The following is a 63,777-nucleotide window of genomic DNA, read 5'->3' on the forward strand; positions in this document are numbered from 1 at the left end:
GTCAACCATTTTGAGCAACCATCAGACAAGATGGTACTAGGCTCACATTTGGGGCCTCACAGAGAACCTATGTGAAAGGCGTGTGCCATGACACGGACGATGTCTTTGGTACAGTGTGGAGACCTTTGTGTGTGTGTGAAGCAGGATTTGAATGTGAAAACTCTTTGAAACTTAGTAAAGTGTGACACAAGTGTGAAGGGTGTTCTGGGTGAGTGTGAACATTGTGTAGACACTAGATGCTGTGTGTGGGCACTGTGTGGTATAGGATATTAGCGTGGAGGGCGTCCTGAGTGGCTGTGGACACTGTATGTGGACACTGTGTGTGGTGTAGGACATCAGCGTGGAGGGCGTCCTGGGTGACTGTGGACACTGTGTGTGGTGTAGGACATCAGCGTGGAGGGCGTCCTGGGTGGGTGTGGACACTGTGTGTGGTGTAGGACATCAGCGTGGAGGGCGTCCTGGGTGGGTGTGGACACTGTGTGTGGTGTAGGACATCAGCGTGGAGGGCGTCCTGGGTGGGTGTGGACACTGTGTGTGGTGTAGGACATCAGCGTGGAGGGCGTCCTGGGTGGGTGTGGACACTGTGTGTGGACACTGTGTGTGGTGTAGGACATCAGCGTGGAGGGCGTCCTGGGTGACCGCGAACACTGTGTGTGGTGTAGGACATCAGTGTGGAGTGTGTCCTGGGTGACTGTGGACAATGTGTGCGGACTCTGTGTGTCGTATAGGATATCAGCATGGAGGTCGTCCTGAGCGTGGGGTATGGAGAACTGTGAGTGTGGAAGTTGTCTGTGGAGCGTGATGTGAGTGTAGAGAGCTCAGAGTGCACGCAAAATTCGGGGCTGTGCTGGTGTGCCCGTGCGGGGTGAGGCGTGTCAGCGCGGGACAGGGCCGAGTGAGCGCGCGCACCCGGCTGCCTTTTCGCGCTCCCGGCACCGCCCTGTCAGTCAGCGGGAGCGCGCGGGGCGGCCCCTCTGCGGCAGGCGGCGGGCGGGCGAGCAGAGAGCCGGAGAGGCGGGCGGCGGTGCGGCGTGGGGGACACGCAAAGGATGTCCTTCAAGGTGAGCGGCGCGGCCGGGGCAGGAGGGCTCGGGCGGCTCCCCTGTGCGGGACGCAGCGGTCCTCCGCTCCAGTTCTGCGCACTTTCAGCAGGGGTCGGGTAAACCCGGCGGGGCGGCTGGGACTGTTGCCATGGTAACAGGCCACGGTTGCGAAGAAGACAGAGGAGGTCAGGGCTTCCTGCAGCATCCCCAACCAGGCCCTCCGGGTCCTCCCGCACCGCCTCCTCCTCACAGCACTTTATCTGCAAGGCGGAAGTGCTTTTGATCGCCAGGATTCTGCATCCAAAGGACTTTTTGTCTTTTTAAAAGAGTTCATTCATTAAAGTCGTTCCATTTAATCCCCACAGTTGAGGGTGAAAGGGGGAGCAATTGATTTGCCCTGGCTTGAAGGTTTAAAAAAAAAAAAAAGTCAAATGGATTGGATATTTAAACTGTGCCTCTATGAGCCAATCTTTGGGAGGGATGGTCTTCTTCTTCTTCTTCTTCTTCTTCTTCTTCTTCTTCTTCTTCTTCTTCTTCTTCCTCTTCCTCTTCCTCCTCCTCCTCCTCCTCTTCCTCCTCTTCTTCCTCTTCTTCCTCCTCTTCTTCCTCCTCCTCCTCTTCTTCCTCCTCCTCCTTTTCTTCCTCCTCCTCTTCCTCCTCCTCCTCTTCTTCCTCCTCCTCTTCTTCCTCCTCTTCTTCCTCCTCCTCCTCTTCCTTTTCTCTTCCTTCTTCCTCCTCCTTCTTCCTTCCTTCTTTCTTCTTCTTTCTTCTTCTTTTAGAGTCGATAAAGACAGAGAAGTTTTCTCAACTGTAAAGCTAATGGTCTTAAGACTGAAATGTGAGTACAACAAATTCCAAAGGCCCTACTGCCCAATCTCTTTTGATAACTCATTTGGGCAGAGGAATGGCAGGACAAGATTTGCATGTCAGAAAGCCACTAGCTACCGCTGGAGATAAGCCAGGTAGAGGACCATCAGAATGACACTATGGTTAGCTAGTGGTTTTGGAGGTAAGGGTGGATCTGGAAGGAGTTGGGTATATGTTATATGATCAAAATGCATTTTATGAAATTCTTAAGAATTAATCAAAATATAACTTAAACTTTTTAAAATTAAAAAATGGATTTGGGCTGGAGTGTAGGCAGGGAGAATGGAAGAAATTAGACAAATGACAAGATTTGTTTCAAGTGGCAGGATTTATTAACAGGTGTTATTCATGAGTAGGGGAAAAAAGAGAAAGGTGAAATGTTTGGTTTGGAATAGTTTGAGCGTGAATGGAAATTCATGTGAAAGTGCTGAGGAGACAGATGCCCAAGACAGACACCTGACTGGAACTTAGTGCTGAGGAGACAGACAGACACCCAGACTGGAACTTAGTGCTGAGGAGACAGACGCCCAGGACAGACACCCGACTGGAACTTAGTGCTGAGGAGATAGACAGACACCCAGATTAGAACTTAGTGCTGAGGAGATAGACAGACACCCAGACTGGAACTTAGTGCTGAGGAGACAGACAGACACCCGACTGGAACTTAGTGCTGAGGAGACAGACAGACACCCGACTGGAACTTAGTGCTGAGGAGACAGACAGATACCCAGATTGGAACTTAGTGCTGAGGAGATAGACAGACACCCAGACTGGAACTTAGTGCTGAGGAGACAGACACCCAGACTGGAACTTAGTGCTTTGGAGACAGACAGACACCCAGACTGGAACTTGATGCTAAGGAGACAGACAGACACCCAGACTGGAACTTAGTGCTAAGGAGACAGACACCCGACTGGAACTTAACAGGTGGTGAGGAGATTTTGTAGTGAGCAGAAAGAATTGCGTGCTAACTGAACTCAGGAAGATCAAGATTTAAAATGAAGAACTGGGGATGTGGAAGTACTGGTACAAATGACTTGCTCAGGCTGTGACTTCAGTGTTCAGGATGGGGGTCAAAGACGGGCAGAGTCCATCCATGGCTCACTGGCTAGGCAGTCTGGTTTCATTGAGTCCGTGGCTCACTGGCTAGCCCATCTGGTTTCATTGAGTCCGTGGCTCACTGGCTAGGAAGTCTGGTTTCATTGAGTCCGTGGCTCACTGGCTAGCCCATCTGGTTTCATTGAGTCCGTGGCTCACTGGCTAGCCCATCTGGTTTCATTGAGTCCGTGGCTCACTGGCTAGCCCATCTGGTTTCATTGAGTCCGTGGCTCACTGGCTAGCCCATCTGGTTTCATTGAGTCCGTGGCTCACTGGCTAGCCCATCTGGTTTCATTGAGTCCGTGGCTCACTGGCTAGCCTATCTGGTTTTGTCTCAGATAGTGAAATGGAAAGCAATAGAAGAAGACATCTGACATTGACCTTTGGCCTCTGACCACACCCAAAAAGCACACCTGTGTGAAAGCACACCTTGTGTGTCCTGGGGTTCAAACTCAGATCATCCAGCTTACCAGCAGATATGCACCACACATACATACAAGTTCAAAAAAAAAAGATTTAGAATGAACAGAATTAGAGAAGCCCAGTGAGAGAACTGAGAGAGAACAGCCAGAGATGGATAATAAAATAATAAAATAAAAACAAAACAGAAACATGGGCTACCACTCAAGACAAGGATAGCTCATCTTTCAGTAAAAATGAAGAGGGCCTTAGTGTTATTTACCACAGGGAATTTGAGCTCAGATGGAAAAGACCACCTGGTTTCATAACAAAGCAGCCGCTGGTGGCTTGCCAAGGGCAGTTTCGAAAAGGGTTACATTCAGGAGCAAGATTACTGTAGCAAGAGAAGAGATTCTGCAAGCAGTGTTTTTGTTGTTGTTATGTTTTGTCTTAGGCCGTGGCTGCAGCTGGGATCCAGAGCTGACAAAGGTTTATTGCTTTATGATGGTAGAAACTTGAGCAGCCTTAAACAATGATAAGATGCACAACGCGCAGGTCCAAACCACATGAGATATGGCTAATTAGTCACCCCCACTAGGCTGACTAATTAGCAAGACAGTGGCAAATGTGCCGGCAAAGATGTGCAGAACTGGGAACCCCATGCATCGCCGGGAGGATTTATACTTTATCTTTCCATTGCTTGTTTGTATGTACATATATGTGTGTGTTTGTTTAGGGGGCAGGTGCATGGATGTGAGTGCACATGAGTGCTGGCGTACATGGAAGCCTGAGGTCAATGTCAAAATCATATTCACTTGCACGTCTGTCCTATCCCACGAGGCAAGCCTCGCTGTCCGACAGAGCTAGTCTCGCTGTCCGACAGAGCTAGTCTCCCAGCCCGCTTGCGCAGGGATCATGTCCCTGAGGCTGTAGTCATGGATGGGCTTCCTCACACTTGCAGAAGAAGCACTTTAACCTCCAAGCCATCTTCCCAGCACAGGTGTAATTTCAAAAGTCTTGTCTGTCTTCAAAAACCTTAAAGCATAGAATTACATGATCCAGTGAATGCACTCCTAGATATGTGCCTGCCAGAAATAAAAATATGTCCAAAAATCATATGTATGTCCATTCATAGCAATGGTGTTTAAAATAAGCAAGAAATGGGATCACTCCAAATGTCCATCAGCTGATGCTACGGTTTGTATTGTAAATTCCAGACTGGGAGAATTAAATGGCAGACACTTTTTTCTGAAATTGCGGTGCTGGTGTGGTGCACTTGTGTCTAGTGAGGCTCTTTTCCTGGTTTGCAGCTTGTCACTTGCTATCTGGTTCCTTGAAGGATGGAAAGAAAAAACTTCATGTCTCTTCTCTTTTTATGTCTTAACATTTATTGGTTTTTGTGTTAGGGACACATGCATGCCCATGGTGTTTGTGAAGAGGTCAGAGGACAGCATGCAGCTGGGTTTCTCTCCTTCTACCTTGTGGGTCTTGGGGATCAAGCTCAAGTCATTAGACTTAGTGGCACCTCCACCTGCTGAGCCATCTAGTGTAACAAGATGTTTCTGTCCTGCCTAGTCTCACAGCCGCCAGTCCCAAAGAAACACACAAAGGCTTATATTAATTATAAACTGGCCTATTAGCTCAGGCTTATTATTAACTAGCTCTTAACACATAATTCTTGTCTATGTTCAGCCACGTGGCTTAGCACCTTTTCTCAGTAAGGCATTTTCATTCTCTTGCTTCCCCTGCATCTGTCTGGTGACTGCATCTCTGTCTTTCCTCTTTCCAGAATTCTTCTAGTCTGGTCACCTCACCTATACTTTTTCCTGCCTGGCTACTGGCTAATCAGTGTTTTATTAAACTAATATGAGTGACAAGTGTTTACAATGTACAAGAGGGTTATCCCACAACAATCTTGCTGGCCTTCTTCCTGTTGTTAAAATAAATTCTCCCTTAAGTTGTCTCTGTCAGGTATTTTGTTGCAGTGATACAAAATGTAACTATATAATACAATTATTCAAACAAATGTAACAGACCCTTAATACATGCTGCAATGTAGGAACCTTGGACACAGGGTAAGTGAAAGGAGCCAGGTAGACTGTGCTTCCTCTTAAATGTAATGTCTAGAATAGGAGACTCCTTAGAGACAGAAAGTAGATTAGTAGTTGAAAGGGCTAGGAGAGGGAAGGAATATTAATATGTAAATGGGTATGAACGTTTCTTTGTGGGGAGTGATGGAACGTTCTGGAATGGATAGTAGTGATGGTTATATAAACAAAACATCTAAAATAGCATTTTTGAGAGGATTATATAGTATGTGAATTGTGTTTCAACACAATACAAATGTGTTGAAACACAATTCACAAAAGAGGCAGTTGGGAGTGTCTTGAATGCTTGGGAGTAGAAGGGACGATTACAACCACATGATCTTTGCAGGAGGTAGAGATGAAGTAACCGAGCAGGGGGCTTCCACTAGCTAGAGAAATGAGCTAGAAAGTGGAAGTGACCTCCCTCTTGGGGATTAAAGGAAAAGAGAGGAAGTTGATCCTCAACCGAGACTTGGGTAAGTGGAAAGGAAGCTTCTGGGCTGAAGTAATGACTCAGTTGGTAAAGTGCTTATCTTACAAACATGAGGACCTGAGTTCTATCCCCCAACCCGGTGTGTGGCACATGCTTATAGTCCCAGATAGTCCCAGCACTGAGGAGGCAGGGACAGTCAGAGCCCTGTGGTTTGAGTGCTTGGAATCCCCAGACCAATCTCTGTCTCAAAGAAAAAAGATGGCCAGCACCTGAGGAATGTCCTCTGATCTCCATATACATTTTCATACACATAACCACAGACAGACAGACAGACACACACACACACACACACACACATACGCTGCCGGTTACCTGCCAGTTTTCAGTGAATAAGAAAGTATGGTTAGGTGGCAGCTGCCAGGTGAGGTGGGATAGAGGGTTATAAACTGGGATGGACCAGGTTCATGAACTGGCTCCATTCCCTATGGAGGGATACCTTGCTCAGCCTTGATGCAGGGGGGAGGAGTTTGGTCCTGCCTCAACTTGATCTGCCAGACTTTGTTGACTCCCCAAAGGGGGGAGGTGGGGATGAGAGAAGGGGAGAGAGGGGGAACTGGGGCTAGTATGTAAAATAAAAAATTGTTTTTAATAAATAAAGTGGGATGGAGATCCTTCTCTAGCATCTAGCCTGATGGAGACCAATACAGAAGACCAGGTTGTATTTATGTATTTAGGAATATATATACACATATATGTCATATATATCAAATATATGTGTGTATATTTGACACATATGTGTATATGTCATGAATTAATGGAAAAAGAGGCCATAAATTTGAAAAAGAAAAAGGAGGGGTATGGGGGAGGGTTTGGAGCAAGGAAATTATTTAACTATGTTATAATCTCAGAAAAGAAAAAAATTTTGTTTGTTTTTGAGATGAGGTTTCTCTGAGTTGCCCTGACCGGACTGGAGCTCACTCTGTAGAACAGGCTAACCTTGAAATTACAGAGTTCCACGTGCCTCTGCCTCCTGGGTGCTGGGATTAAAGGTGCACACTACCACCACTTGGCAGAAATCATTTTTTAAAGACCATTTTAAAGTGACTAGCTTGAGTCTTGAAGGAGCAGAGATGTGTGCATCTGGCTGGAAGGATGGGGGTCTAGAATCCAGATGGGTGTATCTTGTGCTGCAGTATGAAAAGACCCCGCCTCTACCAGGAAGGGGAACTGGAACTGGGGAGGTTGGAGCAGATAGAGAAAAGAGAATTGTGTGCTAGGTAAAAAAGAAAAGTGGATTTAGCAAGCAGCAGAGTAGAGTGGAGATCAGGGGAAGGACCAGCGTTTCAGGCCAGTCGTGACTTCTGTTGACAATGCTCCTCATCTACCTCCCATCCGACCAAGGGTACTGAAACACACTCAGGAGCCTGCAATAATTGTAGAGACTTTATTGTAAATTTCTAGGAGATTTTCATGACATGGGTATTCTAAACTACTTATTTAACCATGAGTAACTTACCTTTCAACGATGCCCTTTTTCTACGGTTGTTACCTGTACTCAGCGACTGTGGGGGAAACAACCAGGCCTGCACATTATTTTCGCATGGGATCAATAGTATAGCAAATTCAGCAGTTAATAAAATTACAAAATGCTGTGTTCTTTAATAATTTCATTGAACATTTATTAACTTTAACTTGGAGCCAGGGGTTCAGCTTTTTATTTTCAGCCCAAGTGTTTGGGTCTTCAAACCCCATGAGCAAAAAGTCAGCATTGTTGCTGCATCCATGCCAGAGTCTGCACGGCATTATCCATCAGCTCGCGCCTTTCGTGTTGAGTGCATGTGGGCAGTGTGAATCTGAACCGCATGGACCCCTCCAAAGCTCCCTGTTGCGACTTCATTCTGCTGTTAGCTGTGACTTCACTTCACACCCGGGCTAGCACAGGGCAATCAGGCTTCCTACCAGAGCTCCAGCCCAGCCCTGCCAGCACCAGCTTCCCTCAGTTGGCACCTACCAACTTTCCCCCAGATCTGCGCTTCCTAATTGGCAGTTCCTAATCTGTTCTGGCCAAGGAAATACACTTATATACAATGTGTGCTGTCTAGTTTTACAGCAACCATATAAGGCTGGAGTCATCTGGGATGAGGGACCTCAGCTGAGAAAATGCCTCCACCAGACTCGCCTGTGGGGCATTTTCTTAACTGATTATTGATGTGGGAAGTCCAGCCCGCTGTGAGTGTAGTACCCCTGGACAATATAAGGAAGCAGATGGAGCAAGCCAGTAAGCCGCCCTCCTCCTCCTGTTCAGTTCCTGCTCCAACTCCTCTTAGCAATGACTGTTAGCAAAAGATTAAATAATAGTAAGTTTCCTCCCCAAGTTAATTTTGGTCGTGATGTTTTATCACAGCATTAGAAAGCAAACTGTAACACAGAGTAAGACTGAGAGTTTTGTTGGAGTTGTTGATGGTGGTGGCAGGTGTGTGTGTGTGTGTGTGTGTGTGTGTGTATGCGCGCGCACACATGCGTAAAGCCCGTGGATTTCAGTGCATTGGCTTTTGACACTTTAACTGCTATTCCAACGCTATTCCAACCACTCAAGTCTTGGTCTTCAGTGACTGAAGTTGCTAAGAAAGAGCCTTTCTCAGTTGTGGATGTGGGAAGTTCATGATCAGAGAAAACCACTACCAGCTAAATAGAAGTTTTTTGGGACTTTTGCCAAGAAGACGAAGTCTCTCGCTACTGAGCTTTATGGTCATAGCTGAAGCCCGCTGTGCCAAGCTAGACAAGTGCAGGGGCCCATGAGCTTCGTCCAAGTCCTCAGACATAAATTACCTCATAGTAAGCTCCAGTTCAGTACTCACTGGAAATCACTTGGAGAAGCCACAGGAAAATAAATGAACAAAACTGAGTTTGTTTTAGCCTGGCATATAATTCACTCATTTAAAGTATCACCTTTTATAGTGTATGTGTAGTGTGGTGGGAAGTCCAGGAGGAAGGGGGAGGTGAGAAGAAGGGGAGAGACAGAGAGCATCGCCTCCTTAAAGGCTGAAGGACTCGCCCAGCCCCCGCCACATCGTTTGTGGTTCTGTACATAATGTGTGCAGGGGAGATTTGGAAGTTACCATGGGTTGTGATTCCTGTAGACTCCCCACTGAAAGGAAAGTTGGGGGAACTTTCTGTCTTGGCAGGAGAGGAGATTGGAAGGGAGGGTGGGAAGGTCATTGGAGGTCCTTGCAGCCTTATTCCTCACTGTCTACTAAGGAGTTTGTGGGCAGCTGAACAGTGTGGTGGTTCACAAAAGGAGAAGCCTGGAGCAGCTGCCTGCCTGGTGCTGGTGCCTGACTTGCCATTTTCTCTCTCATCTTGTCTGAGATGGCGTGTAGCAGCACCAAACTGAGTGTGAGATGGCATGTAGCATCACCTAGCTGAGTCTGAGATAGCATGTAACATTACTAGCCTGAGTCTGAGATAGCATGTAACAGTACTAGCTGAGTGTGAGATAGCATGTAACAGCACCTAGCTGAGTGTGAGATAGCATGTAACAGCACCTAGCTGAGTGTGAGATAGCATGTAACAGCACCTAGCTGAGTGTGAGATAGCATGTAACAGTACTAGCTGAGTGTGAGATAGCATGTAACAGTACTAGCTGAGTGTGAGATAGCATGTAACAGTACTAGCTGAGTCTGAGATGGCATGTAACAGTACTAGCTGAGTCTGAGAAGGCATGTAACAGTACTAGCTGAGTCTGAGATAGCATGTAACAGCACCTAGCTGAGTCTGAGATAGCATGTAACAGCACCTAGCTGAGTCTGAGATAGCATGTAACAGCACCTAGCTGAGTCTGAGATAGCATGTAACAGCACCTAGCTGAGGACTGAATGACGTCTAAGCAGACATGCCATGTGACATGGAGTGTGAACTCCATAAGGTTAGCTAAAGACGCCTGGCCTCCACTCAGTGTGTGGCCACACTGCCAGAGGGGCATATGCCCATTTCTTTGCTAGACATTTCTACCTGGGTGCCCCCATATGCAGTGGAACTTAGCATGTTAGAGTTGAGCTCATTGTGGTGGCGCACACCTCTAATCTCAGCACTCGGGAGGCAGAGGCAGGTGGATCTCTGTGAGTTCGCGGCCAGCCTGGTCTAGAGAATGAGTTCCAAGACAGCTGGTTTCTCCTGTCCCCGTTCCCACAGCGGTCTGTGGCTCCAGCATCTACATTGCTTGCCTTCTATACACCAGTGTCATGTCCCATGACAGTCACTGGGACTTTTCTCGTGTGCAAAACTGATGTTTTTCACCTTCAAACACTTCCTTGGCTCCCAGGATAAAGTCTGAGTTCATGGATCTGCTCTGACCTGGATCGCTGTTCTCCTGACCCCCATAATCTCATTTCTTTTTGCTCCCTCATGGCCTCCACATTGCACTTTTGAGGACGATGCTGGGGTAGGCCTCAGGCAACAGTGACCATTGTCTGCTTCCTGTTCTCACCATTAGCAGCCACACTCCTCTGCTGATCTTCAGAACTCAGGCCTGTTGTCATGGGTTATCCTGTGAGACTATAAAGCCTTTGTAGGCAGAGATCAAAGCTAACCTGTATTCCTAACCCCTGGCCACTCCCTATCCCTAGCACATGCTAGGGACCATGTATACATACTGCTTGGGCAAACGCATCAAACTCTGCTTATGCATTTTGTAGATAGGATTTAGCGGGCACATAAAGTGCATGCTTGTGTGTTATCTCGTCTACTCCTCCAACACAGAGCAGAGGTGTTGTTACCCCCCCCATCTTACTGGGGTCAGGAGGACATAAGGAACTCCCTTAAGATATAGAGCTAGGAAGAGGTGCAGACTTGAACTTCCTCCACCTCTCAGAAAGCCAAGCCCTGGAGGAGAATGAAATAGTTACCGCTTTTTACTAAACTCGTTGCCTAGCACCTTGGAAACTCATCTCTCCAGCTCAACCAGAGAGGAACTTCCAAAACCATCCTAAGAAGAGAAGAGGCCCTGGCTCCAAAGCTTGTTCTGACAGTAGACACTTGCTGTTTGCAGATGTTTTTCCAGGTGTTTGAAGTTCAACTGAAACAACAAAGTCAGTGTTTGTGGTGGTGCACGCCTTTAATCCCAGCACTCAGGAGGCAGAAGCAACAGAGCTCTGTGAGTTTGAGGCCAGCCTGGTCTACAGAGCTACTTCGAGGACAGCCAGGGCTATACAGAGAAACCCTATCTCAAAAAATCAAAAACAAAAAGGAAGGAAAGGAAAGGAAAGGAAAGGAAAGGAAAGGAAAGGAAAGGAAAGGAAAGGAAAGGAAAGGAAAGGAAAGGAAAGGAAAGGAAAGGAAAGGAAGAACAAGAAAAGTCACTGAATAAAATGTTATCCTACCCCTGTCTTGTTAGGGGTTCGGTTGCTGTGAAAAGACACCATGACCACAGCAACTTTCATAAAGGAAAACATTTAGTTGGGTAGTTTATAGTTTCAAAGGCTCAGTCCATTATCATCATGGCAGGACATGGTGGCATGCAGGCAGACATGGTGCTGGAGAAGAAGCTGAGAGTTAATCCATCTTGATCCACAGGCATCCAGGAAGTAAACTGTCTCACTGGGTGTAGCTTGAGCATAGGAGACCTCAAAGCCTGCCTCTACTGTGACACACTTCCTCCAACAAGGCCACATCTCCTGACAGTGCCACTCCATTTGGGGGTATTTTCTTTCACACTATCCCACCCCATCCCACCCCACTCTATTCTCATTTTAGGAAAAGCATGCAGAGCTACTCCATGCTAACACTGAAGCAGCCCCTCAGCTCATCCTCCTAGACTTCATCCTGGCCTCATGCGATCTCTATTAGAAGGCAATATCTCATGATCTATTATTCACATCAATCCCCCTTGCCATGGCTTCACTGGGGCACTAATAACTAACAAGTTAGACAAGCCCTGAGCAGATGTGGGAGGCTCTAGTGTGAGCACCTTGACACAGGTTAGCTTGAAAACTCAAGAGAGTCAAGTTTATACCTTCAGAGGAAATAAATGGTTACCCTAGATGTGTCACGCCAGGAAACTATCCAAAGCACGTTTTGTGGTCTGTTTCTCACTCTGCACTGTGCCGCCCTCAGGTTTGCACAGCAACACTACTGAGCTCTGCTGAAGGGCTTCGGAAACGAACCACTTGCACCAGCGAGCGTTGTCATCATCCCCAGCACTGCATGCCCACTGTCCCTGGCTTTCCTGAGTAGCTGAGGTTAATGGCACTGTGACAACTCAGGGAAGCACTGTATTTAATACAATTTGGTCCTCATGCCTTTATTTATGACCCACCCCCCCTCAAGAAGTTACTACAGGAATTTACAAACCTTTCATGTTCTGTTTTTCTTTCTGTTATTTATTTATTTATTTCTTAAAGATTTCTGCCTCTTCCCCGCCACCACCTCCCATTTCCCCCCCTCCCCCAATCAAGTCCTCCTCCCTCGTCAGCCCAAAGAGCAATCAGGGTTCCCTGCCCTGTTGGAAGTCCAAGGACCACCCACCTCCATCCAGGTCTAGTAAGGTGTGATGGAGGTGGGTCTTGTATTAATCTGTTGCTTTCATTGGTTAATTAATAAAGAAACTACCTAGGCCCATTTGATAGGCCAACCCTTAGGGAGGTGGAGTAAACAGAATAGAATGCCGGGAGAAAGAAGCCGAGTCAGGGAGTCACCATGATTCTCCCACTCCAGACAGACGCAGGTTAAGATCTTTCCTGGTAAGCCAGCTCGTGCTATACAGAATATTAGAAATGGGTTAGATCAATATGTAAGAGCTAGCCAATAAGAGGCTGGAACTAATGGGCTAGGCAGTGTTCAAAAGAATACAGTTTCCGTGTAATTATTTTGGGGCATAAGCTAGCCATGCGGGCGGCTGGGTGCCAGGGACGCAGCCCCGCCACTCATATTACTACAAAGGTGAGCATCCAAACTGCCTAGGCTCCCACAAAGCCAGTACGTGCAATGCAAAAACCCATTGCCATTGTTCTTGAGTTCTCAGTAGTCCTCATTGTCTGCTATGTTCAGCGAGTCCGGTTTTATCCCATGCTTTTTCAGACCCAGGCCAGCTGGCCTTGGTGAGTTCCCCATAGAACATCCCCATTGTCTCAGTGTGTGGGTGCACCCCTCGCGGTCCTGAGTTCCTTGCTCGTGCTCTCTCTCCTTCTGCTCCTCATTTGGACCTTGGGGTTTCCGTCCGGTGCTCCAATGTGGGTCTTTGTATCTGTCTCCTTTCATCGCCTGATGAAGGTTAATATTCAGGAGGATGCTTATATGTTTTTCTTTGGGTTCACCTTCTTATTTAGCTTCTCTAGGATCACGAATTATAGTCTCAATGTCCTTTATTTATGGCTAGAAACCAAATATGAGTGAGTACATCCCATGTTCCTCTTTTTGGGTCTGGCTTACCTCACTCAAAATAGTGTTTTCTATTTCCGTCCATTTGCATGCAAACTTCAAGAAGTCATTGTTTTTTACTGCTGAGTAGTACTCTAATATGTATATATTCCATACTTTCTTCATCCATTCTTCCATTGAAGGGCATCTAGGTTGTTTCCAGGTTCTGGCTATTACAAACAATGCTGCTATGAACATAGTTGAACATATACTTTTGTTGTATGATAGGGCATTTCTTGGGTATATTCCCAAGAGTGGTATTGCTGGGTCCAGGGGTAGGTTGATCCCGAGAAACCGTAGGTTTCCTGAGAAACCGCCACACTGCTTTCCGCATGTTCTGTTTTTCTATACAAGCATGCTTATGACAGTTCCTAAACCACACACAGTAAAGATTAATGGCAAAATTAATAGGGTAGGACAGTTATAACGGAATACTGTAATAAAATCCCCATGTCACCACTTCGGTCTTTGGGGCACTGGCCAGGAAAAGTAAGAGTTACCAGGACACAAGCACAGTGGGTATCATCACCAAGGTGGCTAAGTGAACAGATGATGCATAGTGTGGATCCATTGTGCACAGGAGAGAGTCCATCCCAGGCAGGAAAGAGAGTGCAAGGTCTCATCACATTACTCAAAACAGTACTCAGTTTAACACAGTTTAACACTCACATATTGCTCATTTCTGGAACTTTCCACTGAGTATTTCATGGCACAGTTGACTGTGGGAGCTACAGCTACACCCACAGCCAAGAGGGGCTGCCACATGATTGCCATCCTCCACTCAATAGTAGATGTCTTGAGAAATGGTCTTAGATGGGTCCATAAGGTGAACAAATGTGCGTATACAAACTAAGATATCTGGTATCGCCGGTCAGAATAATCCTAGGAGACCATCATGGTATATGCAGCTTGTCATGGACTGAAATGTTATTGGGCATGCTACTGTATTTAAAAGACATTTGAAAATAGGCCTCTCAGTCAGAGAGATGTCTTTTCCCATTCCCCAAATAGTTTTGCTAGATAATGTGAATATCGTAAGATGTCCCAAGAGTAGCAGCATCCTGTAATAGTACTAATATTAGGAATTTAAGTTTCCCTATAACTTTCATAAAGGAAAACATCTGGAGAAATGAACATTTATGGTGTGTTGATGTTGCATGCCTTTCCTGCATGTGTTTACCCCACAATGAACAGAGGACAGACCAAAGAAACAGTTCTTCCAAGTCTGACTTGGTGAGTCAGTGAGCTGTTGGGGTTACTGACAAGACCATGAGTGACTGAAAAGCCTCCCCAGCATGGGTGATGACCCCAGAAAGCTGCCTCCTGCTTGGCGCTCCTGGCACAAGTGGTGTGGGCTTGGCTGTCTAGAGAGCTTTCTCTGGTCAGCAACTGTTATCGCTTATCCCCTCGGGGAGGAAGCCATGTGAATCTTGTAGGTTTTAGGAGCTTCCTGAACCCTTCAAACTTTGTTTTTACTTCTTGTGACTTCTGAGTCTCCTTTCAAGAAGGAGTTTTTCAGTTCAGAAAAAAAAATAGAACCTGATTTTTAGGCAATAAGTCTACCCTTAGCATCTCTCTTCCCCCCTACCTCCCTCCCTCTCTTCCTCCCCCCCCCCAAACTTCATGGCAAATATCTATATCTAAAGATATGACAATGAGGGGGCTGGAGAGATGGCTCAGCGGTTAAGAGCATTGCCTGCTCTTCCAAAGGTCCTGAGTTCAATTCCCGGCAACCACATGGTGGCTCACAACCATCTGTAAGGAGGTCTGGTGCCCTCTTCTGGCCTGCAGACATGCACACAGACAGAATATTGAATACATAATAAATAAATAAATAAATATTTAAAAAAAAAAGATATGACAATGATTCCCATGGACCAAGGCATTTTTGTGTGGCAGTCTGGACCTCAGAACTCTCCCATCCCCAGCAATTCTTCTTCTCAAGGATTCTTCTCTACAAATCCACTTCCAGTTTGTCTTAGCACAGGAAGTTAAACCAGACTCGTTTCTACCTTACCTTTTTGAGGCTTTATTTCCAGTCCCTCTTCTTCCGTAGGTATGGCCCAACTTTAATTTAGCCATTTCAAAATGCCCCAGCAATGGAGTGAAGGGGAACCCAAAACAGCATTCTCTGCCCAAAGTCCCTAGTTCTCACCCAAAACTTCTGGCAAGTTCCAGGTGAAGAAAAACTTTTGGATGGAGGGGAAGTGAGTTGCCTACCCCAATAGCTGGAACTGGCTTAACAATGTTGAAGAAACTCCTTTCAAAGGTTGGGAGAGAGAGAGAAATTCTGCTTCACTTGCAAGGAAGGGGTTACACGGCATGCTTCAGAGAGGAAATGGCATCTGGGCAGAACCTTGTCCTTCTAAGATGGGGAAAATCCATTTCAAGTTAAAAGGAAACTGTGAACAAAGACCCAACAGAGGCAGGAAGTCAAGGCTTTGACGGGAGGTGAGGTACTGGCTGTGGTCCATTGGAGCGCTGCTCTGGGGACAACCTTGGGCCAGAGGTTGTAAATGAAACACTGGAATTCTACACACTGGAGGGCGTTCTTGCTGTGGTCATGCCTCATCGGGAAAATCTCCCTTTGCAAAGGTGTGATCTGTGTGCACAGAAGCAGCTATGATCGCGGACATCTATCTTAAGACCCCATTTGTTTCCACTCTTGCAGAAGGAAACCCCGCTTGCCAATGCTGCATTCTGGGCAGCGAGGAGGGGAAACCTGGCCCTGCTGAAGCTGCTGTTAAACAGTGGTCGTGTGGATGTGGACTGCAGAGACAGTGTATGGAAAAACATGGTATCTGCATGCCAGAGCACGCCTGTGCACGCACCAGGCATGCATGTGCTTCCTTCACATGCTCATACTTGTTCTTGTCTTTGCTTGCTTTATTCTTTTCCAAAAATCCTAAGGTGCAGTGGTGGGCCCAGAAACATGCTGAGCAAGTCAGAAAGCAGTGGTTGCCCACGCAGAAAAGAAGGTCTCCGGCATAGTTGGGAAGGAGACTGGCAAGTTCCAAGACTAAAGGGCTGTTTAGTAAACAACTGTTAGAAAGGAAGGGAGGGAGGGAGGGAGAGGGCAGGAGGAGGAAGAGAGGGTATTCTAGAGCACGTGTGGGCTGCCGTGATTGCTGTGATTTTCATACATGGATGCAAAGCCCGAGAAACTGAAGCCTCCATGGCCTCCGGTCATTTCCCCCAGCCAGAAGCCATCAATTTTCTGTTTAGCAAGACTTCTCCACATCCTCGGGCACAAGGAGGACCTCAAATAAGGAGATGGTTTTGTGGTTTGAAACAAAATGTTTCCAAAGGAGCCTTATGTCTTCCTTGAGACGGGCTCTGCTATTTTCAACTTTGATGCACAAATTTGCAGAGTGAAAACCCCCGGCAGCCCCAGGAAGAAATGGCAAGATTGGCCCTAGTGTTTTCGCTGGGTCACCAGGAACATCCCGATCCATTCTGTACCTTTTTCTGGATGGTTCTGGGCCCGGAATCTGAGTCATAAGAAATGCCCCAGAATGAAAGCATCTTCTGGAAGCAGAAGGTGGAGGAGAATCGGAGGGGCCAGAGGGCACCCGTTCAGCCTGGCACTGGTGCTCACACGGCTGAAGGAACCATCATGTTATCTTTGTACCTCCAAGCCTGGCCAGTCACAGCGCCCTGCTGTCACTCAGTCCCAGAACTACACAGCCAGACCCCTTCTTTATGCATAGTCTCTTGTTAAATCTCCCCTCTGATTGCCTCAATTTGAATATGCCACCTGTTCTTTGTCAGAACCCAGGCTTAAAGGGGACCCTGGGGACCTGGGACCTGCCTTCCTGGTCTTCCTTGGGTCTCAATGGACAAGTTCCTGCCCCACACTGACCATCACGAAGGAGTAGGAACCAGATGCCACCTGTGATTTTTGCCTCTGACCATGTTGGTGCCTACTCCCCCTCTTTTTTCCTTAAGTCATCCCTCTTCAGACACTGTGACATCCTCCGAGTTCCGGCTTTTGAAGGTCACCCTGCTGGACCTCACAGACCCACCTTTTCTGGTGCCCTGAGTTACCTGTGCTACCACCCTTCCGACAGGGCTCATGCTGTGTCTATCTGTCCAGCAGCTGTTTTGACAAGATTTTTGCTCCCACGAATAGACTAATAAATAAGTATGCTTATCCATTACTCCTCTAGAGGGATGGCTCAGCAGGTGAGCATGCTGGCCACTAGCCTGGTGGACTGGGTTGGAGTCAGGAGCTCATAGACAGGCGGAGGAGAGAACGGACTCCACTGAGTTGTCATCTGACCTCCACAGGTGTGCTGTAGTGTGCACACCTCCCCCAACGCATGCACATCATACAGATAAAGTAATAATAAAAGAAATGACATTTTAAAATAAATTTAGTAGTTACTTACCAGGACCTTTCCGGAAATCTTAGGAAGTGTCTGCTTCACACATCTAAATGACGGTGGTCTCAGGCATCTCGCTGCTCCTGAGGGCCGTCAGAGGTATGGAGGGACAAGGAGATGTGTAGGGACAGTGCAAGACTTCGCTCCCCTTGGATGTCCTTGCTGGACATCTGCCTCTTCCGCGTGGCATCGTGGAATCTGGGTTCTAGGACTCTCACTGATTGTGGTGACTGATCTCTAGGCTGCCACTTCCCATTACACCACCTAAGAAACCGGCAGGGAACTTTCGGATGCAGAGTGCCCCGAGGGGGCTTTCTGGGGAATTGTTCTCAATCCAAGCAGCATTTTTCAGACTTTTCCAAAGATGTAGAGAACAAATATTGAGTCTCTAGACCACATACTGCATGTCCAAAGCTTTGATTTGCTGACACTGTTCACCTGGGTTTCCTGGATTTTTGTTTTAATTTTCTGAAACAGAGTCTCAGTGCACAGTCAAAGCTACCCTGATACTTGTTGGACTCGCTGGCTGGCTCTTTCTTTTGGCCCCATCTCTTGCTTCACTGGAACAGGTTTATACTGCCATGCCTGGGGGTCCTAAACTAATCCCACTTTATACTGCCATGCCTGGGGGTCCTAAACTAATTCCATCTTTGCTAATTGTTTTTGCTTTGCTCATCTATTTAGCAATATTGATGTGAATTGCAAGATTCTTGCAACTTTTTTTTAGATATATTAATACGTGTATTTCAATGTTTTTTGTTTTGGGTCTCACTACCTTTATATACATTTATATATGCTTTGTTCAAAACCAGTTTGTTTTAAAATATATTTTTAACTTCAGTCAATAAAATGAAATACTCTTAATATTCTAGGAATCAAAAATCTGTCAAGCTAAGGGTTTTAAATTAAAGGGAAGTTATTGTGTGTTTACTAGGATGCCTTTTATGCTCTTTCTCTAGTGAATCAATTGATCATAGTATAAAGCTGAAATGTAATCAATCTATAAAGGTATATTTTTGCTATTTATTTTATTCATCTTTTCTTTCAAATGGATTGGCCTAAGTTTTTTTCCTTTCTCTTTTATAGATTAACTTTATTTTTAGGGTTATTTCCCCTTTTAAAAATTTTCTTAAAATTGCATGCATGTATATCTGTGTGCATTTATGTCACATGAATGCATTCTTAACCCCTGCGCCTCTCCAGCCTCTGGAAGCATGGCCCTTCTGCACTGGCAGTATGCATTCTTAACCCCTGAGCCTCTCCAGCCTCTTTTCTCTTTTAAATGACCAAGTTAAGTGCTTGATACTTTCTTCTGCTTCTTCATTTTGAAAACAGTGTGATTTGTGATATATATATATATATATATATATTTTACATCTCATGTAGAAGGATGTATTTAAAGTGTGTTTAAACAAATTGTCTTTAAACCAAGAGTTCACTTGAAGTGCTGTAATAAAGTACCTGAGCCTGGGTAGTTTATAAACAACAGAAATTATTGCTCACAGTCATGTTGGCTGGGAAATCAAGACCCAGGTGCCAGCAGATTTGGTGTCTGCTAAGAACCCTGTCTGTAGAACAGGGCAGGAGGCCCCCCCTCCAGGTGAGTACTAATCCCACTTGGGGGCAAGTCCCTCCTGTCTTAATCACTTCCTAAAAGGCCTGCCTCTTAAAGTCACTGCAATGAGAATTAGATTTCAACATGAGTTTTGGAGAACACATTCATTCCGCAGCACCAAGAATTAGCCTATTTCTCATCTAAATAAAAGTTGTCCACATTCAGGAAGAAGTTAGGGATAGAAAGATTGTCACGCCAGTCAGGACGACTCCAGGGGAAGGAATTCAACAGTAAATAAACGGAGAAGCCAGAATTAAAAGACATCATCCATGAAATGGGCCTAACAGCTATCTACAGAACATTCCACTCAGGCCCCAAAGAATTTACATTCTACTCAGCAGCTCATGGAAGTTTCTCGAAACAGACCACATCCTGAGAAACAAAAACACTCTTAACAACTCAGAAAAAATGAACTAACCCCGTGAATACTCTGACCACACAATGCAATAAAAGTTAAAGTCAGCAGCTAAAGACTCTCTCATAACTACAGAAACTCATGGAAATTAAACAAAACATTACTGAACGAGTCAAAGAAGAAATCAAAAGACTTTTTTAATTAAAATAAAATGTGGTTGACTCTTAAGAAGCCCATGTCCATAGTTGATGACATGGACATCTTTTTCCTGAGAGTCTCCTTCTTTCCCTTAATTTAATGCCTAAATCTTAGTTAAAACTTTTTCTAAATAAACTCCCACTTCTTCAAAAAATAAATAAATAAAACAGAAAATTTTTTTTAGACACAGACTCGTTATGTAGTTCGAGAGAGAGAGAGAGGGAGGGAGGGAGAGAGAGAGGACAATTTAGACAATTTAAAAGACAATTAGTTCAAATAGTGTCCTCTGGACAATGACATGGTCACAGATCTCATGAACTCACTGCAGCTGTGGTCACCTGCACATGGCACATGTCTGCATACACCTGCACATGCCTGCATACGCCTGCACATGCCTGCACACACCTGCACATGGCACATGTCTGCACACGCCTGCACAAGAACAAACCATCAGTGAACATGGTAGCAGACAGCACTGATTGAATTCAGCTTTACAGAGAGGAGACAGGAGAGGACATGGAGGTATGAAGGGAAAGAGGGAAAGGTTGGGAGTGGAAACGATCAACTTATAAGAACAATAAAACCCTTCCAAATGCAGGAAAGCAGCTGGTAACATTCAACTCACTTTTGCATTAATAGCAGTGTTTTGAATCAGGAGTCATCCCATGTGGGTCATAAAATGAGAACATTGTATCGTTGTTGACTTAAAATTGTGTCTAGATGTTTCACTTGCACTGTTTCTGAAGGAGATGGATGTAAGTGAATTTGTAACAGTGGGAATTTATCGGTTTGCTTTTCCCATGCAGTCAGCTTCACAGTTACCTGAGCCAGTCATCTCATGTGCCCTGTCTGGGGGAAGCTAACATCTCTGTAGTCTCCAGGCTCTTCTCTACAATAAGAGCATAACGTTCATCTCTTCCCTCCGTGCAGCACGGCACCACACTCCTCATGGTCGCCTCCTACGCTGGCCACATAGACTGCGTGAGGGAGCTGGTTCTGCAGGGCGCAGACATCAACCTCCAGAGAGAGGTAAGTCAGGTTGTGCATGTGAATAAAAATGCCCAGGATAAGAGGTCTGCGGTCTTTAAGGCAGTAAACTGCTTAAGAGGATAAAAGTTGCCATTGCCTTGCTGCACACCAAAGCCCATGCAGAGTTTACTCTGCCTAAAATAAACTCTAGGAATGAACCATCTTCAAGTGCATTCATTTGTCTGTACAATCATAACAGAGTAACTGGTGCTGGGTATTTTATGTTAAAAATAGAGGGCTATCTAGTTCACAGTTTTCAGGACTGAAAATCTCAGATTAGGAATTGTGTCTGTTTGGCATCTGTGAGGGCTTCCTTGGCTGCCTCACATCTGTTTAGCATCTGTGAGGATGACACAGTTACAGAGAGGAGAAAGAAATGACCACAAGCAAAAGAGACGGAGCACAAAGTACGCTTGTTTTTTAACAAGCCATGCTTGTGAGAACTAGCCCCTCCAGGAGATCACACTAATCCTTACTCTCTACTAACACTCACTGTAGTTCTACCCACAACCACCTCACCCTGTTGCCTACATCTTAAAGGTTCCACTTCCCCCATATCACCACATGGACACTCAGCTCCTGGCTCTGAATCTTTGGACGACACATCCAAACCAGGTGTGGTCCATACTAGCACAGTTATAAAGAGGTTTTGATGACAGAACTTGGACAGAATCAAAAAACTTACTTCTGAAATAAAGTTTAGAGAGTACCCAGGGTTCTTTCTGGTGTTTTTTGTATTAAGAGAAAGTATTTATTTTTCAGCAATTTTTTGATACATTAACTAAAATGATGATCATAGCAGCTGAGTTAATTTTTGTGCATAAAATCTGTCATGTACAATAATCCCTAGCCGATAGGATCTAGATTTCATTCTGAAAGGTGAATTAAGTCTTCAGTATACAAACTTTCCTCCTGAAGCCCAGGACAGTCAAACATTTTTGTCTCAGACATGAATCAGTACTTCTTCCTCTCTTGGGATGAGATACTGTAGAATTTATAGGAATTTCCCAGATATCACTGTATTTTTTTGTCTGCAGCCTATTCATCATGAAACTTGGTCTTCACAAAACAACACTTACAAATCTCTTTTCCGCCTGGCACTGGTATTAAGTAAGTTCTCCAAAAGGGTCACATGGGGGGACGGTGAAGTAAAATGTTGGCCCGTTGATCAAGGTTGGGGGCGTGGTCTCTTCAGAGGCTCCAGCTGTGGCCCAACCTAGAGAAGTGGCAAGATGGCGACAGCATTTTAACATGCTTTGGAGGTCGGGTCTGAGGAGGCCTCATATATTTCCAAGCTGATGCAGGGCCTGGTTAGACTTAGCCTTGGGGAGATGTGTAAATTTGGCCTCTCAGTTCACACAGACCCAGGTATGAGATGGACATCTAGGGGCAGGTCCTAGAAACAGTGGACCCTTGACTTTCTTCCTTTAGCCTGATTCCACAATCAGCCTTACCTCCGACGGGCCTTCACCTACCACTAAGTCTTAGAGGCCTGGTCTGTGAACTGCAGATGAACAACCACTGACCCACAGCCCTTGCGAGACTGGTCTACAGAGAGAAGCAGTGTAGACACCGCATTCAGTTTGGCCTGTCTTCTCACACAAGGTTCTCCTGGGCAATCTTCACAACACTAGGTCCTTGTTTCGCACCGTTCTTCACATCAGCTGCTGAAATAAAATGTTTCTCTGGGATAGAGATGTTTAAGCTCATTTAGAGATGTATTTTAAAATTACCCACATCTTTTTCTCTTTCTGCTTTATAGTCCTTGTTTAAAACACAAAACGGGTTTTCTCTAATAAAAACAATGCAGTCCAGAGCTGCTTATTCAAAAATTCAGTCCCAAAGGGCATGTACACTGTGTACAAAAACCTCTTGAGAACAACTGAGAAGGGCAGAGAAAAGAGAAACAGTGGGCTTCTAGATGGTGTGTGGCTTTGTGGTTTTATGTTTATTCATTCATTTGGTCACAATGACTCAACTAAACTAGCAGATGGAAACCTTCATGCCCTGAGGACAATAGCTCTTGAGGACTGGACTGGAGCACATTCAATCCAGAGATAAATTGTGTCCCAGATGACAATGCTGTGGGCATTTCCAGCAGTTGCTCTAAGCTCCTGAGCCCATGCCAGCCTCGGGCAATATAAGTACTAACCTGGAGGAAAACCCCATCAGGGAGCTTTGGAATATACTTTTGCAGCAGACTTAAACCATGCCCCACTGTTAAGCCATTTGCAGCATCAGAATGTTTTCTTAGAATTTCTATAACCTTGCTTTCCTAGACATACAGAACATACAGAGCTTGCTAGCCTAACTGGTCCTGAGGGCAGACACTGTAGCGATCCAGCATGGTGGCTGATTGAAAGCTTCCGGAAGTCAGCCTGGAGTCCTGGGCTTCAGAAGGAAAGCTTGTATACTGAAGACTTTATACATAAAAATTACCTCAGCTGCTATGATCATCATTTTAGTTAATGTATCAAAAAATTGCTGAAAAATAAATATTTTCTCTTAATAAAACACCAGAAAGAATCCTGGGTACTCTCTAAACTTTATTTCAGAAGCAAGTTTTTTGATTTTGCCCAAGTTTTTCATCAAAGCCTCTTTATAACGATGCTGGAACTTAGCACTCTTCGCTGTCAGAGAGCAATACACGGATGTTGTAGGTTCAGGTCTGTGGGAAACCTCAGAGCAAGCAGAAGGGCTCTGGGAAAGGTCAGGGCACCTTTCTTCTTGGGGCCTAGCAGGAGGTAGGGTATTAAACCTGCAAAGCTGTTAGATGCTGTGACCCAGTGTCCTGCCCCCTTCAGAGTGGATCGCAGAGTGACCAGTGCAGTCCACAGGACCTGGGCTGCTCCCTTAGCCCTCAGGCCTCCTTGGAATCAATACCTCCCATCCAGGTGAGCTCTGGGAAGAGGGCTTTTCTCGGAGCCTGGAGAAGTGCGTCATTTCACCAAAAGCCAACTGTAAAGGGGATGGGCATCTTCTCTTTTCTTCTTCTTCTTTTTTATTTATTTATTTTATTTTTTGCGATTCCTTCTCTGTGTGCAGTGCGATTACATTCACTGTCATTGCCCCCTCATTCCCTCTCATTCCCGCTGTGACCCCTCTTCCCAGATATCCCCATGATGAGCAACTTCATAGAAATGACATGCATTGGCCCGGCTGTGCTATCAAGAATTTGTTCGTGTGACATTATGATTTGGGTACCAGTCTTTGGCTAGGCTTCGAAGGAAACATGCTAAAAATACCATGTCTGAGTCGGCCTAAAACGTGAAGTTAGACTGCTAGTGGTTAATATGTCCAGTTTTGAAAAATATTTTGTCCATTTCTGCCCTGACCTCCAGCTAGAGGATTTGTAAGTAAATTGTTCAGATTCCTTCACCCCTCGCATCCTTTTCTTCTTTCTTTTCTTCTTTGCATTGATTGTTTGCTACTCTGAATTACTAAATTCAGGAACCACAATTCTGCCACCAGAATTCTTCCATGTTTTAATTTATTCTGGTTTCCCCAAACACTGTACCAAGAATATTTGTTGCCTGTAGCCATTACAACAGATCACCATGAACTGGATGGTTTAAGAAAACAGAAATTAATTATCTAGTAGATCTGGAGGCCAGAAATCTAAATTCGGAGAGTAGGTTGGGCCTCATTCCCTCTTTAGGCATAACCAAGCCATGGCCTCTAGGCCATAAGCACCCAGAATACTTATGAGTGGGGCTCAGCACAAAACCGTGAACTTCCTGGAAATATTAGGAGACTTTGGTGAATTATTTGCAGCTCATTTGCACAGTCCCCAAGCAGGGTCTTAGGAGACGGCAGTGTTGGGCTACAGTGTCAAGGTTGGGCATGCCTGCTAGAGGCCTCTGCTGCCTCTAGAGCTGGTGTTACCCCGTCCCCTGGCTGTGCCTGCAGCACCCCAGTCATCACATGTGTGGCCTCGTTGTCTCTCCTGACAAATAGCCCTCTCCATCAGTCTTATTTATTATCCTTACCATAGTAAATATGCACAAAACTGACCATCTTAAAATATGCAGCTATGGTACTGTGGATACATTCTCAGTGCTGTGTAACCACGGCTGCATCTTCCCAGTGGCTGTGCCCACTAGATAATAACTCCTCCTCCTCCCTGCCCCAGCTGCTAGCAACCAACTCCTTACTTTCTGTCTGCATGAGTTTGTGTTCTTCAGACACCGTAGCAGAATCTAACAGTGTTTGTCCTTGTGGAACAGGCTTCCTCCGTGTAACAAATCTTTACCTTCCATCCATGTTGTGGTCTCTGTCATCATCCCCTTCCTTTTAAAGCTAAATAGAATTCTGCCTTGTCGGCAATGCCATGTCACTACCGTTTGCCCACAGATGGACGTTACCACTGCTCCCATGTTTTAGCTCTTGCAAACAAGATTTTCGTCTCACTCTTTCTGGGCTTTTTGCTTTCTTTTTTTTTTTTTTTTTTTTTTTTTGAGCTTAGTTTGAGTTTTTGAGATAGGGTACACTATGAGGTCCAGGCTGGCCTCAAACTTTCGATCTTGTTGCCTCAGCCTGCTGATGGCTGGGATTATAGGCCCGTGCTACTGTGGCACAGTTCACAGAGTTTAGCAAGGGGTTTGGTTCTGTTTTGCACTTAAAAGGACGCTCATCACAGTCCAGGTGATGCAGAATGAGTGCTGTAGGGGAAGTTTCTGTCCCGTAGCCACTCTCCAATAAACACACTGAGACTCATATTAATTACAAATGCTCGGCCAATAGCTCAGGCTTTTGCTAAATAGCTCTTACATTTTAAGTTAACCCATATTCCTTATTTATGCTCTGCCACATGGCAGTGCCTTTATTAGCACGGCACGTTCATCCTGCTCCCTTTGTGTCTGGTGACTCCTGACTCCACCCTTCTCCTTCCCAGCATTATCCTGTTTAGCTATTGGCCAGTCAGCCTCTTTATTAAACCAACCACAGTGACAGAGCTTCACAGTGTACAAAAGGATTCCTGCAGAGCAGAGCGCCTCCTCTCCAGATCCTCGGTTTCATCCTTCATGATATAGAGCAGTGGTATGTCCTGGAATCGGGATGCAGTCTGACCCTCTGGGGGAGGACCATCCTGGAATCGGGATGCAGTCTGACCCTCTGGGGGAGGACCATCCTGGAATCAGGATGCAGTCTGACCCTCTGGGGGAGGACCATCCTTCCGTACAAGAATGAAGTCTTCCTCTCATTTTATTTCTCTCATCAAGAACTAGCAACAGGGGCTAGAGGTGTAACTCAGTGATAAGAGCACTGACTGCCCTTCCAGATCTTATGCACTATGCTGGCCTCCGTGGGCACTACACACACAACACACACACACACACAGTGCACTGACACATGTACAGACAAAACACATTTAAAAACGTTTCAAAAAAGGAAGAAAATCACAACAAATCAGATGTGGCTCTCGTGGAGCTAGGAAGTGTCTGTGCAAAGATACTACCCTCTGTTTTATTTGCAAATTAATTTTGTTAATGTCTCTTTAAAGCCGTCCCCTCTCTCCCAGTCAGGTACAACTGCCCTGTTCTTTGCTGCCCAGCAAGGCCACAATGACGTCGTGAGATTTCTCTTTGGATTTGGAGCATCCACTGAATGTAGGACCAAAGTAAGAAAATGGAGATCTTGATTTTTTTTTTACACCATTTTAAGACCTTCTGCAACCACCATTCATTTTCTCCTAATCTGTGGCACAAATATGTGCTTCTCTTGCTGGAAGATTCTGAAGCCGAAGGAAGTGGGTTTCATGGGGTTACAAGTGGTTCAGGGTTGGCCAGTCTCTGGGATTCCTTCTAAGTTTTATACTTGGAAAATTTCATGGGGAATTACTTTAGCTCTTTCTTGCATCATTTATTTTCTGTTCAGGGACACTAAATTATAGCCATGTGTCTGTCTAACAGCCCTATTTCTGTATTTATTCTATTTTTATATTAGTTCCAATAGGAGTTATTGGAAGTATGACTTGGTCCTAGTGAGCTAGGCACTGTGGCATGCATCTATACTTTCAGCCCTGCGGGTGAGGAGCAAGAGAGACATGAGGACCCCAAAGGCAAGCAGTGTAGATAAGATGACATGCTCCAGGTTTAGTAACAGACACTGTCTCAAAAACAGAAACTGAAACCGCAATTGAGAAAGATGTCATGAAGTCAGCCTCTGGCCTCCGCAGGCACCCACATGGGCATGCCTACGCACATACATGCACATAGTTCATATGCCAGCTCATACACACATGTTACAAGTTCACTGACCCTAAATCTCCAGTCCAGAACTAAGTCAGAATGGTTATACATGACCACATGTCTACTCCAGTCAGTTTCTTGCTTAACAAGTTAATATTGGCTAAAGCCTTTATGTAGGAGCCACTTGGCTCCCACAAATCCACAGAAGGCAGAATCCAGGATGAGTAGTTCCATGAGGTCAACCACAGCAGTTTGAAGAGCTTTCTGTAGGCAGAAGTGAATGTCAGGAGGTTCTGAGTTTTGATGTGAACCTGTCATCAAGACTGACTTGGTTTTAATAATCACCCTCTTTGTTATTAACTGCGTGCAACTTGTAGCCTGAAAATGTTTTTAATAAAAGAGTCTGGTCCTCTGTCAGAGCCACTGTATTTTACTATTCTCTTACCTCATCAGGCAGAAAGAAGCAAAAGTTGAGCTTCAAAGGCACAATAGTCATTGCTGCTATCAAGCAATGTATGTTCCCCCTCTTGTCACCAGCCCCAGCCTTCTGCCCCTCTCCCTCCATCTCCCACCCTTCAAGACTGGTTCAGCCCTGATCCTTAGCAGACAGTCCCCCCTCCAGGCCCTGTCTAGCTACTACCATGCACCAGGATGGCCCTTGAACTATGAACACAAGAACTCTATAGCAGACATTTTACAGGTAAGGCCACCTGCACCTGACTATCACAGCCATCCCCCACATGACTAGTTAAAAGGTTACCCAAGACCTTATGAATTAGACCTTCTGAGGGTAGAATTTGCTTTAGATAAAATTAAAAAAAAAAGAAAGAAAGAAAAGAAAAGAAAAAAAAAACTGGGCCCAAATTTAGGAACTTCACTATCATATTTATAATTAGTATTTTAGTTAAGTCACATGTATTGAATTGCTCATAATTAGCCTAAGTCTCCACATCAGAACTCACAGAGCCAAACATCACTCCGAGGTGGAAAGCTGCTGCCTTACCAGAGGCACCCGAGGAAAGCCATTAATGGCTCCCTGACCACAGACTCACTGAGTCAATGCTGTGATGTGGTTGGCATAAGTGCTTGGTCTGATTCCAGCCTTAGAGATAAAAGCGGAGTTGACGGAACAAAGGGATGCCCACTCTGATCACACGTGATTACAGCACTCTGCTTAGTCTCAGCGCCCGTGCTTTAGAGAGACCCGGACAAATTGGCACATGTTCAGGGGAAATGCTAAGTACGACAGTGAGAAGCACGTGGACCATGGTGTCATCATCATCCGCTCTTTAAACAGAGGCCTCTCTTGTTCCATAAAAACTATGGCTGTAGGCAGTTAAACATCTTAAACTCAGTGGCTTAAAACCAAATAGCACCAAAGGAGAAGTCAACGCTTGCCCTTTGGGCCCTTTGGGCCCTTTGGGCCTCTGGGCAAAAGCTGTGGAAGGCTTTTCTGGTGACTCTGAGATGGCTTGGCAGCGCCTGGACGTGGGCTGCACTTCCTCATTTGGTACAGGATATTTCATATTGATAATAGCTTGGTGAGGTAACTGCATTGTGTCCCTGGCAGGTTACACAAGTGCACAACAAGCGCACGTCCTCAAGATGAAATCTTTATGATTGTAAAGAAAATGTGAGCCAGGCAGTGGTGGTGCACACCTTTAATCCCAGCACTCGGGAGGCAGAGGCAGGCAGATCTCTGTGAGTTCGAGGCCAGTGTGATCTACAGAGCAAGTTCCAGGACAGCCAGGACTGTCACACAGAGAAACCCTGTTGCAGAGAAAAAAAAAAAAAAAGACAGGAAGGAAGAAAGGAAAAGGAGGAAGGAAGGGAGGAAGGAAGAAGGAAGGAAGGAAGGAAGGAAGGAAGGAAGGAAGGAAGGAAGGAAGGAAAGAAAAGGAAAGGGAAAGAAAGAAAAAAAGAAAAGGTGAATGACTGGAGAGACGACTTCATGGTTAAGAGCACCTGGTGCTCTTCCACAGGACCAGAGTTCAGTGTCCAGCACCCGTGTTAGGTACCTCACAGTCTTCTGCAACTCCAGTTCCAGGGGACCCAACATCTCTTCTGACCACTGTGGACTCTCCAGGCACCCCACATATACATGTCATACACTTGGGCACACAGGCATACACATACATACAAATAAAAATAAAATAAGTCTTTAAAAATAAAAGAAGGTAAAAGAGATAACAGAAGGAAGATGTGTTCATTATCTCTGGGAATATGCTCTTCCCACTCTATGTGAAGAGCATGCTTGGTAAAATGCAAGTTGCACCACATGCAATGCACTGTCCTTTCCTTCCTTAGGATGGCGGCACTGCCCTGTTGGCTGCCAGTCAGTATGGGCACATGCCAGTGGTGGAGACCTTGCTGAAACATGGAGCCAACATCCATGACCAACTATATGTGAGTGTCACCCCACTGACCACATCTAACATTCAGTCCGATCCCAATGTCAGTAATGCCAACTTCAAGTGCCGGTTAGAGCACAGTGGGGTTTTCTCTCTTTTTGAAGATTTATAAGTATGTGAGCAGGGGTGTGTGTGTGTGTGTGTGTGTGTGTGTGTGTGTGTGTGTATGATGAATGCCAGTGCCCACAGAGGTCAGAGGTGTCATGTCTGCTAGAGCTGGGTTTACAGGCAGTTGTGAGCCACCAGATATGGGTGCTGGGAATTGAACTCAGGTCCTCAGAAGAAGCAGCCAGTGCTCTTAACCACTGAGCTATCTCTCCAGCCCTACACAATGGGATTTCCATCTGAGACATCAAGGGAAATGGGCTGACAGATGAGTTTTGCCTGTCATGAAAACCATGACCCTCCTAAATCTCTTGGACACCTGGCACACTTCGCTTGCGCAGTCAGCTGCCCCCCTCAGAGGTGTTTACTCGAGCCGTGACGAGCCATATGGTCCAGCAGATGGACTGTACCCGCCTGTTGTAGACACTAGTGCAGAAAGGCTTCGAGAAGAGAAAAGAGAGGTGAGCCTTGGAGATGCGTGCACGAGGTAGGACCGTGAAGGGCATCTGCTGCCACTGGGAGTCTCTTTCCAGCTAATTGGCAATTAGTACACAGCCCAGGGGCCTTTTAAATTGTCACTGTAATTCCATAGGCTCTCTGACAAAGGTTATTATCCCGGTTTTGTAGGAAAAATAAAATATGGAAAGATGAGATGACTTGACAGAGTCTGGGGTGGGGGCAGGGGCTTATATGGGAACTGTGTTTTAGGCCATTCCTCAAGTACACTGTGAGCCCTTATGCCGAAGGCGCCAGGTTTGCATAGCCAGGTAATGTGTGGGTGTGCAGGTTTCCATTTGGATAGCCTTTCCAGAGCTTCCCTCGTTAACTGACAAATCACAGGCCTCTTTGAAGCCCACAGCAACTAGCTTTACCCTCTGGCACTTCAGAGTTTATAAGGTTTGGGGCCTGAGATCCTTGCTAACTCTCTAACAAGTGCTTCTCCGTCTGGCTGCCCATTAGACACACCTGTTGTGTGGTCCAAACCACCAGTTCCCAGGCCTCCCCTCAGACCAGCAGAGCCAGGCTCTGTGGGCACAGCTGCAGCCTGAGGAGGTTCTGACACATGCTTGAGTCTGAGCACCACAGGCAGAGATGGAGAGATGGCTCAGTGCTTTGCTGTGCAGGCTGGAGAACCTGAGCCTGGATCTGGAGCACCACATACAAAGCCAGGCTCTTGGTGTGCACTTGCAATCCCAGCACCGAGAAAGGGGGGGGGGGGTTCTGGAGCCAATCTAGCCAAACTGGTAATGAATTGTGGCTTCAGTGAAACCCTAGCTCCAAAAGTAGGGTCAAGAGCACTTGAGAATGCCTACTATTGACCTTTAACCTATACACTTGAGTATGCATGCACACATGGATCCACATATGTGCACACACATAAACACATACTTATACCACACATATACACAAAAAGGGAAAATAAATGTATGTCCAAAGCTTTTGGATACCTCTCTGTGGATCGATGTAAATAAAGAATAGCTGAGAATCTGGGCTACTGCCATATGGGGCTGGATAGAATCGGCTTCCAGAAACTTCACAAATAGAAGTTTTATTTGCACAACATGGACCCAGAGTTAGCAGTCCAATTGAGGGTGGATACAAATTCTGTACTCATTAGACAATATTCTTCCAGAATGCTCTTGGAAGGATAGACTTCAGCTGAATTCATAGGAAAATTCTCTCTGCTGTAAGAAGAATTGGGAAAATTCATGTACTGTAAATTTATTTTTACTTTTTGTAAAATGGTACAAGTATCTCTATTAAAAATAATTGGACTGGATGTGGTGGTGTACATCTTTGATCACAGTACTAGGGAGTTCAAGGACAGCTTGGTCCACATAGTGAGTTCTAATCCAGGCAGGCCTGCAGAGTGAGACCCTGTACCAAAACATAAAATAAAAATGATGGGGGTGGCGTACATGCCGAAGATCTCTGGAAACAAGTGGGAGATGAAAGTTGTGATGCCCCGTAAGAGACTTAGTGTGTACACAGTCCAGCTCAGAGACCAAAGTTAGCCGCAGCTAAGGCATGGGGAACTGAAAATTGTGATGCCCCGTAAGAGACTCAGTGTGTACACAGTCCAGCTCAGAGACCAGGTTAGCCACAGCTAAGGCATGGGGAACTTTCTGTGCCAATAACGGAGGAGCTGCTTAAATCTGTAGCCATTACCAAACATCTTCCTAAAAATCTGTACAGGCTGGTTTGTTTTTAATGATTGCCTCGAGGGTAATCTGGTAGCTCCGCAGACACCCAGTGGAAATCCAGCCCAGCCCAGGTGGCACGCCTGTTGGGCTTGTGCCCAGAAAGGCCTTTGGGATCTCAGCTTGCCTTGCACTCCCAGCACAAGGTGTGGTGATTAGCTGGGTGTTAACTCCACAAGGGCGCGTCCAGGTTTTCTACTGTGGAGTAGAAACGTTTGCCCTGTGCACACATACTCTGCAGTGAGTATGGACAAATGCAACCTATAAGTTTGCTGAAATCAGGAAGACATGTGTCTGAGAAAGAAAACAAAGAAGTGCTCCCCAAACACAGAAAAGTTCATAGAGACCAGGGCTCTTGCTTTGGGCGTGGTGCAAATTGCCCTTTGTGTTCACGGGCATTGCTGGCATCTGCTGGCCTGACAGGGAGCAGCGAGGTGGAGAATCTTTCTAAGGCAGGTTTCCTGAAATCGGGGTGTGCGTGTGCGTGTGTGTGTGTGTGTGTGTGTGTGTGCACGTGCGCTCACGCACATGCGAACACATGTCTGCACCATTTGTTTACATAATAGCTCATAGTTATTAATTGGCAATAGAATAGAAACAGAAATGAGAATGCAAATGGGGAGCTTTATTAAGTATACATACCTTAATTTTCTTTTTAAATAAAGATGAAGCCTGAATCTGAACACTTGTTCTCCCTCAGGATGGAGCCACTGCCCTCTTCCTAGCTGCCCAAGGAGGTTACTTGGATGTCATTCGACTGCTGCTGTCTTCAGGGGCAAAAGTCAACCAGCCAAGGCAGGTAATGTCATTGCCAAAGTCTACAGAGCATGTGGTGGGAACGCCAAGGGCTGAGGCAGCATACGTCTGGCATAGAGCAGGCACCATAGACATCCTTCAGGTCCTTCTGCCTCTTTGATTAAGATAGCTCGTGCTCTGTGCTTTGAGCTCAGCCAGATGCCTCTGAACTAAAGCTGACGTCACGTCTCAGTACTTTGAAAACTTGAGTGTTTAATGTCTGAGGTCAAGTACACACTCTGTCCCCTCCTGTTCAAATAAATTACGACTGTGCTGAAGTTAGGAGTGTTGGCTGACCTGGGACATAGGTAAACAGAGGCAAGTCCCTGCCTGGTCTCCCTGCTGATACGCTGCCGCCGCCGTATCTCCTGCCCTTGACATTGAAATCGTGAGTGGGTCCTGTGCCTTCATCGCTCACAAGCCTACTGCCATTGAGACTTCACTCAACAGTACCTGCGTCTGTCATCTGCTAACATCTAGCAAGTCAATTAGTTGATACTTAAAGCTCTTGAATGCAGGATAACACTGGGGCCAGTTTATGGGTGACAAATGTAAGGTAGCGTAGCTCTCCGTGTCATAGGGACCATCTGTGCCCTGAGGTTAAGGGCACATTGCTATGAAGGTTTTGTTTTGTTTTGTTTTGTTTGTTTGTTTAGAAAAGTCATACCGATTTCTTAAGCAATATTATACCAAAGGCAGGTTTCTGTAATTGGTCTGGCATGGGAATGCCTGGGACTTTACATGACATATAGCAATGGGGACCCTCTAGATGAGTCTGTGTTCTGGCCGCAGACTTCTCAGGTCTTCATTAACCCAAGTGCCTAATGAATAAGAGGAGTCTGGGTATAATAATAGCTTTACCAACAACAATCCAGACTTCTAAACCAGTTCTGCCAATAACTTTGTTTTGGTTACTGGCGGTTGGTTTTGTTTTTAAGATAGGGTCTCACTGTATTGCCCAGGCTTGTCTCATCCTCATGATTCACCCTCTTTAGTGCTGGGATTGCAGACATGCACCACTATGCCTGCTTAGCTCTGTGGATTTTAAATCAAATTAAATGTATTATTTGTGTGTGTGTGTGTGTGTATGTGTGTGTACGTGTGCTATAGAACATATGTGGAAATCAAAGGACAACCTTTATGAGTCTGCCCTTTCTTTCCACCTTGGATTGTGGGTTGGATTCAGGTGGCCAGGCTTGTGTCACAGCACTCTTACCCACCACGCCACCTCATGGACCCAGCTCTGTGATTCTGACAAGCAGGATGCGCTTATCAAACCCTTCAAGCTTCCAGAGAGCTTTGATAATTGTTTTATCAGCATTCAGTCAGTATCCCCAGGGCAGTTACCATCCACCAGGTAGAGCTAGAAAGATGAATTACACATTTTAAGCTTGTGAAGACTTTCTTAGTTTTAGATGGTCCCAGAAATTCCCTTGGGAGCTGGGCGGTGGTGGCACACTCCTTTAATCCCAGCACTCGGGAGGCAGAGGCAGGCAGATCTCTGTGAGTTCGAGACCAGCCTGGTCTACAAAGGGAGTTCCAGGACAGGCTCCAAAGCTACAGAGAAACCCTGTCTCGAAAAACCAAAAAAAAAAGAAAAAGAAAAAGAAAAAGAAAAGAAAAAAGAAATTCCCTTGGGATGGAAGCAATTTAGAAAAATGAAGAGATGACTCTCAGTAAAGCAAGCATGACAACCTCTATCTGAGCCCAGAGCCCATGTAAAAATGCCAAACATGGTGGCAAGCCTTTGTTAGTCCTAGCACCGGAGAGGCTGAGACAGGCAGACCCCTGAAGCTCACTGACTAGCCAGCCTAATAGGTGAGCCACAGGCCAGTGAGAGACCCTGTCTCAAAAAACAAGGTCAATCGCTCCCGAAGAACTACACCCATGGGCAACTCTGGCCTCCACATAAACATACATATATGTGTATATAACACATACACACACACACACACACACATGCACACACACCCCTACATATACATGAACACATACACACAAAGAAAAAGAAAAAAATGTACATCAGGCCTTGCCAAAGCTGACATTTGGAAGTTGGAGTTTAATGTCTTGTTAACTGGTCTTATTTTGATGCGAAGGCTTCATTCTGTCGTAATTGATGGAAGAGTTGGTAGGCTTTGAGTGGTGTGGATTTGATTTGGAGGTCATTGTCACCACAGGTGCCTCTTGAACTTGAATGCCGGGGATTATTGAGATTGGCAAGTGTCTTTTATTATATCTTTGCAAAGTAATTTCTGTCACTTTAAGAAGCCTGTGTGTAAAATTCATTTCATTATTCTTATTCCTACAGTCATGCTTGCTTAAAAAACAATACCCAAGCTGATATGAGTCGGTATTTCAAAGTCTGCATGGGTGCGTGTGCACTTGAACCTGAGCTGCAGGAGGTTAAAAAGCAAGCCTGCATGGCAGCAGTAACCACAACACATCCCCCTTGTTTGCATTCCTCCGGAGTGAGGCTCACCTGGTCAGTAGACAAGGACCTGCCCTGTGGTTAAAAAGCAAGGGACACACCCTCCCAAAGACTGTTTCTAACGAAGTGATTTGGAACTGGAAGAGTCCAGGTCTGGAAAGATGGTTATTTAGGCAAAGTGTTTTATAAAAATAAGAGCTACTTAGGGTGGGGGAGGAGGAGACCTTCCCTTTATGTTGCACACACTCACTCTGTGCTGCTCTCAAACCACAGTCAGTTCGGTTGCCTGCAGGAGCCTCAGCGATGCAGGTCAGTGACTCCATGTCCTGCCTTCTCTGACAGTAGAACCCTGCTGACACCATTCTGTCTAAGAAAACGAGCATCCTAAGCGTGACAAAAGCCGTGCGAGCAAGGCTGCTTGGGGGCAGGTATTTAGAGGTTTGAGAGAAGCGTAGTTTAGAGTTCTCACTAAAATGGCTTGCACGCAGTAGAACATTGCTGGCAGGATGTGTAGAACTGTTGTTTGGTCCTGAAATCGCACTGACTCATTAGATCTTCATCAGAGAACTCTTGAATGTATAACTGAAGACAAGGATGTGTACCCGATTTTCCAGTTCTTAATATTTTTAGAAAAGCTTGATGTGTGTGTGTGCATGCACGTGTGCGCACATGTGAATGTGTGCAGGTGCAGCACGTGTGTGCAGAAGCCAGAGGTCAGTCTCAGTTGTCCCTCCTTAGGAGCCGTTCATCTTCGGCTTTGAGACAGAGTGCCCCCCTGGAACCTGAGAACTTTCACTTAGACTATCTGTTCACTGAGTATCAGGGATTCCTCTCCTTTTCTCTCCCCAGCCCTGGGCTTAGAAGCACATGCCACTACACCCAGCTTATGTGGTGCTGAAGGTCAAACTCAGGTTATCATGCTTCTCACACACATGCACATGTATGCGTGTGCACACATATACATGCACACACGCATGCACACACCTGCAGAGTCCTGCCGTCAGCACCTGTGACAAGATGCTAATGAAGTAGCCCTGAAATCACTCAGCTGACATTTGATGTGAGCTTCAGGGAAGCTGAACTGGTAACGCTATCCCTGTGGTTTGTGTTGAGGAAGCATGGTCACAGAACAAGCCACACAGATTCTGGGTGGTGTGTAGCTTGGGTTCCTTCCACGTCGCAGAATCACAGGGATCACTGAATCCCACTGCCACTCAAAAAATTCACTTTTGTTTCTTTCGTGTGTCCTTCAAAAGGAGAACCTGACAGGAGCCAAACCATTTCAATCACTAACAAAGATGTCACTGAATCCACTCTTCTCTCAGTCACATGCCTTGACATACACTTTCCCCAGCTCAACTCGCCCACATTGTTAGAGCAACATTTTCTAAAGTGTCCAAGCCCGCTCTCGTTTGCCCAGCCTCTGGCTGGCCTGTCTCGCTCACCTCTAACTAGTCCTCCTCTGCTTGTCAGTGTTTCTATGGAGCTGGCAGAAAGACCGTCTAATGAGTGCATTCCCTAAAACAGTAGTTCTCAACCTGTTGGTCGTGACCCCTTTGGAGTCGAATGATCACCTAAGACCATCAGAAAACACAAAGGTCTTCATTACAATTTACAACAGTACGGAAATTACAGTTATGAAGTAGCAATGGAAATAATTTCATGGGTGGGGGTCACCACAACATGAGGAACAGTATTAAAACATCTCAGCATTAGGGAGGCTGAGAACCACTGCCCCAACAGAAACCTTCAGCTGGACAGAGAATTGCAAGAACCCAGAAAGTGAATATTCTCTCGGGTCACAAGTTTGGAGACACATGGGAAATGGGGGAAAAAGGGAGCTTCCAGATTGCTGTAAGTTTCCAAGCATAGGAACATGTGTGGAGGGCACTGGTTGTCTGAGTCCCTCTACATATAGTATAGGCATTTGGAAAAGGCCTCTTGACCACTAAAAGACACGGTGACTTGGGCAGAACACCAGGGAGGTCTGGTGGCAGAGAAGGACCCATGATTGGAAACTAGAGGACTCTAGATGTAGAACCCATGCTCGTGAGCAACACACAAGCTCTAGGAAAATAGTAAACACCTGGGGTGCCAGCTTAGGCCTCAGGTAGAGAGAAGCTGGCAGTCATGAGGGTAATCATGTTTAGGAAATGAAAGACGGTTCAGTTCTCCATGACCTGGAGCAAGTGGTTTACCTTTTCTGGACCTTCATTGTTTCATCTATAAATCCAAGACAGTAATGGTAACTCTGCTCTAGAGTTGCTGTGGAAATGGCATAAAACATTTCCACTAAAATTCTTACTGCAGTAGTTCTGGTTTGGACTAACTCTGGTAGCAAAGTTGTCTTGTTACTGGTCCTTATCACTGCTGATAAAGTTCCTTGCATCTTGAGAATCCCCAACTAACAGTAGAATTAATCCCAGAGAATATCAGACCTGAAACCTACAGATAAAAGCAGTCCATGCCTGAGGACTAGAAGGCCATGGAGGCAGAGAGCATATAGCATTTCATACATGTGTTCCTATGGAATTAAATGGGCTGGTTTCTTTTTCTAAATAGATTTTAGATGCCCAGATAAGATTATAGAAGATAGGTTTCTAACATGAGTGGTATTATATATCCTCTCTCTGTAGAATATAGCTATAGCCTGAAAATAGCAACAGATTTGATAGGGAATGCCAAAGTCACCCCATTAACCGCCCATTTGGTCCTTGAATTCTTTCTGCAATTATCGTCTGATGCTGAACACTTTCAGATACAGGCAACACACTGCTATTGAGCCGTTAGTCTTATGCAGCCCTCATGTTTCCTGTTCTTTCCTTGGCTTCTGGTCCCCACGTGCCCTGCATCTATTAGTCCTCTTGCTGACCTACCAAGTAAATCTAAATCTTCCTTCACTTGGTGTGAACCCAATACTAAATGCCAGTTACTACTTGTGCATCTTTCTTCTTTTTTTAAGCAGGTTTGGGGCGCTGGAAAATGGTTCAGTAATTAAAGTGTGACCATGCGAGCATGAAGACCTGAGATTCGAACCCCCAAATCCATACACAAATCACAGTGCAGCTGTGCTCTTCTATGACCCCATGCAGAGAGGGCAGGAAGGGCAGAGGCCGATTCCTGGAGCCCATTGACCAGCCAACCTATCAAAGTGATGAGTTCAATGACAGATGTGGCTCAAAACAAGTAAGACATCTAACGCCAACCTCTGGCCTCTATGCACATGCACACACATGCACGTGCACCCTCACCTCATGCTCTGTGCACACACACACACACAGGAGGAAAGAGAGAGAGAGAGAGAGAGAGAGAGAGAGAGAGAGAGAGAGAGAGTCGTGGAGTGCCCTTCACAACACAGTAATTTGTTCTGCTTAATATACTTTAAAGCTATTTTTTGTTCAGAAGTAGCTAAAAGTATTTAAAAGTTTTAAATATCTTTTTTGCCCATTCCAATTCACTCCAAAACCCCAGAAAGGGGAAACAGTATATTTGTATCCCATCTTTTTTATGATGGTGTGGTGGTGCGTGCCTTTAATCCCCAACTCAAGAGGCAGAGAAAGCAAACGAATCTCAGTGAGTTAAAGGGCAGCCTGGCCTACATAATAGAGAGACCCTGTCTTTAAAAAATTAAAATAAAAATAAGAAAGAGGAAAGCACAGACTATTGCACAGAAATGGTGAGGTAAAAGAGGGATCCCCCACTCAACTAGACAGTTAGCTAGGCTTGATAGTGCGCTCTGACTCACCCCCTGGGTTCCAGCGTCAGTCTGGAGATGTGATCATCAGTGATGCGATCACTGGTGACCCCCTGGGTCCTGTACCAGTCAGTAGGACCCAGCTGCTCCCCATCCAGTTGTTGTACAGGGCCACCTGGAGACTTGGGGGAGAAATCAGGTGGATAAGTTTGCGGAACCAGAAGTCAATCAAGGCTTTCCATTCGTTGTTCATGGTAAACGGCACCTGAACCCCTTTCTGTTCATGGTAAACGGCACCTGGACCCCTTTCTGTTCATGGTAAACGGCACCTGGACCACTTTCTGTTCATGGTGAACGGCACCTGTACCACTTTCTGTCCATGGTAAACGGCACCTGGACCCAGTAAGCATTTTCTGAGCACCTGTCCATCTCCACGCTCTCCCCCTGTCCATGTGCTGGCTCATCAGTAGGTCTCTGCAAGGTTGACATGTTTGCAGAAGATGCTGAGCCTGAGAGGCATTACCCAAGGCCTCACAGGCAGGAAGTGTAGGCTGGGTTTTTGTTTTTTGTTTTTTGTTTTCTGTTTGTTTTCCAATTAATGTGATAGATCTGAGTGTTGCTGTGACTGTTATGTTGAGAGTAGCGATAATTGTCCTCATTGAGGATGTCTCAGCACTTTTCCAGGGTAATTTTGCTAAAACAGCCAAGCCCCGACAAGCCCATACACGAGGCAGGCAGCCCATCTCCCTTCTCTGGCTGCCCTCTGGTGGAGACATCCACAAAGAACAAAACAGACACAGAACAGGCAAGCAACAAACATGTTGATTGTTCATGGCTAGGACATGCCCAGAGCTCTTCTGTTGTCCTCAGGATCCCACCTGTACCCATGTGCCAAAGTAATAGGATTGATTGTGTGCTCTGCCTGCCACACCATGGCTGTCCAAGACACTGTAATGTGTGCTTGCCCTGCTACCTGACAAAACCCTGGCCCTGGTCTTCCTTCAGGACCCAACTCAACTATGACCCTATCTCTGGAGCCTGACCCCAAACCCACAGCAGTAGGGGCCTCTAGTTCACTGGGCACATTTGGCTCGCTAATTGTCATTTGCAATTGTATGGACATTTCAACATTATTGCCTTCTCTAGACTTTCCTTTGAAAAGAGAGATTTATTTCAGTATTCTGCCTGAGACACAGAAGGGCTTTCATAGTTAATTATTGGTTGGGTAAATACTTAATTAAATCTTCAATTGGGAGAATCAAATAAAAACTGTGGAAGTTGTTTTATTATAAGCAATAAGCAATTCTTTAGTTCGTACTCTTTATTTGTGCCTTTAGTGCAAATTATAATTTGTTAATATGAATAGTTGCAAGAGCTGGAGAGAGGTGTAAAGGAAGTATGGAGCAGGCTCGCTGTCTTCAGACCTCCTCCGTCCTCCAGCTCCCTCTTCCCGCTCTCCCAAGACACAGGCACCGATGCTGTCCCCCAACCCTGCTGCCACCACCTTTCAATCCATCCTCTAACCCTTTGCCGGGATGCAGGCTACCCTGTGTGTCTGCACTAGCTGGTATGCGATGTAGTATCTCCACACTGCAGCAGGTGTAGCTGCATAGCCAACCCTTGCATCATCTTGCTCGCTAGCCCTCCTTCCAATGGAGAGGTAGGTATTCTGCACTCTTGGGACATATATATAGCTGTTGGGAGAATCTCTTAGGCACCCCATGGCCCAGACAGGCACCCTTTCACTTTCAAGCCTAGACCAGAATTTCTTTAAGGCATTTTCAGCCTAGACCAGAATTTCTTTAAGGCATTTTCCATTTTCTTGAGTTCTATTCTATGAAAAGGAGAAAACTCCCTTTCCATCTGAGTTCCCCAGTTTTCCCTCAGTGTTTGTGCCACCTAGCTACCTACCCCTGTGCCCTCCACACAGCCAGAGTCAAGCCAGGCACGGAGGAAACTTAAGTCTCTTCCCTCTTCTGCTTCTTTCTGTACTACAGACTTCCTGTTCACCAATTGACAGCCTTGGGGTTAAATGCTTCCCATTCCTTCCTTTCTATTGTTTCCCCTCCTTCTCAGCGTTTGGGAAAAGGGAGTTAGCAAATAATATATGGAAAATGTTACCCTAAATATCCTGTTACACTAGTTTGTGCGTCCGTTCCTAGGAAAAGCATCACCTTCTACGTAAGTCTATGCTTGTTTAAAGCATGACATAGGCATGGGCGATTTGGGTACTGCCTCATCCGAACACAGGAAGCAGAGAAGTGGGTCATCTGGGGCTGGGAGTGAGAGGAAAGACAAGCGGTCTTGTTGCTATGGGAATTCAGTTCTGCAGTGTGGGGTGCATCTCAGCTGTCCCCTGAATAAGGGTCCCACAGAACCTTCCCAGCCTGTTTTACACCCTGGCATCAAAGAACCAGCTCTATGGAAATGTGTCTCGGTTGGCAGAGTGCTTATTTAGCTTGCACGAAGCCATGGCTTCAATACAGTACTAATACAATGGTGTGGTGGCTCATGTGATCCCAGCTATTCAGTAGGTAGAGGTAGGGCTGAGAGGATCCTGGTCACCTAAAATAAACAGGACCCTGTCTCTAAGGGGAAAAAGAAAGGCTGTTTGTATAAGGCAGATGTGTGGACATGAACAGTTGCTGAGGTCATGACTGCGGAACACTGTTCTGTGGTCCTGCGCTCACTGGGCCTCCTCTTCTCCACATTCCCCTTGGATGTGCAGATTGGCTGGAGAGGGTATCTTCTCCAGGGTTTTTGGACTCGGAGATATGGTGTTCCTGAGGTTCTGGGATGGGTGAGTAGAACCCATGTCACATTCGGTACCTTCTTTCCCCACAGGACGGAACCGCACCGCTGTGGATCGCATCCCAAATGGGCCACAGCGAGGTGGTGCGCGTGATGCTGCTGAGGGGAGCTGACCGTGATGCTGCACGCAACGTGAGTAGACAGCACGCCCCAGCCGCAGCTGGGCTCAGATGTGGCCCCTGAGCGTGTAGTTTACCACTCAGCTGGCCTTCCAAGCCCTACCTGCTCTTTAGCAGGAAAACAGTCAAAGTCCAACTAGGTGGAAACTTCCCAGGTGTTGTTGCTTTCCTGCCTCTCTGTCTGAGAGGGCTTCTAGCGGAGCTGGGGAGGGGTATGGTTCACTTGACCTCTGGCATGTTGGGAACATGCAGGATCTATGGCGTGGGTTCAGGCAGATCCCACTGTTAGATGCTGCACCTCACGCCTGCTCCCCACTACAAACCCCTGTGCCACATCGCTCAAGCACCTGCTCTCCATAGTCGGTTTCTGAGGTTGGTACTGAATGCTGCCCACCTATGCCAGGCTGCAGGGCCACAGAAGAGAGCAACTTGGGGAGATTCTACCGGCTTAGGTTGTGAGCATTGTGAGCACGAGGCTTGTGTCTGATGTCCCTTGTCCCTTCTCTTGCGCTGCTCCTGGTGGCATAGCAGTCTAAACTCAGAAAAGGGAAATCTGAAGGCATTGTTCCTGACCTCCCCCTCTTCTGTTGTCTTCCTGTCGGCTCTGAAATTAGAAGAAAAAAATCTCCTAATCTCACCCTCCTTCTCCTGCCCATTCCAGATGAGCTCCACGGGCAGACGAAGACAGCTCAGAATTAGTCCTCCAGACACAGCCATTTATACAGGCAGGAAACTAATTACTTGGAAAGGTCACTCTTTGAGCCAAAAATGATCACTAAAGATGGATTTTTAAATTTGTCTATGCAATCTTTAAAAGATTAATCAAATTTTGACCTATTCCTCCTGAATTACCACCTCCATACATAGCAAACAACTGCACAGGGCAGGTGACGTGAGGACTGCATGTATTTTTAAGGCGGTTCAGTAACATAGATCACTAAAGGCAGTCCAGCAGTCTCCGCTGTCGTGAACAACAGAGAAGGTCTCTCTGTTCGGTCCATGGTAACCACAAGCTATGGTCCTGAAATACGCCTGCCCCTGATGCACTGCTCTCGGGGACTGCAGCAGCGTCTGCTCCTGCAGCACCACGGTCACCCACTGTGGGTGATGTCCTCCCATGCAGTTACTGCCCAGTGTGCCTGCAGCCTGCCCTAGAGTAGACATTGCTGACTTGTCAGCCAGCATTTAGTTCTCGGCCAACACAAATATGTGTTGATAATTAGCTCCCATGCTCCCCTCTCCCTGCAGGACGGCACTACAGCATTGCTGAAAGCGGCCAACAAAGGGTATAATGACGTCATAGAGGAGTTGCTCAAATTCTCACCTACTCTCGGCATTTTGAAGGTAAGACCTAAAAAGAAATTATGCCATTCTATCAAAAAGAGATAGGTCAGCCAAGAAATATTGGCGACTGAGATAGAACTGAATTGTCATTAGCTCAGGATCCCTGGGTCCTGGTGGATTGGAAAGATGGTGCAGAGAACACTTTCCTAATACATAGTTTTTCGGGGGGGGGAATATAATTGACACTAGAAACAGGAAAGTGAACTATTGATATCACTTGAAGATTTGTAAAATCTAAGGAGAACATACCCTTCTCTTCATCCCCCAACAAAGACCCACTCTGCTTGGTTAGTTTCAGTGTAAAATTCAAACATCTGGGAGCCTCCGACAGTGAGTCTTTCTGAGAGTGTGAGTCACTTTGGATAGCAGTACTTCTGGGCAGAGGAGTCTGTAGCATGGAGTCAGCTAACTGCCCTGTAAGCACCAGATGCGCGTGGGCTTTGTGGGCCTGCAGTTCCTGTTGCGGTTTCCCAGTCCTGCATCTCAGAGTAGCCAGAGAAAGTGACAGCAATGAATGTGGCTGCCATCCACAGTGTTAGTCTATGGGTGCATGTTGATGAAACTGCACATTTGGGCACACTGAAGAATGTTCTAGGCTGTCAGGACATGTGAGAAAAGAGCAGTGGACGAGGCTTAGCCCCCAGGCAGCTTTGCTGGCTGCAGGAGCATTTACATTCCTGTTCTAAGTTGACTCTGTAGCTTAGCAGTTTGGAGGTTGTGTCCTCGGAACCCATCAACACATCCAAACTCTTCTCCTTGGAATGACCCCGTAGCTGTACGCCTTCCACCTGGAAACATTGTCTGCCCTTCACATTTAGACCCATTCTTGCTGGCCTCTAATGAAGAATTGTCAGTCCCTGTCCCTTCTCCTAATGAACCACTGCAGGTCTTCCACGAACTTGGAAATCAGAAAGCTGAACTTCCTGTAATCAATCATTCAGAAACAAGAATTTATCTATGAAGGTCAAACTGACAAGAGAAGCTTACGAGTGGACTAGGCAGCGGCTACTTGTGCTTCACACACCTTTTTTATTTTTATTTTGCCTTTTTATTAATTATCCTGTGCATGTTGGCTAAAACTGAAACATTTGAACTAGTGCCAGCTTAGTGAATTAGCATCCAAACAGGGAAAGCAATCAGAAAGGCTGCCTTGCTACAAATTCTTTCCAGGTGTGATTTTTTTGTTTTCTTTTTACTTATACCAAATCATGATGATTGTGAGTCATCAAATAGGAAACCCAGCTTGCATTGTAGTGTTCTTCATAGCTATCTGTGCCCACTGGAGCCAGAGTCCTGATTGTGCTCCATTCATCTCTAAATTTGGTTATAATCTTCCCTTCCCCTACCCATATACTTGTACATCTAGCCATATACAATAAAGCTATGTATCTGAGGACGCTGGAGTAGGTACCGAGGACGCTGGAGTAGGTACCGAGGACGCTGTAGTGGGTACCGAGGACGCTGTAGTGGGTACCGAGGACGCTGGAGTAGGTACTGAGGACGCTGTAGTAGGTACCGAGGACGCTGGAGTAGGTACCAAGGATGCTGTAATGGGTACCGAGGACGCTGTAGTAGGTACCGAGGACGCTGTAGTGGGTACCGAGGACACTGGAGTAGGTACCGAGGACGCTGGAGTGGGTACCGAGGACGCTGGAGTGGGTACCGAGGACGCTGGAATGGGTACCGAGGACACTGGAGTAGGTACCCAGGATGCTGTAGTGGGTACTGAGGATGCTGTAGTGGGTACTGAGGACGCTGGAGTAGGTACCGAGGACAGCGAAGGGTACCGAGGAGCAAGGCTGTGTTATTCCCCTGGCGTGGTGAAGCCAGCCACTCCTGACACTCTCTCATTTTCTCCCAGAATGGAACTTCGGCTCTCCATGCTGCAGTGCTCAGCGGGAATATTAAAACGGTTGCGCTGCTCCTGGAAGCAGGGGCAGATCCAGCCTTGAGAAATAAGGTACCCATTCAACCTATCCTTTAACTAACCTGGGCCCTGTGCAAAGAAAACACCTTTCATAAGGCAAGACCAGCATCTTTCAGGCTTCTGTCTCTATCTTTGTAGTCATACACAGTTAGGGCAAGCCTGCAATCAAAGTTATTCCTAGCCAATGTCTTTAGACACAGGGAATTGTGGTCCAAACAGTATATCTTCTATGACTGTCCATAAGCATTTACTCACATAAAATGTACAAACATTGGTGGTGGCGATGTATCTCAGTTGGCAGAGTGCATGCCTAACACGCAGGATTCCCCAATACCACGTAAACCAATAGTGGTAGTGTATGGTTCTAATTCCAGCTTCCAGGAGGTGGAGGCAAGGGGTCAGATGCTTACAGTGGTGCAGCTTCCTGGTATGGAGAAGGAGATAGTCACTTGGGAGAGTATGTTCTCTAAAAATGCCAGTGTCCTGGAAGCCTGTCATCTTCCCTGTAACTTAGATGTTTATATTTTGAGAATTGCTAATGTATGCTTGGTGACTTTCAGGATTTATTTTTATTTTATTTATTTTATCAGTAGGATTGCATGTCACCATTACAACACCAACCCATATTTTTATTATCCTAAATCCTTCGAGTCTGACCAAATCTGAAGTCAGAGAGTTTACAGTCATAGCAGAAAGGTTTGTCATTGTAATTCCTCTTGACATCTGCTGAAGGTCCTTGTGTGAAGACTAGAAGTTAAAAAGAAACCATTAGGGCTGGTGCTGTTTTCTGATGCTGCCGTTGTGATTTAAAAAAAAATTAACCCGACAATGGCTGTGTAGGGAAGAAAGGGTTCATTTTAGTTCTCGATGCCATCACAACTGAGAAGTCAGGGCGGCAGGGCCTAAAACGTCGAGTGACGTCACACCCACGTCAGGGCAACAGGCCCAAAACGTAACGTGACGTCACACCCACGCCAGGGTCGCAGGGCCTAAAACATCGAGTGACATCACACCCACATCAAGAACCCAGAACAATGTCGAGCTCGCTCCCATTCACTGCTCTTACACAGTCCAGGACCCAAACCCAGAGAATGGAGCTGCCCACAGTGGGTGGGTCTTCCCGCCTCAGTTTACCCAACTAAAGAGCAATCTGTGACAGGCGTGCCCATAGTCCAACCTGGTTTAGCTCTCTCTTGTTGACACTCTCTAGGCTGTGTAAGGCTGACAATCAGAACTAACCGCCCGCTGGAAGGTGCTGGTTAAGAGCTTGCTGCGCACCTGTCAGTTTGGGACCTCAAAACCCTAGAACAAGCTGTCCTAATGCTGCGTTTACCTATAATCCCAGCATGGAAGGCGGTGGGGACAGGAGACCGCTGGGGTTTGCTGGCTGCCCGCTCAGCTGAAAACCATACGCTCCAGTTTCAGAGAGAGAATCTGCCTTAAAGGACAGGGAAGAAAGTGATAAAGGACAGCCCTCCTTGGCCTCCATGTACATGTTAGTGCATGCCCCAGCACATAGCACACACACACGTGTGCACACGCATGCAACCCATTGAGAAGAGCCAAAGAAACAATGTGCCAGGGCAAGGTTCCATTCATTTTCATTTTACCTAGCACACAGAGGTACTGTTCCCACTCTGTTATCATTGCTGCCTCGCTTTCCCCAGATACTTAGATTTATCTTCCATTAGCTGGCCTGGCTGGGTGATAACCAGCTGAAGTCACAACTGCCTTTCTTTTGTTTTGGTTTTGGTTTTGGTTTTGGTTTTTGGTTTTTTGTTTTTTTTTTTTTGTTTTTTTTTGGTTTTTCGAGACAGGGTTTCTCTATATTGCCTTTCTTTTGAATCTTATCTCTAGACTTTGTACACAGAACTCTCAAGGAAATCAAACCTGGGTAGTGAAGAACACCGTTAATACCTTGATACAGAAACTGAAAACAATGTGTTTCCCCCTTAATGAACTAACCTCGGCATAACAGTCACGGGTAATTTCCAGTGGCCACAGTGCCGAACTTCAAGAAGGACTTGAAGTTGTGTGTGGAGGCTCACACTGCGGAAAGCCTCACGTCCTGGGAATCACTGCCAGGGAAACCATCCCCTGCCCACCAAACATCAAGAGAAGCCATCCTCTTTCATTGCAATCCCAGAACAAGGTAGCAGGAGTCTAGCATAACCCGGAAGGCTCTAAAGACATTTTTTGTTGTTTGTCTCCTGCATCCAGGGATTTCCTTGAATTCCTGAATGATTGCTTTTCTAATCATCATCATTTTTATTTGAATAATTTACTGTGTACATATGTGTGCGAGTGTTAACACACACGCATTACAGTGTGTGGAGGTCAGAGGGAATACCTCTGGCTCCATTCTCTCCTGATACTTGGTGGAGCTCAGCAACTGAACTTAAGGCTGAGGCCTGCACACAAGCTCTGTTACCCACTGAGCCACTCACTGGCCCCAGTTTTATTTGAGAGAATGACTCATGAGGCTTAACAGTTTATCAGTCTAGAAAGTCTTTTCTGATGAATTGGTAGCATTTAATGAATGTGACTTTTTGATAAGGCACAAAGAAACACGCCAGTGTTTGCACACCCTGCCTGGCTCAATAAGCTAGTATGTCCCAAATGTTATGACAGAACCTGCTAGAACCTGCAGATGTCTGTTGAAATATGAGCGGCAGGGCTGTTTCCCACCGCCACCCGGCTAGCTTTACCCGAAATAATTACACAAAAACTGTATTCTTTTGAACACTGCCTGGCCCATTAGTTCCAGCCTCTTATTGGCTAGCTCTTACATATTGATCTAACCCATTTCTAATATTTTGTGTAGCACCATGAGCTGGCTTACCAGGGAAGATCTTAACCTGCGTCTGTCTGGAATGGGAGAATCATGGCGACTCCTCACTCGGCTCCTTTCTCCCAGCATTCTCTTCTGTTTACTCCACCCACCTAAGGTTTGGCCTATCAAATGGGCTAAGGCAGTTTTCTTTATTAGTTAACCAATGAAAGCAACAGATAAAATACAAGAACCACCTCCATCATTTCCCCTTTTTCTGTTTAAACAAAAAAGAAAGGCTTTCACTTTAACATAGTAAGATTACATATAACAAAATGGTTATTAAGCAAGAATTACAGTTACAATATTTACATCTATTTTATCTCTTATCATAACTAAGGAAAACTATAACTATCTATCCATTTTTTAACTCCATCAAAGACTCCAGAAGGATATAATATTACCTAAGTAAACAAGAAATCCAAAACTCTAGAAATGACAGAGACATCTTGTTGCCTGGACAGTCACCCAAAGTTCCTCTGTACCGTTGGGGCATCCATCTTTGGCCTACAGGCCCATAGTTTTTAGCAGACATTTTTATGAAGCAGGAAAATTCCAAAGACAGTTCAGTCACTTTCTGCTGTGTCCTGCAGAATGTCTCATAGACTCTTTCATGAGTCAGGAACCCCGAAAGACCATCTCACCTTTAGGCAAGTTTAGCAGTCCTCTTTCTGCGGGTTCTCTGTGTCCAGTTTATGCAACAGTCCAGGCAAGAGCAGTTTCTTGCCCAAATGGTTATCAAACTCCATAAGGAGCCTCTTCGATGCCCATCATCCTCTTGAAGTAGATTGGTGCTGCCAGGAGCAGACGTGTCTCATTGTCATGAAAAGCCCTAAGTTATTAAAACATTAAATGCCATATTCTGCAGTCTTTGAAAGATATGAAGAATGCCTATCTAGCTGAAATATATCTATGCACATCTAGAAAATCTAACTAACATGACTAAAAGCTTGACAATTATTGATGATTATCCATTAACAACCTATATACATTACATTTTTAAATGAACTATACAATCACAATACCTTAATCAAGATTAGAAATACATATACATATAACAAAATTGACCTTAAAATCTATACCAAAGCAAATTATTCATATCTATATCATATCCCCCTTTAAATGGAAAAGAACATTTATAAACCATATTTGGGAACATGGGCGCAGTTTTTAAAAACTTAAGTTGCATTATATATAGATAATATGGTACCGCCTGTGTCCTGTCCAGTGGAAACCTTAACTGTGTTGTTATTATGGTAATTACGGTAGTTTCTGCCTGAGACCAGCACAGTTTAGCATGGCGGAGTTGAGCCGCTCCTGCCTCAGAGCCATTTGGTGCCCCTGAGCCATACACAGTTTTAGGCACATAGCAGTCCATATTGTCACCAAGCAAGCCATAACATTTTATTCCAAATGTTCCATTTAAAAGTTCTGTTTCTAGCAGGAGCCAGACAGAGATCGCGATGGTGGCATAGCCCAGAAAGCCAGTATTTTAAAACAGCCAGGTTTTTTTTGTTGTTGAGTTAGGACAATTTTTTTGCAGCATGCAACCCATAAACAGCAAAAAGCTGTCTTAAATTTTCTCTGTGTCCTTTTTAAGCCCTCTCAGGTTTAACGTGGAGTTTATTAGCACGTTGGGTGCCATTTTGTTGAAATATGAGCGGCAGGACTGTTTCCCACCGCCACCCGGCTAGCTTTACCCGAAATAATTACACAAAAACTGTATTCTTTTGAACACTGCCTGGCCCATTAGTTCCAGCCTCTTATTGGCTAGCTCTTACATATTGATCTAACCCATTTCTAATATTTTGTGTAGCACCATGAGCTGGCTTACCAGGGAAGATCTTAACCTGCGTCTGTCTGGAATGGGAGAATCATGGCGACTCCTCACTCGGCTCCTTTCTCCCAGCATTCTCTTCTGTTTACTCCACCCACCTAAGGTTTGGCCTATCAAATGGGCTAAGGCAGTTTTCTTTATTAGTTAACCAATAAAAGCAACAAATAAAATACAAGAACCACCTCCATCAGATGTCCTGGTAACAAAGTGCTCTATAATATTTAATAGTATAAAATGAGTCCTGAAATCATAGTTCAATTATTCTTTTCTTTTCTTTTTGTTTGTTTGTTTGTTTTTTGAGACAGGGTTTTTCTGTATAGCACTGGAGTCTGTCCTAGAACTCACTCGGTAGACTGAGATCTCACAGAAATCTGCCTACCTCTGCCTGCCTCTGCTTCCTGAGTGCTGGGATTAAAGGCATGTGCCACCACTGCCAGGCTAAGAATTATTTTCTTTTTAACACACGATACCTGTGGGAGAAACTAGCTCCCTAAATGCTTACTGGTGTGTCTCATCAGCGGACACAGTGACCAGCAGAGTGATAACAAGGTCCTGTAGGAGGTTGTAGCCACAGAAACTACAGCTTCCTGGGTGTGCCTTAGGCTCCAAATGCTTCCAGACGAGGCCCTGTTGGACTGCAGCATGCTCCTCCTTACATATGGAAGCTGGAAAGTTGATTTGTGTCATTGAGGAAGAGAATAGAGATGGTCTAGAGAACTCAGAGCTAGGAGGAGGGTGAGAGTCAAGACAGGTCGGATATCAGATACCAAAACAGTTAGTGGAAGAAATAAATTATAGTCAGACAGAAGGTGATACCATTTCAATGATTTACTGTGTGTTTTATAAAGAACTAAGAGATGTTCAGAGCCCTGAACGAAGTAACAATGAATATTCAAGGAAATGGAGGTGCCAACCATTCTGATTCAATCATCATATTTCATATCTGTGTATCAATTATCATACTGCACCCCATAAATATATAAATACGTACAAATAAAAATAATTAGTGAGGGGCCAGAGAGATGGCTAGGCAGGCAAAGGTGCTTACCAATAAGTCTGATGACCTAAGTTCAAGCCCTGGAAGGAGAAAACTGACTCCTCCGCAAGCCACTGGCACGCACTTGGCTGTGGGTGCATGCACACACACTATGTAATTTTTAAAATAAGAAAAAGAGTTATAATAAATAAATAAATAAATTGAAATGTGGCCAGAAAAAAAATCCCTGTCTTGAGTCCTCCCTATCTGACAAACCACCTCAATATACTGAATATAAAATATCAAATACTTGTATTCATTCACCAAGTGCAAGATGTGCTGGGCACTGTGCTGAAAGTGGTGACAATGACTTGTAAGACACAGGCCTGCCCTCCGGAGCCTCTAGTATGGTAAAGATTTGCTAGGTACAAAGTTAACGTTGAGGTGAGAAAGCAGCAGGTATCGTCTCCACGTTAAAAGGAGGCCCCGTGGAGGTTTTTCCGCTAGTGAAGGGCAAGTGTGGGGTCACCTGCCTCCTTTGCGTCCCGGAAACCACACCATAATGCCCATCTCATCTTCTTTCAGGCCAACGAGCTTCCAGCAGAACTGACCAAAAATGAACGCATACTGCACCTCTTGAGAAGCAAAGAAGGACCTGACAAGAACGAATTTGGTTCCAGCTTAGACAGATAGAAACTTAAGCCACATTGTCCGGAAAGAAACGGGTTTTAACAATGTTGGAAATTCTTTGAAGAAAGAATGTCCACCCTGTGGGTTTGTGCACTGTGCACTAACTCAAGGAAGGGCATAGGGTCCACTTCCCCTTACCTACTTACAGTGGGCGTCTCACACAGCCATGTAACGTGGCCCTTGGGGACATGGATATTCACAGATGCTACAGAACTTATTTACAACTATGCTAGTGTGACTCCCTCAGTTAAACATGTTTGACTCAGTTTTCATGCTGAAAGGGCAGACAAATGGCTTGGCTCTGTAAGAGTCAAAGGTCGCTCTTCAATGAATCAATGCATTTTTGCTTTTGTGTTAAATGTAGCTATACTAAATACACTGCATCCATCATAGTTATGTATGCTCCTTCAGTATAAAATATTTTCTACCACCTGAAGATCATAGCCATGATTCTTGTGACCTAAGCATTCATTATGTAAGATCCACTTCTGACATTCCACTGTGTATTACTCAAAGACGAGTCAATAACACACAGAAAAGGTAAATTACAGCTGTTGGTGAAGCCGCGTCTTATTCATGACACAGAAAGTTGCCGTCTCTTAGTTGACACTGTAGATGAGGAAAACAGTGGAAACCTGAAAACCCCAAAGGCTGTGAAGCACAAGTTTCTTTGAGCTTTGATTTTGGTTGTGTTGCCCGGAGTCAGTCATTCCCCATGCCACAAGTGAGGACACACTGTGCTGCGGAATCTGGCTTCCAGCTGCAGCCCTAACACACTGACGCTGAGCTCACTGGACGAAGCATGACACACATAAGGACTACTGCTGTTACCGTTACCACTTGGGGAGTACCCGTAGTAAAAGGTATTGTTCGTATCTAAAGATGTTCAGTGTGCACGCTCATGGGTGTTTTGGTTCTAAGAAAGAACCTGAAGTTTACTGATCATTTCTCTGAGGGGCTCTAAAGCTGATGTTCAGTGCCCTTTCATGGGTATCTAACTGCCTCTGTCAGTGCCTAACTGCACACACAGAAATCAAGTGTTTTAGGATGTACCATATGAAACACTAGCAGTGCTTCTCATGTTTAAACATATATCCAATGTTCTTGCTCATGTTATGCTCCGGTTTCCACGCGACAGTCTCTGTGTGAAGTCGTGTTAAGATGGAGGGGAAAGTAATCCTAAATTACTTTAGGAACATGCAGTGATACCAGGAGCCTTTAAGTCAGTAAATGCCAGAATGAAACTTTTGAAATTAGAAGACAGTCCCTTAAAATTATGATAAATGCAATCGGAATGAGGAGAGTTTGATAAACATGGCTAACAAAGCCAGTCACAAACAGCACCCAGCTCTCAGAGAAGTGCCGGGCCCGATGGGCTGTGCAAAATCCCGTCTAATTTTGAAATAAAAGATCAGAAAGCTGTGCATTGCCAGAACACCAGACACAAATATTTTGGTAGCTAAAGATCAGTGACAGCTTCCTCACTGACAACCCCTTATTCAGCAAAGTTATACAAATACTCATTCCCCATAGGAATTTTGAAATGTTATATTCATTTGACAAGAAAATAACGTGGACTTAAGTGCTTTGCCTTCTATTCAGCCCTGCGCCAGAACCAGTTGTTCATCACTGTTCCGAAGCAAAGAAGTAGAGTAGGTACCAACATTAAAATGCCAAAAAACAGTATCAGGAATTTCATGTTTTCCACTAAAACATGTCCCTCATGTGAACTATTCTAGGGCCATTTAATTAGTTCAGTATGTTTAGCAATACTTAATAAAGAAACAGGTGTCTGGATTAGCATTTGATCTAGGAAACAGGTGTCTGGATTAGCATTTGATCTAGATGCAATTATGTTATCCATGGTAGAGAAAACGTCATTAAGAACGTACCAAAGACTGAATAAAACGTCTGTTGTTTCAGGAACCACGCTTCAGTTTGCACATGTGTAAACATCTGTTATTTCAGGAACCACGCTTCAGTTTGCACATGTGTAAAGGACTCTTACATTATATTAGTCTCATTAACAATCAACTCTTTATTCAAAGACTTAACATGAGCAGTTCCTATGCAAATAATCTGTTTAACTGCACTACAGAAGTCTGCCCCTATAGCCATTTGTTTGACAACACATTTCATGTTATACTTCAAATAAAGTTAATACACTTCCCAAATTGCCTGTTGCTTTTTTTTCTTTCTTTAAAAAATTCAGGTGTTATTTCTGAAGGTTTTTAAACCTTATTGTTATGTTTATTGTTTGTAGAAGCCACTGTGCTCTTGGAAGTTGGGGAGCAATGTGCAGGAGTAGTCTCCTTCTGCTGTGTAGGCTCTGGGAACCAAACTTGGGTCCTCAAACTTGGCAGAGGTGCCGTTCCCACTGTGCCATTTCACTGGCCCCTGTGTGGTTTTTGAATAGAATAAAATTTCAGAGTAATTCAATTCTGTTGGTAAATAGATTGAATTTTCAGATCCTTGGTAGATCTTCAAGTTTCATTTCACTTACAGAGTTATGCTATTATTAGTTCTACTGTGGGGGAACACTGTGAACATTCCCAAAGTTTTCTATTCAAACAAAATTTCCTAGGGTCACCATTGAAGGCATTGAAAACAGAAAATTTCTAGTTTCTGTTATTGTTGGTGCTGTTCCTGGCCCGTCAGCTCTTTGCCAACTAACTTTCTCTTCTGAAATAGCTGATCAGTTTGCAGAACTAGAGTATAAGAAACATGATGGAGGTGGTTCTTGTATTTTATCTGTTGCTTTCATTGGTTAACTAATAAAGAAAACTGCCTTAGCCCATTTGATTGGCCAGCCTTTAGGTGGGTGGAGTAAACAAAACAGAATTCTGGGAGAAAGAAGCCGAGTGAGGAGTCGCTATGATTCTCCCACTCCAGACAGACGCAGGTTAAGATCTTTCCTGGTAAGCCAGCTCGTGGGGCTACACAGAATATTAGAAATGGGTTAGATCAATATGTAAGAGCTAACCAATAAGAGGCTAATGGGCCAGGCAGTGTTCAAAAGAATACAGTTTCCGTGTAATTATTTCGGGGCATAAGCTAGCCATGTGGGCGGCCGGGTGCCGGAGACGCAGCCCCGCTACTCCTATTACAACAGAGTGGCACCCAACATGCTAATGAACTCCACGTAAAACCTGAGAGAGCTTGAAAAGGAGAGAGAGAGAATTTAACACAGCTTTTTGCTGTTTGTGGGTTGCGTGCGGCAAAGAAATTGTCCTGACTCAGCAACAGGAAAAAACTGGCTGTTTTAAAATGCCGGCTTTCTGGGCTATGCCGCCATCCCGATCTCTGTCTGGCTCCTGCGGGAGACAGAGCTTTTGAATGGAGCATTTGGAGTAAAGTGCTACGGCTTGCTTGATGGCAATTTGGACTGCTGTGTGCCTGGAACTGTGTGTGACTCAGGGGCACCAAATGTTTCTGATGCAGGAGCAGCTCAGCTCCGCCATGTGGAACTCTGCTGGTCTCAGGCAGGAACTACCGTAATTACCATAATAACAGCGCAGTTAAGGTTTAGACTGGGCAGGACACAGGCAGTACCATAATACCTCTAAATGGTGCAACTTAGGTTTTTAAGAACTGCTTAACATTTTAAAAAATGCTCCTGGATAGTAAAAAAATTACAGATTCACAATAGAACTGATTCAGACACTGTTGGATGAATGTACGTAGGCTTGAGATAGAGAAAAATATATATATGAAGAATAAAGTTAATGTCTTAAAAAAGGGTAAAGTCTTTAAAGAGACAGAGTACAGATAGTTATAGATTAAAAGAAATAAAGAAAAATAAGCCACGTAAAAATGGAAAATTCACAGAGAGTCTGGATTCTTTGTATTATTGTGTTTTCTTTAAAATTTTTGACTGTAAAGGAGCTAAGTACAGAGAGACATTTCATTATATGGGCTGCCAAGCTAAACCAGAATGGATATAAGGGTATTATGATTTCAGAATATGGGTCTAAGGGTATGATGCTTTGGAGAGGGTCTTCTTTTGTTTTCACAGAGGATGAGACTCTGTGGATTGCGTCTATACCAATATGGTATGATAGACCATGCCCTCCTGAAAGGTTGCTGTGAACACCTTCAGAAAATTACTTCACTCAACTGCCGACTGAGATGACCCTGACACACAGGTTACACCATGAAAGATCTAAATACAACGCCCCCATTCAGCAGGAAGCAGTTTGGAGAGAAAAAACTGCGCCCATATTCCCAAATATTGTTTATAAATGTTCTTTTACATTTAAAGGGGGATATGATATAGGTATGAATAATTTGCATTGGTATAGATTTTAAGGTCAATTTTGTTATATGTATATGTATTTCTGATCTTGATTAAGGTATTGTGATTGTGTAGTTCATTTAAAAATGTAATGTATAATTAGGAAATATAGGTTGCTAATGGATAATCATCGATAATAGTAAAGCTTGTAGTCGTGCTAGTTAGATTTTCTAGATGAGCATAGATATATTTCAGCTAGATAGGCATTCTTCATATCTTTCAAAGACTGCAGAATATGGCATTTAATGTTTTAATAACTTAGGGCTTTTCATGATAATGAGACACGTCTGCTCCTGGCAGCACCAATCTTCTTCAAGAGGAAGATGGGCACCGAAGAGGCTCCTTATGGAGTTTGATAGCCATTTGGGCAAGAAACTGCTCTTGCATGGACTGATGCATAAACTGGATACAAAGAACCCGCAGAGAGAGAACTGCTGAACTTGCCTAAAGGTGAGATGGTCTTTCGGGGTTCCTGACTCATGAAAGAGTCTGTGAGACATTCTGCAGAACACAGCAAAAAGTGACTGAACTGTCTTTGGAATTTCCTGCTTGATGAAAATGTCTGCTGGATACTATGGGCCTGTAGGCTGAAGACAGATGCCCCAACAGTACAAAAGAACCTTGGGTGACTGTCCAGGCAGTGAGATGTCTCTGTCATTTCTAGAGTTTTGGATCTCTTGTTTGCTTAGGTAATATTATATCCTTCTGGGGTCTTTGATGGAGTTGAAGAATGGATAGATAGTTATAGTTTTCCTTAGTTATGATAAAATAGATATAAATATTATAACTGTAATTCTTGCTTGATAACTGTTTTGCTATATGTAATCTTACTATGTTAAAGTGAAAGCCTTTCTTTTTTGTTTAAACAGAAAAAGGGGAAATGATGGAGGTGGTTCTTGTATTTTATCTGTTGCTTTCATTGGTTAACTAATAAAGAAAACTGCCTTAGCCCATTTGATTGGCCAGCCTTTAGGTGGGTGGAGTAAACAAAACAGAATTCTGGGAGAAAGAAGCCGAGTGAGGAGTCGCCATGATTCTCCCACTCCAGACAGACGCAGGTTAAGATCCTCCCTGGTAAGCCAGCTCGTGGGGCTACACAGAATATTAGAAATGGGTTAGATCAATATGTAAGAGCTAACCAATAAGAGGCTAATGGGCCAGGCAGTGTTCAAAAGAATACAGTTTCTGTGTAATTATTTCGGGGCATAAGCTAGCTATGTGGGCGGCCGGGTGCCGGAGACGCAGCCCTGCTGCTCTTATTACTACAGAAACATTGATAGCAGGGACATCAAGAATCTAGAGAAGACCCCTGGGAGCTTTGGTTTTGAAAGACCCCTGGTGTGGGGAGACTCTCACTCAAGCCTCGGGATAACACGACACCCCCCCCCCCCAGTAACTCACGAGAGACCATCCTTGCTGCAATCACACGAGGTTTATTTGACAGGACAGGAACCAGTGCACTGGGGCAGAGACTCATAACCCACGCAGGGGAAGAGTTCGACCCCGAGTAACTGGGAGAAGGGGTTTTTAAGGGAAGAAACCACAGCCCAGTAATCCCAAGGGGGTAGGGAGGGCATCATAGAAAATTCCAAAAATACCAATGGTAATCACAAGAGGGCAACTCCCTGTTTCTCAAGATTATTCTCAAGATTACAATCTAACTCTATCTTCAGCTTGTCCCTGAAACTGAACCGGCTAATCCTAGATTTCTGATTCTTCCCTCCCTGCTTAGATTTTTGGCTTTATTTTTTCCTGCTAGGGAGGGTCTGGATTTATCCAGGTCTTTCATCTCCCCACTTCTTCTAGTACCTAGTTCTAATAATAGAACTAGATTTCAGTATCTTCTTGACCTTGTAAAGCACTATATTGGTGGCATAACATCAAAATCTGAATAGCACTTATTCCTTCTCTAATGAAGGTAATTAGTTTTAATTCATTAAAGTACTGAGGGGCCTGTATTAGGGCAGCTAGCCCGAGGCCCAGGATCACTGCTAATGTCAGAGAAATAGGTTCTCGTCAAAAGCTAGTTGGGTGCTTGTCAAACTCATCTTCAAGCTTGTTAGCTGGATGATAAAAGACCCTAGGTACCAGTTGTACAAGCACACAGTAATCTTTGGAGTCATTAAATTTAGGTGAGGTGTCATCAGTCTAGGGCAGTAGGGCAGCAGGATTGAGGATAGCAGGGGGAGCAAAGGTCACTAGTTCAGTCACCAAAGGCTTTAATCATCCTCTGATCTTTGAGTAAACCTGATCTGGGCCTTCAACTTTGTTAACAAGTCTCTTTCTAATAAAGGCATGGGACACCAGGAAGGAATGAGTTACTTGCCCTCTCCCCAAATCTACAGTCTGTAAGGTGGTCCACAGATATTGTTTCTGTCTAGTTGCTCCAATTACTATAGTCTTTGTATTCTTTAGCTTCCCCAATGGTTGTTTCAGCACAGAGTGCTCAGCCCCTATGTCCACTAGAAAATCCATAGGGGTCCCCTCCACAGTCAGGGTTACCCTAGGCTCAGGGAGGGGGGTCCAAGCCCTGTCCTCTCTAATCATCTTCTTCTAGGGCCAGTACCTTAGAGGGCCTTCCTTTCTTCTTTGGGCATTCTCTTGCCCAATGTTCTTTTTCTTTGCAATAAGCACATCAGTCTTTGTCCAAGGGGTGTCTCTGTGCATCTTCACTCATCTTTGGTCTTCTGTTGCCCAGGTTCTATCTGTCTAGGTCCTGTCTTCCCTTTCTCTCCTACCACTAAATTAAACCTAAGTTAAATTTGGACATACAGTTTGCCCAATTAGTTACAGCTTACCAATGTTAGTAGAGACAATTAGAAGGAATATTTTAGTCTCTAGTTTTTATTTTTTTAATTTTTAAAAATATTTATTTATTTATTTATTTATTTATTATGTATACAATATTCTGTCTGCATGTATGCTTGCAGGCCAGAAGAGGGCACCAGACCTCATTATAGATGGTTGTGAGCCACCATGTGGTTGCTGGGAATTGAACTTAGGACCTTTGGAAGAGCAGGCAATGCTCTTAACCTCTGAGCCATCTCTCCAGCCCTAGTCTCTAGATTTTAATTGTAGTCCTGAGACCTAGAGTATAATCCTAATCTGTAGAAGGCAGAACCAAGCTTTAACACTGTAAACAATTTAGTGTTTAAATCAGTATCAAGGGGTTTACTCTTAAGTTACAACATCTTGCTGCCTGCAAAATTCATTCCTGTACATGAATGCAGAGGCACAGGCTGGAGAGATGGCTCAGTAGTTAAGAGCATTGCCTGCTCTTCCAAAGGTCCTGAGTTCAATTCCCGGCAACCACATGGTGGCTCACAACCATCTGTAATGATGTCTGGTGCCCTCTTCTGGCCTGCAGACATACACACAAACAGAATATTGTATGAATGCAGAGGCACGTCTTTAATATCTCAGTAAATCAGCATTGTTATACACCTTATTTTTTAGGACAAGAATTATCATATAGAAATATATTGTAAGCCAAAGTATATTGGAGAGGAAGGTCTCCTTGGTGGAGCCAGTGCACATGGGTGCCCTTAGTAAAGATGGAGCTAAGGTTTCTACCAGGCTGCAGAAACCAGGAGAGCAGAGTGGTTCCATTGAGGGCCAGGCCAGCAGATGCTGTAGGGGAAAACAGAAACACAAGGATGGATGGAACTCCTGTGCAGTTCAGAGTGGGAAGGCACTGGGGACAGATCCCCTGCAGGGAGAATCCCAGCATGACCAGATCACATGACAGGAATGAGAGGGGGGGCAGAGCTGCAGACAAACAGAGAAGCGGGGAGTGCAAAGTGTAGAGGATGACCCGGAGGTTCTGGTATGGAAGGGAAGGGTGGTGGGAAGGGGAGGAGAGGAAGGTGGGTAAGGAGGAGGAAGTTGACCTTTGTTCCAGAGAGGGGGAGGGGGAGTGAGAGGGGCCTTGAGAAGAATGGTAGCCATTGAATGGAGCATGTTGCCCCATAGGTGTGGGTTGGGTAAGCAGGGTTAGGGGAGGTGGGGGCGGGGGGCAGTGTCTCCAGCAGCAAGGTCAGGGCAGAAATTTTTAGGGTCCTAATTTCCAGACAGGTGGGAATTTGGAGGCAGCGTGACCCTAGCAAACAAGACTGGTGCTGTGGGACACTGGCCGCTGAGGGAAGGGAGGACCGCAGTACCCAGAAACCATGGGCAATGGGAGTTCTGCCTACTGGTCCCCTGCGTGGCAAAAATGTTAAAGGTCACAAAGGATGGAAAATTCAAAAGTTCCCTCTGGCGGCCATCACGTCCCATTGTCAAGGACATATTGAGGCCAGGGTTAGTGTACAGAGAAACTAGGCGTTCAGGACATATGATGTCAGACAGCCCCAATTTAAAAAGATTTTGTAAAAGGCAGCCCAAGGACATTTTGGAATCTGACTTCAAATTTCAGGTGCCCACTTAGCAAGTCCATGCTGGGACTCAAAGCCTAGCGCAATGTGTCCACTGTGGTAGGTTTTGGGTCAAAAAAAAAAAAAAAAAAAGAGGGGGCAGAGTGTGGGATATTCCCTTGAGCAGAACAGCTTCTAAAAAAGAAATCTCCGAACAGTGACTAAATAGGCCTCTTTTCCTTATAAGCCCCAGCAGAAGCTGGCCTCAGCCTCGGGTAGCCTTAACTCCTGGTGCTACTGACCATCCTCTTGTTGCTGTGACTACAAACATACTCCATGATGTCCACATGCATGAGCATTCTGAGCACGTCTACATTCAGCCACATGCCATGAGCATTCTGAACACGTCTACATTCAACCACATACCATGAGCATTCTGAGCACGTCTACATTCAACCACATGCCATGAGTATTCTGAACACGTCTACATTCAACATATAGTCTCAATTCTTTGGAGTTCTGCAATTGGACTTTTTAGATTTAAAATAAAATGTTATATATGTTTGGGTGTTTTGCCTACATGTATGTGTATGTGCCACAAGCATGCCTGGTTGTTGGATTCCCTGGAAGTGGAGTTATCCATGTGGATACTGGAAATTGAACCAGGATGCTCTGTAAGAGCAGCAAGTGCTCTGAACTGCTGAGCCACCTCTCCTGCTGCTGGTTCGTCAAGACTTTTTAAAGCTCCTACTTAAGCAAGCTGAATTTTACTGACATCTCATTTAGAACAGCTTATAGTTACAACACACAACTTTAGTGTCAGTAGCTATGACTGATCAGAAACCAGACAAGGTAAAATTTGGTTTATCTCCTTAAGGATGCTAAAGTCTGATAATCCAAAAATGAACTGGGGTGTACCTTCCACCACTCACATAACACATTCCTCTGTGTGTAGAATGATTAATAAAAACTCAGAGACAGAAATTGGGGTTCAACCTGAAGGTCAGAAAAACAAAACAGCCATCCACTGGCTTTTGACTCTACCTCAATCCGAATACTCCCCCTTACATCAGTTCTGATACGTACCCTTCTTATTTCCAGTAAAGTTACCTCACACGTAGCCTTAAACATAACGTGGAGTAAAAGACATTACACAAAAGAACTACAACTGAATTGCATGAAGTTCAAGAAAAGCATAGTGACCGTTGGGGTTGCATCTCGGGTGGTAATGGGTCCTGATAGTTCAGGGAACAGCATTCATGGAGCTTCTGGAGTATAAAACCTCCTATCCTTGGTGGACAGAGGTAGTTGGTCTTCACGGTCAGCCTGACAGGACTTGAAACACATGGAGACCCACTTGTGGCTACGTCTGTGCAGGTGTTTCCAGAGATTTAACTAATAAGGGAAAACCCACCCTGAATGTGAGAAACCTCATCCTATGTGCTGGGGTCCCAGACTGAGTTAAAGAGTGTAGTAGTTTGAATGTAATTGACCCCCATAAGCTCATAAGGAGTGGTACTATTAGGAGGTATGGCTTAGACAAATAAGTAGCCCAGGAGAGGAAGGTGTCAGCAACACATATCATAAAATAATTTTCTTAATAACAACCTTTTGCAGGGGACTGGAGATAACTCAGTCAGCAAAGTGCTTGCCTTGTCAGCATGCAGATGTGAGTTCAGCTTCCAGAACAAATGTAAAGACTTTAACAATGGTGGCATGTGCTTGTAACCCCAGTACCGGGGAGGGAAAGACAGGCCACCTAGCCTAGCCTAACTGGTGAGCCCCAGGCTCTCAGCCCCAGGTGGGAAACTTTGTCCCAGAAAACAAGGCAGGGTCTGGAGAGCACTTGTTGCTCTTGCTCCCAGGGACCATGAAGTTCAGCTGCCAGTACCTGTTTGGCCGTTCACAATCTCTGTATCTCCAGTGGATCGCAGCTCCTTCCCAGCCTCTGCAGGGACCTGTATTCATCTGCACATATCCACACACAGACTCAGAAGCATATACATTTTAAAAATCATCGAGGTTTATGTTAGGGTTGAGCCCCACCAAACTTCTCAGGATTCAGTGAGATTGCTATAGCAGGCAAAAATTGGCTAAAGATATCTGAGGGTAAATAAAATAAATTAGCTCACTAAATCGTTTTATCATGTCCCATTTATTCTTTCTATGTTCTCTCTAATGCCCTCTTGATTTTTCCCTTTCAATGTTTCTCACTGTTCCTCTTCACTGCTCTATCCATCCAACAAGGTTTGTAGTTTACGTAGACAGAGATAGTTCGCGATTCTATAGGTGATAACAATAGTATCAAGCATGCATTTTTTTAGGACTAACAGGATGGACAAAAGACTGACAAGGTAGGCGCCTTGTGTCTCTGAAGAGTTGTGACCGTGAAGCCCCCCAGCAAATACCAGGAGGATTAGGATGAAGTTTGCCCCCCTGGGACAAGCATCTTGGTGCTGTATCCACTGGCACCCAGGTGAGAATGAATTTCCTTCTCTGGGGGTGCTTTAGTGACTCAAGCTTTTCTCCTGTATCTTTTAGGGTTAATTTCCTAGACTAAGACCTTGTGTCAAACAAAAGGTGAAGGTAAGCACAGAATATTAATAGCTTGTTAGGGTAGAGCAAAGGCCCCTTCCTCAGTCCGCTGCTGGAGGATTCAGGGCCACTCAGACTGGTTTATCAGTAAGAGCAGACATGCTGTCTCTCCTGCTCAGCGCCTCCTGCTCGGGGCTCCTTTCTTGTCAGTGAGCCCTGTCAATAAGGACAATTGTGGGGACTGGCTTTATGTAGATTTGACTATGAGAACAAAGGGTCAGCTGAGTGAATGCTCACACCAGGGCCCCACGGTGAGGAGGAAGTCATCCAGTTGCCTGTACAGGAAAAGCCAGGTGTAAAGAATGATCTATACACTGCTAGGATGTTTGGGGTGAATCTCATTATAGAAGGGAGAAGCATCGCGATTTCACAAGATGTCTACAGAATTGACCGTGACTGTCCCAAAGACAAGAGTTCCTGAAGCGCTGCAAGTGTTCATTACAGTGCACTCTGTGAATCTGTCAGCTGTACTTCCGCTGAATAACACTTATGCCTCACATCATAAAAGAATCTGTAGGACAGGGGATAGCTCAGTGGCTAAGAACACTTGCTGCTCTTCCAGGGACCAAAGTTTGGTTCCCAGCACCCACATAGTGGCTTGCAGGTGTCTGTAACTCCAGTTCTAGGGGATCCAGTGTCTTCTTAGACCTCCATAGGCACCAGGCACTCACATGGGGCACAGATATACATGCAGGCAAAACACCCATACACAGAAAATAAGAATTAATAAGTCTTTTTAAAAAGCATACAAGATTGTTGGTCGATGGTGGCACACTCCTTTACTCCCAGCACAAGGGAGGCAGAGACAGGCAGATCTCTGTGAGTTTGATGCCAGCCTGGTTTACAAGAGCTAGTTCCAGGAAAGCAAGGACAGTTTCACAGAGAAACCCTGTCTCAAAAAACAAACTAAACAAACAAACAAGCAAAAAGACCCAAAAAACAAAAAACCCACATAAGATGAATTACATCAAAAAAAAAAAAAGAAATTCAAATTTAAAAAAAAAAGATGAATTACATCTGAGGAAAACCTCTAGCCTCCATACACACATATGTGCAGAAACACAAAAACACACATGCATATATTTATTTATATGTATACAAGGTTTTACAAAATATATGAAAAATAAATATGTCTAATAAAAGTATACAGAAAAGTCACTTAAAGAGGTAAATTTTTATTCTTATAATTAAAAGAATACAAATTAAATCATGTGGACATTTTAAAAAAACAAGAAATAAAATAAATTACAGATTC

The 63,777-nt window shown here is 45.0% G+C and overlaps 1 protein-coding gene across 1 annotated transcript; it reads left to right on the forward strand.

Annotated features, from left to right (window-relative positions):
- The first annotated feature begins 989 nt into the window (after positions 1-989).
- Positions 990-53,450, forward strand: Ankrd29 (ankyrin repeat domain 29). The gene is made up of 10 exons (XM_057788742.1): positions 990-1,061; positions 16,012-16,122; positions 20,824-20,922; positions 26,444-26,542; positions 29,421-29,519; positions 32,531-32,629; positions 41,592-41,690; positions 42,926-43,021; positions 44,883-44,981; positions 51,177-53,450. Exons 1-10 carry the CDS (start codon positions 1,050-1,052, stop codon positions 51,282-51,284), a joined length of 921 nt encoding a protein of 306 aa, XP_057644725.1. The 5' UTR covers positions 990-1,049; the 3' UTR covers positions 51,285-53,450.
- The last annotated feature ends 10,327 nt before the right edge of the window (positions 53,451-63,777 follow it).

The sequence above is a fragment of the Chionomys nivalis genome, chromosome 14, assembly GCF_950005125.1.
Source record: "Chionomys nivalis chromosome 14, mChiNiv1.1, whole genome shotgun sequence".
NCBI classification, from domain to species: Eukaryota; Metazoa; Chordata; class Mammalia; order Rodentia; family Cricetidae; genus Chionomys; species Chionomys nivalis.

Coding starts and splice junctions, on each gene's coding strand:
- Ankrd29 (XM_057788742.1), top strand. Junction 16,123..20,823: donor ATGTGGACTGCAGAGACAGT/GTATGGAAAAAC, acceptor CCCTCCGTGCAG/CACGGCACCACACTCCTCAT. Junction 44,982..51,176: donor ATCCAGCCTTGAGAAATAAG/GTACCCATTCAA, acceptor ATCTTCTTTCAG/GCCAACGAGCTTCCAGCAGA.